At 36.7% G+C, this 72,089-nt stretch overlaps 3 protein-coding genes and 1 long non-coding RNA gene across 4 annotated transcripts in view; all 4 read left to right on the forward strand.

Annotated features, from left to right (window-relative positions):
* Positions 1–13,435: 13,435 nt before the first annotated feature.
* Positions 13,436–21,441, forward strand: LOC149969028 (uncharacterized). The gene is made up of 3 exons (XR_016480747.1): positions 13,436–13,522; positions 20,938–21,319; positions 21,383–21,441. It is a non-coding gene; the product is annotated as an uncharacterized LOC149969028 (long non-coding RNA).
* An 8,172-nt stretch (positions 21,442–29,613) lies between these two features.
* Positions 29,614–34,006, forward strand: LOC149969029 (uncharacterized). Its single transcript, XM_090174256.1, has 4 exons — positions 29,614–31,954; positions 32,016–32,387; positions 32,452–33,006; positions 33,099–34,006. Exons 1-4 carry the CDS (start codon positions 29,619–29,621, stop codon positions 33,814–33,816), a joined length of 3,981 nt encoding a protein of 1,326 aa, XP_090030382.1. The 5' UTR covers positions 29,614–29,618; the 3' UTR covers positions 33,817–34,006.
* A 7,046-nt stretch (positions 34,007–41,052) lies between these two features.
* LOC149969030 (baculoviral IAP repeat-containing protein 3-like) lies at positions 41,053–41,895 on the forward strand. Its single transcript, XM_090169974.1, has 2 exons — positions 41,053–41,666; positions 41,737–41,895. Exons 1-2 carry the CDS (start codon positions 41,352–41,354, stop codon positions 41,893–41,895), a joined length of 474 nt encoding a protein of 157 aa, XP_090026100.1. The 5' UTR covers positions 41,053–41,351.
* Positions 41,896–67,668: 25,773 nt separating this feature from the next.
* The window catches only part of LOC149969031 (ATP-binding cassette sub-family C member 1-like), an 8,377-nt gene continuing 3,956 nt past the window's right edge, over positions 67,669–72,089 (forward strand). Inside the window, exons 1-3 of the mRNA XM_090174257.1 lie at positions 67,669–67,692; positions 70,032–70,133; positions 71,620–71,766. Of these exons, the coding sequence (XP_090030383.1) occupies positions 70,053–70,133; positions 71,620–71,766 (228 nt within the window). The 5' untranslated portion in view covers positions 67,669–67,692; positions 70,032–70,052. The remainder of the gene's footprint in view (positions 67,693–70,031; positions 70,134–71,619; positions 71,767–72,089) is intronic.

Raw genomic sequence — 72,089 nt, forward strand, 5'->3', positions numbered from 1 at the left:
AATAATTTAGACCAATCTAATAAGAATCAAGTTTCTACCAGCACTCAAGGAGGTTATTCTGAATCTGACTTGAACCAAGAAAGTGACACTGGAATCTTAAATGATGTTGGTAGATATATTGGAAGTACAACTAGTGACGAAAATAAGCTGAGACTTTTAGAAAATCCGTGGAAGCCACCACCCGGATATGCTTTTCCAATTGTGTTTCAATCCAAACATAAACGTTCATTTCAAAGGAAATGGTTAGATGAGTTTTCTTGGCTTGTGTATAGTCAAGAAAAGGCGGTGGATTTTGCAAGTTATGTAGTTTATTTGCTCCAACGGCAGGAGCTGGTGTTGGATTTCAGGTAAGCCGAATATTACTTATATTTGGTAGTGAAAAATGAATAGGCAACTGCTGCCACTAATCGATAGTCCTTGTCGCAAAAGTTTCAAATTCTACTAGCACATTTGGGGGTAAAAACGAAAGTGCGCGATTTTCGGTGTATTTCAAGTAAAATAACCCAAATTTGGCATAACTTCTATAATTTTTCGCTGGATTAAAAATATTTTATTGGCAACGATGTTTGCCAACACCAAAAATGGCGGAATATTGCGCTGCCACAATTTTCTTTTGGCGTAGACGCGGTGGCGGTGCGGGTTGGCGTGTATTACAAAATCCGATGGGCTCGTGAAGGGGATTTATTTATATTAAAAAAAACAATATTCATTATTAGATTTTATAAATCCATATATTTTTTACTTTGTACAATTCATTTCAAAATATTAAAAATAGCCTACATTTAGAAAAGCTAAAAATGGAATGTTATATTTTTCGATATAAAAATTGGACTTTACGAGTCAAGTTGTAACAAGCACGTAGATAATGCAGTAAATTTAATTTTAATATAATTTAAATTAGCGGCTGGCTATTACTTCTAATATTGCTTGGATTAAAAAATAGTATAGGTATTTTTATTTTTATAGAAACTGAAAACTTTTGTGACAGAACCTCTTTCTAAGTACAAAGATGCACTTAGTGATATCAAAGCACACTCCGCGACTACCTATCACAAATGTTCAGTACGAAAAGCTGGAAATTTCTTAGCCACGCAAGAGAACCCCGCAGAGAAAAGAACTGATGTTATTCTAGACCGCAGGAAACAGCAGATTATTGAAGATAATAAGGTTAAACTTGTTTCAATAATGAAAACCATTATCTTTTGCGCTTAACTTGCCATTGAGAGGACATCGAGACGACGGCGTATTTAGTGAAGATGATACAATTGGAAATCATAGAATATTCAGAGGGTTGCTTGGGTTTAGAATTGATTCAGGCGATCTTGTTTTAAAACATCACCTTGAAAAATTATATAATATTTCGTCAAGAATCAACTCATTCAAAGAGTTAAAGAACGACGCTTTGAGTACAAGGTAGACATTATGTAAAGGTAACCAATGTGCATTTGTTTATCGCGCATTGCTGGCAGTATTGACTGGATAATAAATTTTCAAAATATTATAATATTTCGTTAGTAAAGTTCTTATATATAATGTGATGGATATTGTATTATTTAAATTATTATCTCAAATGAATGCATTGAATAAATTGCCAATAGGTGGATACCATTAAATTAAGTTGCGGTAGTTAAGGCTTCATACGCTTCTATGGTGTTTTACAATACTCTAAAATCTTTAAATTACGAAAATTCTCCATTCGATTGGTACTCCTCCAATGCGGGTTGTTGTATTGGACGTGACCCTCCCATCGTCGGATCCATCAAAATTTAACGAGCGTTGTACACTGATCCCCTGGTATGGCAAAGTCTTCGGCGAGCGTTTGTACATTTTTGTTTTATTTATTTTTCAAGTTGTATTTAAAATTTCCTATGTGTTTTAATTTAATTTTAAATCAGATTCGATACCTTTCTTTTGTAATTTATCATCCTTCGTATTTATGTGTATTCACAAAAGTTGTTATGTTGTATATTTTTATTAATCCATTTTAATCTAATTTTATCCTGCTAAATAAAGCATTTTTATACTCTCTCGCTCACTCTATTACAGGTTAATTAGGATAGCGGTCGCTAGTCACGAAAGCCGAGATCACTGATGACGCGATTCGTGTGTAAGAAGGTCGAAGTGCCGCTTAACACCATCAATTCAGTTCTGGCAGCTTAAACCTAGGAGCAACAAACACAGGACCCCACAAAAGGAGAACGCAACCCGTCACAAGTCGTGCATTTTCTTGCGTACAGATTTCATTGGTTAGACGCTTTAGCGCCTGCTGTCGTCGGAAGGGGAAAATAGGGGAAATTGTTTTCCCCTGCGCCCGTAAAACTATCAACGTAAAGGCTCGTCCACACACAGAGAAAAAATGCTGTTAAAAAACAGTAACATACTGGCAGCAACAGACGCCAGTACGATACTGTTGAAAAAACATAGTACTGGCGTTTGTTTTTATAGTTTAGCCACTGTTTTAACTACTACTTCTTACAACTTTTTCGGCTGTTCATTAACCAATGATTACTTTTTTTCTGACTACTCCTTACTGTTTTTCTGACTAATACTTACTGCCTTTCCAACTACTCTTTACTATTTTGCCAACTATTAAGTACTATTTTCCCCACTATTAATTACTGTATTTCACACTACTCTTTACTGCTTTGCCGACTACTCTTTACTGCTTTGCTAACTATAAGTACAATTTTCCTCACTATTAATTACTGCTTTTTCCGACTATTCTTTACTGTTTTGGCAACTATTAAATACTGTATTTCCGACTACCCTTTACTGTATTTCTGACTACTCCTTACTGGTTTTCCCACTATTAATGTATTTCTGTCTATTCCTTACTTTATCACCAACTAATTTATCTTTAACATGGTTTAATTTTTTTAATATTAAGTATAAAAACGTGCTGTATGCCAAAAGATGTGCACTTAAAACCAAATATACACGCAAAACTAAATAGTTTATTGAAACTAATTGGCAAAGATAAGTTGATGAAATTTTAACTGTTGACCTTGGCAATTCAAACGTCTTCATCTCGCACGTCAATATTGAAAATACACAGGGAAATAAAAAGAAACAAATTAGAATGTAAATTCTTACCATTCATGTGCAATTTTTTTAACTAAAGTTAAAACTTTTTGATGGATCGGTTGAACTTTGAAGCGTCTCTTTGATTCTTTAGGGTTAATTTTTGCACCAAACCTAATACAAAATGGCATCAGTGACAAGAAATGAATGCGAAGAGAAATACAGTGGCGGATATAGAAAAAACCAGGGAGGGCGCTATAAGATATCTTGACTCCTTGAGCTATGGGTGTAATTACAAGTCACACGCGTCTAGGGGTGGGGGGGTACAAACAAGATAACCCGTTTTACTTGGCTTCTGGGGGAGGGTGACAAAGAGAGTACCACTTTCTCATTGAAAGTTTTCTTCAAGCATTTTCGCACAAAAAATATATATTTATGGAAAACGTTAAAATTTTAATTTAAAACGTTGCCTTATTACAAATACCCTAAAAATTTTGCAAACTCCAACTCTTGCAGTTTGTCAGAAAAATGGTCAGTTAGAGCTAATCGGGACAACCTGTACATTAATGATTGATATTAGCCAATATTTTGACGGCGGGCTCTATTCTGTTCTTATAACCCACATCCCGAAATACACATCATCGAGTACGTGAAACCGATTCGCCAACATCTTTTCTAAAATCGAGTTATTTAGGAAAACGTCCAGAAAAAATTACTGAACAGTGACGACATTTTCTTAAAATCTTGAACTCAATTAAGTATACGGTTTCAAACGATAGATCTCCTCCTTCAGAATAGGATGATACAAAAATCAATCAATTTCAGCGATAATTTTCGATTAATGTTCTCTTCCCACTCATTCTTTACACTGATTAAAATTATTGATATGCCGACTCAGCCTTTGGGCTATGTAAGTTTATTTTGAAAGAAGATGCTAGCGTCACCTGGCTCTCGTACTGTACTAAATAGCGCGAAAATTTTATACCGCCATTGTTAGTCTATGATATGATTTTATTTTCAATTTACTGAAGTCGTAGTCATTGGCTCAGCTGTGAAAGATCCGCCTGCCAAGAAATTGACCCGGCTTCGAAGCCTGTCCACGAAGGTATTTTAAATTAAAGCTATTAAATTAGTATTAATAATATTTAATTTAATTTATAACTATTAAAAACATTATAAAATAAGTTTACGTTAATCTATATTTATAATCCCCAAAGTGTGTCTGTGGCCCTCTGTCCGTGGATCATCCCCGGGAGGATTGGTAGTTTTGACTCTCCCCAAGCGAAGCCGGGTACAAAAGACTAGTAAGTTAATGAAAGTATAAAGGAAAATGCACTTTCGACAAAGCTCTTTTTCTAGATATCGATATAGCCTCGTCTTTGTCGGTGGATCGGGAGTAGGTCACTCGCTTACTAAGCAAGAGGGGCTCCGGTTGAAATCCTAGTCGCCGGATTTGTTTATATTTTATTGACAATAGACATTTGAATTTCTTCTACACTATAATTTAAATCAAACACGAAATCCCGCTATATGATATAAGACTAAAATTTAAAAGTATATAAACTATTAATATACGCTTCCGCCAAAAATTAATTTCTAATTTTCAAGGAAGTGTTATGGTGGTCTTGTGGTAGTTCACTCGCCTGCCAAGTAGGAGGTCCCGAGTTCAAAACGCACCCGACGCTTTCGAAAATTGATAATGAGACGAATACTGTGAACACTAGGTATAAACTCTTCCATTTCAATGCTTAGCTTTAGGTCTGTCCCAAAAGTTAATAAGTAGAATTTAGAGAGTAGAATCTCCTTACATGCACAACACCCACACACGTTACTACGTAAACACACAATGTGCAAAAACACAAGGCGTTTTAAGATTTTGCGAACGTTTTGGTATGTGGGCTCCCATTATTATTGCGTGCACAATCAATAAGATTGTAAATTGTATCGCCTCTGAAACGTTTGTGGTATATGTAACTTAAAATGTTTATAATGGAACAATTTTTGAAAATAAGTCTTATTTCATCAATTTGAGTGGCCATTGAACATTTCTGCTAGACACATGTTTTCTACGAAATCTTAATTTACTTTGCTGTTAATGTAATTATAACTTCATTTTCAATAACAGCAACGTAAAGTATTTTCACTTATACGGCATGATGGTGTTATTATTGTTTAAGCATATGTTTACGTTTTTACCTCTCCGAGGGGACTTTGTACCCTAGGAGGGGTTATACAACCACCGTGTCTGTATGTGGGTCTGTCTGTCAGGCCGGCGAACGCGTTCGCATTTTCGGGGCAAAGGGTAATCACTACGTACGCAGTTTCTTAGAATCAGGGAAAAGGTTTTTCCAAAAGCGCCCTCTTTTTGTCATTGGGTGTAGTCTAATTTTTTAATCGGCCGGGATTCGAACCCGAGCCCTCTTGAACGACAAGTGAGCGTTCTACCGCAGAACCACGGATACAATTACGCTTCACTTAAAATTAAAAACTTTTCCGAGGAGAGGTATATTTTGGCTTGCCAACTTGTTTAAACAGTAAGACTGCCGTCGAATTTACATTTTTGTAAACTATAAATGACCTCAGGGTGAAGTATATTAAAAATAACAGCATGGTGATGATTTATGCGGAAAACCACAAATGACTGTTTTTAACAAAGTACGACTGGCGTCAATTTTACAAAATTGTACTGTTTTAGTGACAGTCATACTGTTTTCAAAATAAAACGGGTAACTATTGCCGTGGCTTGCTCTTTAAATTACAACAACGAAATTTATTTCCAAAAAAACAGTAACAACTTGTCCATTTGAAGGCACGTTGCTGTAATACACAAAATACAAGTAGCTACTGTTTTTTCACCAGCCATACAGCTGTGAAATTTACAGAACTTTAGTTCTGAGAGTGCAATGAAATTTGTACACAACACTGCGTTAGCGTGTTTAAAGGCTATTTGCGTTCTCCTTGTGTTTGTTGCTCCTAGCTTATGCAAACGCGCAAGATAGGCTAGTTATGTTGACTATTTAGAAAAGGTTGGTGCATTAAATCTGTACCACGACACTGATGGGTTAATTGATTTCAAAGTAAAACGGGTCCGTTCCATGGCTATGTGACCCGCGAGTTGACCCCGACGTATGGTCCTGCCAGCTTTACCACCCAATTGGTTTCGGGTGGGCCCAAAAACTACAGTTATTGGGTGGAGCCACCCTCCACGGGTAAAATTCACACCGTGACCAAGTGTAACTGTACCAACGAAAGTGTAATAAACGGAGATACTTCGAAAGACATACTTGTAGAGAGTCGAGATAAACACATTGTTCCTATTAAGGTTGATCCTCCCCGACAATACTCTAGTTAGTGTGGATTGTTTTAAATCATTCAGAATTCTGATTGACAAAGTTTCTATAATGCCAAATTATGAGACTCTACCGTACGGCTCTAGGGGCGCCCAAAGAATTACATGTAAAATAGATTTGTTGGATTATACAGGGTGTTTCAAATGGTTATGCAAAAATTTTAAGGAGTTGTAGGGGGTGAGTGGAGAAGTATAACGATGAATTAAAAGAGCGCCAGATAGCTTCAAAATGTGGCTAAGTAGCGCCTGGAAGTAGACTGCAACAAGCGCAAAACCAAGCAGCAGGGACTTTAAATACAGTTTAAGTTTCCTTTCTTACGCTGCTTGCCCACCTAGTTTCAACAAAATTAGTGATTATCACCTCGGGTAGTCTATTTAAACTATCACCTTAATGTTTACACTCCACTGCTATTTGGTTTTGCGCTTGTCCCAGCCTACTTCCAGGGGCTAGTAGGCAACGCTGGGAAGCTCTCCGGTGCTCTTTAAACTCATCGTGGGAAAATGAAAAAGAAAGCCATACATCTCGACTCACACCCTTCAACTCCTTCAATTTTTTAAATAACTTTTGAAACACTCTGTATATTTAACTTAGTTTTCTTGAAAATTGAAAAGGACACATTTTTGTAAATGAGCTAAAATAATATGGTTTTACAGAGTCAACGGGGGGAGGGATTTTTGTGTTTTGCCCCGGTCGCCAAAAATCCTCGCTAGGCCGTAAAATATACAAGGCTTAGGAATATTTCAATTTTAATCTAAAACGCATATTTCTAGAAAAGGAACAACCTGCTGCTAGGAGCAACAAACACAGCACCCCACACAAGGACAAAGCAACCCTCAAAAGTCTTGTGTATATTTTCCATTGGTTAGGCTCTTTCGCGCCTCCTGCCGTAGGAAGGCGAAAATTGTAAAATTGTCTTCCCCCTTTCCGTAAAAGGCAGCGTAAATGTTCTTTCAATGTAATTTGTACACAACACTGCTTCAGCGTGTTTAAATGGACTAGCTGCTTTCTCCTTAAGTTTGTTGCTTCTAACTGCCACGATTATCTCTCGATTTTTTGGCCAGGAAAATTGTAAAATTCAGTATTTTTATTTAAATGCTTTAGATATTATTCCAAGTGTCACAATAGCTCAGCATAAAAATGGCGGCATTTTCAAGTTATTAAAGGTTCCAACTCCAAAGTATTAACGCGAAACGAAAGCCGTGGAAAATGATCACGTGACCATCAGGAAGCTAGTGTTGTGCAGCGCCCACTCTTGTCTAAAAACATTTCAAGAACCTGAACCCCTCACTTTTAGTCTAATTAACAAGATCGCAACCACCAATAAAGGTAAATAGGCAAAAATAGTATAAAATAGTATATAAAAACCAGCACCAACCCTCTCTGGTTGTACACCATACCCTAATTCTTAGTCGTATCTTTCCTCTCTTCATTGAATTCGTTTTCTCTTTTAACAAAAGATTAGATTTCAGCTTAATATGTGGTTTAATTTATAATCTAAAGAGGTTAGAAAGTATTCACTTCGCTCTTCCCACGCAACATACTTTCGGAGCCACAATAACCCTGATGACGTACACCATCTTTAGCTCTGTCTTCGTCCCACCGATCAACTATATTTTGCTGGTAAATGCTTAAAGATTTCCAACCATGAAAGTAAGTTTCTATTTTTCTTTTATTTTTGTAGTAATTTAATTTAGGCTATATATACATGAATTTTAGACCGATTATTCGAATACTTGACCATCAAGCTTCCTCGTAAAGTTAAATTCACATTGAGATTCCCTCAAATGGGGTACATTAATTAACCTGTCTTTACACGTGATGGCCTAGCCTTGCTAGATTCACCACCCAACGAAAAGCGTGGACAGTCTTCTCCTACGAGCCACAAACAGCACCCCACGCGAGGAGAACGCAACCCGTCAAAAGTCGTTTACTTTCTTGCGTACAGTTTTCATTGGTTAGATGCTTTAGCGCCTGCTGCCATTGGAAAGGAAAAATTCGGAAATTGTCTTCCCCCTTTCCGTAAAACGTTCAGCGTAAAGGCTCATCCAATGAAATTTGTACACAGCGGCACCGCGTTTCCGTGTTAAAAGGCTAGCTGCGTTCTCCTTGTGTTTGTGGCTCCTAGCTGTCAATCAGGATTCTTTTCTGGGGTGGAAAAAGGGCTGTACGCCAATCATTAATACACAGAAAGGCTGCTAGGTTCTTCAAGATTATAAATTCTCCACCAGTGGTAGCCTAGTTTAGCTTTCGAACGTTCTGTTTTGGGAACGGCCACTCGTTCACCACTCGGTGGCGCAGCCTTGGTAGTTCACCATCTGGGTAGTGGACTACCATTGCGCTTGTTGGGACCGGCACGAAGACCCTACTCTAACGCTAGAATGAGACACAAACAAGACGTACGACGGTCGGAATACACACAATCCTTCTAATGAGTTAAGTTTGTTTGAGCTATTCACAGCAACCTGCAACGCCGGTATCGCAACCAAAATATATCCACGGTCACACATATAAACATATTTACACTTATTTGTTACTTCTAGTCATACTTTGAAAGCATCGAAAATATCTTTGATCAGTGTCACTTTTATTTTTTACTTCTGATCACACTTATTTGTTACTACTAGTCAGCCGTTGAGTGTCACACTTATTTCTTCTAGGAACTTCTTAGTTACTTCTGATCACACTTATTTTTTCTAGTAACTTATTAGTTACTTCTGATCATATTTATTAGTTACTTTTGATCACACTTATTTGTTACTTCTGGTCATACGCCGAAGACTAGGCCGATCAGTGTCATACTTAATTGTTACTTCTGGTCATACGTTGAAAGTGCGGCCCACTCTGAATGGCCTTGAAAAACGCCAGAGGGAAACGGGTGCGTAGACCTCTATAAACACGCGGATTTACAATGTTGGAAATTGCGGGGGTCCGTATACGCTGCCCAAAAAACCTTACTTAGAATTAAATTTAAGGAACGTATTTGCAACTCTTGGTTATATGTTAACCACAGCTATTCAAAAATATAACTTTCATGAAAATTGGACTTAAATTAAGGAACGGTATGTAAATTTTTAGTCAAAAATATAAAAACATGAAAATTGGAGTCCCGTAAATTACCCCGAAAACTATACTTAAATTTAATATTTACTGATATAACCGAAGTTGTATTTCAAGTGAATCCTAACCTATCCAATAATATTTTTTTAACGTTATCGGACTTAATTTTAAAGAAAATATCTACCACATAAAGGAAATCACCGAAAATAGTAAATTGGGCAAATGCCCAACTTCTTGGGCTCCGATTTTAAAACTTTATGAAAGGCTATCAATGGCGATGTTTGTACATTCGAACGAGATATCATTGACTCTTCTAGCCCTAACCGTTGAAGAGGTATGCGTGACACGGCGGCATCGGCAACGGCTACACTGTACGTGAGACTAATACACACAAATCCTTAGGATTGTGTGTAAAAAGCGTTTTTCATTTTTTCTCTCTCTTATAATAGAGAGGTTAAGCAGAGCGCTCTAGAAGTTTGACCGACAACGTCGATAGTCACGTGATCATTTTCCACGGCTTTCGTTTCGCGTTTATACTTTGGAGCTGGAACCTCTAATAACTTGAAAATGCCGCCATTTTTATTCTGAGCTATTGTGACACTTGGAATAGTATCTAAAGCATTTAAATAAAAATACTGAATATTACAATTTTCCTGATCAAAAAATCAAGAGATAATCGTGGCAGCTAGAAGCACCAAACACAAGGAGAAGGAGCTAGCCCATTTAAACACGCTGAAGCAGTGTTGTGTACAAATTACATTGAAAGAACCTTTACGCTGCCTTTTACGGAAAGGGGAAGACAATTTTACAATTTTCTCCTTTCTACGGCAGGAAAGCGCCTAACCAATGAAAAATATACACAAGGCTTTTCAGGGGTTGCTTTGTCCTTGTGTGGGGTGCTGTGTTTGTTGCTCCTAGCAGCAGGTTGTTCCTTTTCTAGCAACATGCGTTTTAGAAATAGTAAATACTGATTAAAATTGAAATATTCCTAGGCCTTGTATATGTTAGGGCGTAGAGAGGATTTTTGGCGACCGGGGCAAAACACCCAAATCCCCCCCCCCTCGTTTACTCTGGAAAACCATATTATTATAGTTCATTTAAAAAATGTGTACTTTTCAAGTTTCAGGAAAAATTACTTAAATATACAGGGTTTCAAACGGTTATTCAAAGATGTTAAGGAGTTGTAGGGTGTGAGTTGAGATGTATAGCTTTTTTCCCCCATTTTTCGTTGGTGCAGTTACACTTGGGCATGGTGTGAATTTTACCCGTGGAGGGTGGCTCCACCCATAACTGTAGTTTTTGTGCCCACCCGAAACCAATTGGGTGGTAAAGCTGGCAGGACCATACGTCGGGGTCACATAGCCATGGAACGGACCCGTTTTACTTTGAAATCAATTAACCCATCAGTGTCGTGGTACGCAAGAAAATGCACGACTTTTGACGGGTTGCGTTCTAATTTTTTGGGGTGCTGTGTTTGTTGCTCCTATAGGTTTAAGAGCTCTGCCTGGGGCTCGATTCTGAGGCTATCGTTAAGCTAGCGACAAAAATTCTGGCGATAGGCGAAACGACAATCTGTAAGCGACAATTTCTTAACGGGAATGGAATTGGTATTCTAAGACGTGACTCGTTACGGCAGCGTTATGAGAGAGACGCTAACGACAGAAATTTTTAGTGACGTGCTTTCGCTCTAGCTAGAGCCAATAGCGATGCGTCGTTTTATCAGTTGTTTCGTTCATACTTCATAGCAGCAGACGGTATCAATGTTTTGTTCTACAGAGATTAAGCTTAAGCTGTAAGCCTTGGTTACCACTAGCGCGCACGACGACGCGTTTCTCGGCTTTGACACAAACATAACTTTTTCAAGCGCGTAAAGAAAAATACATTATGACGTGAGCTAGTGTAAACCAAGCTTTAGACGAAGAAGAAGATGAAAAGTATTCATTGTGAATAATAAAAGAATAACTTGAGTTAATAAACGTTCCTAGTTGCGTATTCGGTAAATATTTTCTTCTTACTTCACCAAACTTCATTGGAATCGATGCTTTTAAAAACATAATCAAATGGAAAAGGTAACTGTTTGATGTTATTACACCCGAGGGGAATAATTTATTAGTGTTATAATTTACTTGACTATGGTATTTTTAGATATATTATTCTAGTAAGTTAATAATAGTTTTTAACATTCACTGGTATATCCAGTGTATTGGTTTCTGATAAACTCTCACCAAGCCTATCACAATGAGTATACGTGAGTTCTTTTTTACCGTAAATAAACGCTTAAATCTATACTCATCTTATTCAAATGTTTGAGCTCGATATCGTATTATTTTTTGAAGTTAAAAATCACGATTATTTTCAATTTCATGTGCTAAATCTCAAATTTCATGCCTCAAAAATATCGCCATCTTTAAAAAAAGTTGTCGTACGTGGCTCTAACTACAACTTTTTTGTCGTTAGAATAATGACAATTTAAGGTTTCTTCTGACGACAATTTTCTTAACGAGAGCCTTAGAATTGCATTTTTTTCTCGCTAGCGACAATTTTCAAAGTTAACGAGGATTTTCTCCCGTTAATTTCCTTACCGATAATCTCAGAATCGAGCCCCAGTACTGAATTGATGGTGTTAAGCGGCACTTCGACTTTCTTACACACGAATCGCGTCATCAGTGATCTCGGCTTTCGTGACTAGCGACCGCTGTACTAATTAACCTGTAATAGAGTGAGCGAGAGAGTATAAAAATGCTTTATTTAGCAGGATAAAAAAAGATTAAAAGGGATTAATAAAAATATACAATATATCAACTTTTGTAATTACACATACATACGAAGGACGATAAATTACAAAAAGAAAGGTATCGAATCAAATTTGAAATTAAATAAAAACACCTAGGAAAGTTGCTGAATTTTATATACAACTGGAAAAATAAATAAAAATAAATAAACGCTCGCCGGGAGGGTCACGTCCGATACAACAACCCGCATTGGAGGAGTACCAATCGAATGGAGAATTTTGGTAATTTAAAGATTTTAGAGTATTGTAAACCGCATAGAAGCGTATCAAGCCTTAACGACCGAAACTCAATTTAATTGTATCCACCTATTGGCAATTTATTCAATGCATTCATTTGAGATAATAATTTAAATAATACAATATCCATCTCATTATATATAAGAAGTTGACGGGAAAGCAATGAAAATTTATCACTTTTTTTAAAAAAGGTCAAGGTTCTGTCACAACTCTAAAACGTAGTATATTTTCTTTTGCCGCCGTTTTTCTCACAACATTACTTTGAGACACTTCGCTACGTTCTAGTTAGTCTCGCTACGTCTAATTACTAACGAAATAATATAATATTTTGAAAATTTATTATCCAGTCAATACTGCCAGCAATGCGCGATAAACAAATGCACATTGGTTACCTTTACATAATGTCTACCTACTTCTGCCATCATGAAGCTCCACATGGCTTGGGAAATATTAAACGACACTCTAGCCGTTCGCTTTTACGCGTACAACGTTCCGTGAAGCTTTAGAAGTGAATAACATCTCTTCTTCGTTTTACCGTAAGTAAAAACCACTTGGTTTTAATCTTTCGTCAGTTTCTTGAAATAAATATAGTAAACCAAATTATATCGTCTGTCTGCCGGTAGATTACTTGTTTCTACATGCAAAAAGGTGACCTTCGGGAATAAATGGTCCTGGCGGTTATTTTATAAGTCATCAACAACACTTTCAGAATCCAATCTGTCTACCAAAACCTGTATATTTGCTATTTAAACGTTCTCTTTTTCTTTCATGAAATATAAGAGAAATTACGGCCTCTTCAGGGTTATGCAAATGAAAAGATAAGGAGAAATATGTACACTGGGATAGTAAATGTGAAAACGTAAATATCTCACCCTATCATCTCACAATTATCAACAAAGATTTTGGAAAAGAGGTCACTTCTAGCTCTCTCTGTAATACATCTCTTTATATTGCAGTAACTGCCTCGTTAATATATAGTTTACAAATGTCTGGAAGGATTTGAACCTAGTTTCTTGCAATGGAGGAAGATAATGATTTCTATGGTCTGTGTGAAACGGAATTCTGGGTAAGTTCCGAAAGCTATCCTTAGACCATTTTATTCGTATATCACTCATTTTAGTATAATATATTTTATTTTGTCCCATAAACCGATTTTAATCGTTAAGAGTGGTACCCATTAGGTTTTATTTTAAATTTGAAATGTCTCAGATCCTAGCCTCCTTAATTAAATCCAATATAGAAGAAATTATTTCACGAAAAATCTACCAAGAGCTGAATAAGTTTAAGTGAATATATAACAACTACCGTCAAAATAAAAAAAATGATGAAGTAATATTTAGAGATCAAATATCTTTGAAAACTAAGGTATATTCTGGAAAAGATTAAGAAAGTGACACGTTTCTTTATAGGGTTGCCGAATAGGGAGATCTTGAGAAATATCGATCTCAAAAATTTCCATCTCATCGTTATAAAAATATCTACTCTTCTCGACCTTGAAAATTATATCAGCACCATAAAAAATCAGGGATCTCGTAAACTTATATATATATATTATATTTACGAGATCCGTGATTTTTATATATATTTAAATATATATATATATATATATATATATATATATATATATATATATATATATATATATATATATATATATATATATATATATATATATTGTTTAAGCCAGCTTCAAAAAGCGGAGAGGCGTTTATTTTTTCTTATTTACTAAATAAATTATTACAATTCAAATCTTTATGCAACATATATATATATATATTTTTTCATATACCACATGTATCATCTTACTATTTCAGTCGCGACTGTACATTTTTCGGTAATACTATATTTATCGTAACTTAAAAGTATTGATAGCTGTGGTCCATGAATTTAAGGTTACTACTGAAGATACAAGTTTATTTTCGTGGGGAGCAAGTTTGTATTCATCAAAATTAAAAAGCCAGAAATTTGGCCATTTCAAGTTAAAATTTGGATTTAATTTATTTAAAAACGACTCTAAAACGACTATTATCACACATACCGTAGAACATTCAGAGTAAATATATAGATTGGAGGCCTTAGGATCATTGCAAAAGGGACAACGACCGGTTAAATTTGGATATCCATATATTCCACTATCGGGAGATAAAATTTTAAAAAACATTTGTTTATATATAACATCTTTTTCTTTAGGCGTGAAATTACTATACCATTTGTGATTATAATGTACTACAATTTTTTCTGATAATTTCAAATTAAAATTTAGAGCTATTTCGTTGACCGTACACCGTATTAGTTCACTTTTACACAAACGCTTTATAAGTAATTTAGTTATAGATTCTATATTATAATTTTGAGCATTAATACGAAACGAAATATCTGGAAGATGACAAGGTTTTGAAAAAAAATCCATGTCATTTTTATTACTTAGGGCTCTCTTAAAAGAATTGGGAAATTGTTTTGTTAATTTTTTTGTAGATTTAAAAAATTAATTTTAGTACTTCTGCGTTGCGTTATGACACATTCGTGTTTCTTTACTATTTTTTTTATGTTTTGAGTAGTCATTTGGTTCTTAAAGATGACGTTTGTGTAAAACCAACGGTTTTCCAGATCGGGTGCGTTTAACAAGTATAGATGTGGAGGTTGGAATGCCAAAACAATGGTTGATAGGGCATGCATTTTTCGGTAACGCAAACTGTCAAATTATTACTTACAAAATACCTTTCCAAGCGTTGATACATTGTAATATCTTGGTATATCTTTGGAATGTTCTACCAAATTTTATTAGGAATAGTCATTTTAAGGTGTCGGTTTCCTTAGTTTAGCCTGCCACTCAGGGCCGGCGGATCGTGTTAATCTCGGGTGGGTAGTCAGAAGAAGGGGGGCGGATTTATTGGGTTATCCTACATAAAAAGATAGGCCTATATAATACTAATTAAGAGAAATTGATAGAGGTAAAAACATCAAAAATTTAGTATTATTCAAATTTATTATTACATAGTATTAATTGCGCAATGCAAAAACCGTACCTCGCTTTGCATTTTCGGAAATGAACTGATTCAACAATTTTTCCAAATATTTTGACACGTGATTTCATGTAGCTATTAAAATTCATATGGCTACGTGTAACGATGTTTGAAGGATCTGAGTACTAATATTTAAACTCAATTATATAGAAAGGTAGAGACAACGTTATAAAACGTAGTACTGACAACTGTGGGTACTTTTACTACCCCAATTTGTGGTAGAAGACTTCGTTCCTTAAAATTAGGCACCGATTATTTAAATTACAATTATTTAAAAAATAAAGGATACTTTATGGCTTTGGTGTCAAATAAGCAGTTTAGGGATAATCAGTTATTTATTTTTTGAACACTTACATTAGAGCCCACTACTAACCAAATAATCAACTCAATATCATATATGTAATATACATTTAGTATCGTTTACCTTCTAAAATTTATAGTGTATGCATATGCACTTATAATTCCTACTTCACAACGGGAGGTAGCTAATAACTATTTTATATAAATGTTTGATACAAAGAGACTAATGACGACAAACATTAACGTTTAAATACACTTATGAAAATTATGCTTTTGTCATTTTATGTATTTTTATATTTTGATTTTGATGATTTACTTTAATCTATTTCAATCGGGGCAGTGCCGCGTGCATAGTTTTCAACAGCACCGATATTTAAAGCATGAGATAAAGATAGTGTTGTATTTAACTTCTGCACCACTTCCCGATAGAAGTCAGACTTTACCGTATTTTCAGAAATAGAAAGGGGATGGACGCGAAGGAAATGAAAAGACTTGTCAAAGGTCTATGCTTAAGTTGTGATTTGCCCTTTTGGGAAGACTGCATTTTACTATTCACGCTTGTCTCATTAGAATTAAAAACTAATATTTAATAACATATTTTACAAATTTACTTCTGCAGTTTTTATACTGAATGAATTAACTTTATCAAGGAGGGGATAGGAAAAATACGTAGTCCCTGGAAAATTGTGGAAACCTAGCTATTCTGTGACAATGGCCGTGGCTCTATCCCCATAGTACCGACTTTGATGACATCAATTCCGGGTGGGTAAAATACGCACCCGGAATTTCCCGGGTGGGTACTTCTAACCACCATACCCACATTATCCGCCGGCCCTGCTGCCACTGGCACCTCGTTGGTCGTGCGTTATCCGACTTTTTCCCATTTTGTGTTTTTTTGTTTATTTATTGTTCTTCGACTCTAGTGTACATAATTTAATTTATCTCCCGGCTTATTGACGGTTGTTGTTGACTCTTATTGGGTTCCTTTTACTGTGTAGTGGTGCTGGTTTGTCCGGTTTGTAATTGTAGTAGTGTTTTTATTGCCTTATTTATATTTATCTATAACGCTGGACTCCTGATGGTATTTTATATTATGTGCTAACGTGTACTAACAATATTTTAGACATTTTCATTGTATACCCAGCAAACACAAACACGTCCTATGGACATCCGATAGACGTCACACTCGGATCTTGCCTTCGTCCGTAGGACATCCCAAAATCCGGGGTTGACGTCGGTTGGACGTTAAAGGACGTCCAAATGTCCGGTTTGTCTATAGCCGTAGTACGTCCCGGGGACGAGTTTTCGGACGTCCAACGGCGATTACGGCGGTCGTCCCCTGGATGTCTTTCTATAAAACCTAGAGATGTCTTTAGGCCTTTAATTTGGTTCAATCATGGCTCAATAGGGATGAAACTAGGACGTTCATTGGATATCGTATTCTGAACAAATAATTTAAAAAGCCAAACTTGATATTAAAATTTTATTCGAAACATTAAAATACAAGATAATGGAAAAAATCCAGCAACAAGTGTACAATTTGATTGTAATAACACGAACTCTGCAAGTATTAGCAGTTAACATATAAATTACAAAACTTATATAGTTATTTAATTTTTATATAACAAAATAAATTTCGAACTAAACTATTAAAAAATTAAATAACCTTCCTTATACAAATGTAAAAAAAACAATTAAATTAATTTTTAAATCAGAAGAAAAATAAAACTAAGCCATTTAATACTATTCCTTAAAAAAATTAAGACTATCTGATGAAAAATGTACTCTAGAAATTACTGTTTCTCGAAACTTAATTTTAATAACTATCCAAATCTTACTTTTGGAATTACAATTTAACTATATAAAATATCACAGTATAAAATAAAGCTTTAGGCGAACCGTTCAGTGAGAGTAATGAATAATAAACTTAAAAAGTTAAATTGAAACATGTACAGGTCCAAAATGAACTTTAAAAACAGCGAACCTTCCCTAACATTCGGAGAATTCAACGCAAATCTTACTTTTGGAATTCCAAATTCTATATATAAAATATAACAGTATGAAATAAATCTTTAGGTGAACCGTTCAGTGAGAGTAATGAATAATAAACTTAAAAAGTTAAATTGAAACATGTACAGGTCCAAAATGAACTTTAAAAACAGCGAACCTTCCTTAACTTTCGGAGAATAAACTGCAAATCTTATTTTTGGAAATACAAATTCAATATATAAAATATAACAGTATGAAATAAAGCTTTAGGCGAACCGTTCAGTGAGAGTAATGAATAATAAACTTAAAAAGTTTTGCTAGAAGAGGAAGAACTTTTGAGCCACCTGTCAGAGGTGTACTACGAAGAAACCAACCTACTCTTCAATCAACTAAAGTCTCCAGATTCTTTATAAGATTTAATTTACTTTTTTATCAATTTTAATTTAATACTTTTATCTCTACCAGTATTTTTTAAATTTTATTTGGCGAAATTCGCTTTGCAAACAGAAAAAAACGGAATATTTACATATTAAAAACAAACCGATCAAAGCGCATTGTGAATTAAACAGAATTAATAATGAAAACTTAATTATCTTTTAAAATTCCAAAAATAATCCATTTTAATAACATTCGATAGTGTACAAGGTTACACTTATTTTTTATTAAGATAAGATAAAAGTATTTTTGAGAAAATTAACTTTATTCTAGTGAGACATTACATTATATTAAATTATAATAAAAGCTTTTACAGATAATTGATTTATTACCTCTCCTAGGAGGGGTTATACAACCAGCGTGTCTGTCTGTGGGTCTGTGGGTCTGTCAGGCCTGCGAACGCGTTCGCATTTTCGGTGCAAAGTGTAATCACTGCGTACGCAGTTTCTCAAAGGGTTGGCAAAACCACCGTGAGACGGTGAGCGTTAACGGATGCATTTGCGGTTTGGTTTGGATGGTGTTTTTTCGCTCACCGTCGTGACGGTTTGGTGTAGTACGTTTTTGTATTGTTTATGCGTAGGTTGTGAGTGTTGAATTTGTTGTGTTTGTGTTCTGATGGTTGTGCATGTTGAGTCTGTTGTGTTTATATGGGCGTTTTCTCTCCAACTTCTTCTTAATGACTTTGGGACGGACCGAGTGCTGAGTGTAATGCTACCTCTCAACGTCCAATGGCAGGGTTTCCACCAGTTGTACACGGTATTCGTCTTAGTATCAATTTGCGATCGCATCGGGCGGGATTTGAACCCGAGACCTCCTGATTGACAGGCGGACGTTCTACCACAGAACCACCGACACCTGTTACGCCTTATTGAAAATTAGACCTTCAGCTTTATCGGAAGCGTATTTAATAGAGTACGAAATTTTGGTTTAATTGAAATAGAATTGAAATTGAAATTATTGCATCGAAGAAATTCTAATTTAGCGTTTCTCTATTTATTAAAAACAAATGCGCCACCCAGGTTTCGAACCCAGACCATTCGGCTTGGCAGTCGAGCGCTCTACCACAGAACCACCGATAGCTGCTTAGATTCACTGAAATTAAGACAGGCATCGTAAGCATAATAGGTAATAAAGTTTTTTTTGTTAATGAATTTATGAAGGCCTAATCTGTTTTTTTTTAAAGGTTAAATCTTGTTTTAGCGCAGTCAGCCGAGATTAGAGGGTTAAAGGGTAGACCCTGTGGGTGGTCCACTTTGTTAGTTTTTTTTTGTTATTTAACGACCTATATATAGTTGTGTTAATTCAAAGGAGATAATTTAACGTTAATTGCTTTAAGAGCTGGCGGTTAGTCAAGTGGCTCTCTGTGCTTTGTTGACGGTAAGGTTTTTGCTTCTTGTAAATATATTTGGTGTGGATATTTGGATATCTACGATTTCTAACGCAGCCAATGATTTCGTGGGTGTGCGAGTCATTATATGATATTGGAAATTGGACGGCATTGGTCTTTTTCATGCGGTATGTGTCACAACGTCAACTGGAAGTTGAAATAAAATGAGCGTTAAAGATGCGGCAAGTATTTCGTAAGCGAGAAAAATACAAATACCATCTGTAGATATTTCTTTCATTAAAATTTGCTTAGTATTATATTCAACTGATAAACATGTACTGTAAAAAGGGTGAAATTCAATTGTGTATTGTTTTAGTGAATCTAACTGGCTGTTGTAACTACTTAATTTATAATATTCTGAATAAATTAAACTCGATTGTTTCTTCTCAATTATTTAAATTAAAATTAAAATTTTATACCGGGCAGGGTTTGAACCGAGAATACGTTTTTCGTAAATAACTCTGAATTGCGGAGATATCTTTGGGGGTCGTATCGAGAAATTAATACCACTAGGGACCATACTTCCGAGGAGAGGTATATTTTGGCTTGCCAACTTGTTGAAACGACGCTGACCATAAAAAAAAACAAAAATGATACTTTTTTATTTATTTTTACGTTTTTAATAATTAAATTTAAAAACATGTTGATAATAATCAAAACCAAATCCATTCCATTATTAGCAATGACGCTGTTGTTCAAATGTAATGTAACCGCTCTTTTAACTACGTAAACACATTACAACAGCATAAAATCAAATAATTTGTTAGTTAATATTTATTATTATATTCATTTAATTATACTAATTAACAAGTACAAGTTTTAGCCCGAATTTCAAACCTGATACCTAATTTCGTAGTAAAGAAATATCTTCTACGAATTAAGGTAAATATAACTATATTTAATTGTATCCTTATAATATTTATAATTTTTTTTAATGTTCTATTTTTACAACCTTTAATTTTTTTCATATTACTAATTATCTCTTAATTAAATAGGCTATTTTGTACATATTTTGAGATTGTCTTATTTTTAAAATGCTTATTAATTGTATAATTTTATTGCAATTGTTTAAAAAATAATTTTATTGGTGTAAATAAAATAATCTTATTTATTTATTACACTATCATGTAGCCAATACATTTATTTTTTGCGAAAACGTATTGTTATTACTATTATTATTAAGTATTACAAAAGATTGTAACTTCAAAAAGTAAATTGTCAATAAGCTTTGTTTTTAAAACCATTCATTTTTATTTACGATTTTTTTTCAAATTAGAGGATTTATTAATTTATATTTTATTAATATCTAGCTGTTGTTTGTAAAATCCATGTTTTTCTTCTCACTAGCTCTGTGGAATGTCTCAAGGCGAAACGTGAACTGCGTTTATAATTTTATCGTTTTACCGCGGAGATGTGTTACAATGTAAGTAACAAGATAAGGGTAAAATCGATTTTTATAAACATTTTTGCGTTTGAAAGTGTGACAGTCAATTGTTGAAAAATCCAAACTAGTTTTACAAGGCTGTAATTGTAGTTGATAACGTTTACACGTGACGATAATTAAGAGGTGGGTATCAAATTAGTTCTACAAGGTTACAATGTTGAACCAGTTCTATCCTAGAGGTAATTATAATTTATAAATTTAAAGATATATAGATATTTGATAGTTCACAATGCGGCAGAATTTCATAGAGCGTGCTTCTGGTAACGCTGTTATGAAACAAATAAAGTAAGTAATATTTAATTTAAAAAAATAATTAAAATTATTATACTTAATTTTGTTTTAATTTAGTCACCGTTAAACGGCCGTTCGTTCACTGTGTATAGTCAGAGAAAATTCTATCTACATGTATTCACAATTTTGCTATTTTTAATTTAAAAAAAGTTAATTATTTTTTATTTATTTTAAATAAATGGTTTTTGAATTTTTATTGATTATGTAACTTAAAAATGATTTTCCAACTTTAGAATATATTATTTTACTATTAAAAATTAACCAGACATCCGTTTGTGTAAAATTAAAGTATTTTGGGTTACAAAAGTTAGTGCTCGACAGTCTATTAATTTTTATCCATGAATAAAATAAGCTCGGCTATATTTCAATATTTATTTAAATAACCAATAGTTTAATAAAAATTGCATATTGTTTAAATAATTGAAAGTGAATAAGCCTTTTATTTAAATAAAAACAAATAATTACTTAAATAAATACCGCTTTTATTCAAATAAATGCATGGTCGCGTAATAAACATAATTAAATAAGTTAAAATGATATTCTTTTTCCCATCTTTTTTTTAAATAAATCGGAAAATTTGTGGATAATGAATAAACAATTGCGAACACTTGCAAAAGTATCAATAAAAACAACATTGTATCTTAAAAAATGTAAGAATTATTTTTATATTGGTAAAGTAATACGTTTTTATTGTAGGTGGATAACATTATACTTTTGAATTGCTAAAACATTGTATCTTTAAAAGTTAATAAATTGAATTTTTTATAATACATTGGTGACTATATCTCTGGCGGATATCGCCCGATTAAGTTCATTGTAATGTTTTAAAATGTTTATTGATTGTTTATGTAATTAATTTATTATATAAAATCATTGTTTTTTTGGGAATTTTTATTGATTATGTTACTTTAGAATGTATTGGTGTACTATTGAAAACGAATTTCCTATTTGGATGAAATTATACCTTTGTATTGCAAATGTAAAAAAAAATGTATCTTCAAAAGTAAATACATTTTATTTTATTTATTATAAACAAAAATTGGCTATATCTCGGGCGAATATTGACCAATCAGATAGCACGTGACAGACAAACTTGTCAAGGTTATAAAGCGAAGGTTGCGAATTCGTTTCCCCATCTCGCAATTAACTAATTAGCATTTTAAATGGCGAAAAAACGAAAAAAGTGACACCAAAAGTGAATTAACATAAGTATTCGGTGGGGTCACATATTACCGCCGATATCTCGGTCCGAGCTTGTCCGATCGTGTCCAAACTTGTTGGGGTGATAGACCGAGGCTTAGGGGTTGTGGACAGGGGTCAAGCGTCGAGGTCTAAGATCATCTTCAAGGTGAAATTTGAGATTGAAAACAAAAATATTTTGTTGACTTTTTCCAAGGTCAAAAATTGGTTTTTGGAAAAATAAATTGGGGTCATTTTGGCGGCCATCTTGGCGGCCATCTTGGAAAAAATGGTTCATATTTAGTTATCTACTCCATATTGTAACAGAGAGTCATCTTTTGGTTTATAATCTTGACGTCGAATGTCATTAAACTGCTCAGGTGTCGCCCCACATATCGGACAGCATTGTTGCGACGAAGCACCAGAAATAATGCTAAGTACCTTTCCATCGAATACCGTGAGATTGAGTTCATACGCAACTGATACAGATATGTCCATCATATTAGTCGTGAACGCGTGTAAATGTTCAATTTGATTTCTGACCCAATCTCTTTCTGCTAAAATAGATTCCTTTGATTCTTTAATAAATTGTATTCTTAGTGGTCGACAGAAGCCAATGGACTGCGGGGTTGGGTTACTCCAAATGGTTCAATTTCTGATTTCAAATTCAAAGGAATAATTGTCGCTGGATTCGTAAGAACTTGCAAATTTCTGTTTATATCGTGACTGGTCGGAGCTTCCGTCAAAACCCCAAGAAACTGCCAAATTAAGTCGTAAATTATCGAGGTGTAGAACTTCGACGTACTTAACAAGATATTCTTCTTGTAGTTTTAATAATCGGCTTACTGTGTTGTCTAAGAGCGCTTGAAGTGACACGAAAGTGACAGTTTCTGACACATGAACATTTGCTGGTCTGCATTGTTCTTTAACACAAAGTACCTTTTTATATGACGGAAAGAGAGACGATCCGTGTAGTAGAGCAGTTTGTCTAATCATATTATAAGAATTAACCGACAAATTCCCGTCTAAAACAAGAGCAAGAGCTTCGTCGTCGGTACAACTTGTTGGTAGGTCTTTAGACAGTCTTGAACGTAGAACCGATACGCTAATTGCAGTGCGCATTAAATCACGCAAATTTAGTGACAATTCGTGGTTTCCTTTCCTTTTAATGGCTACTGCTGCTGACTTTAATATTGTCTCAGGTGGTTCGTCTTCTAATAAAGACGCTAATTGAGTGACGTTGTCACGTTTTGCGCGGTTCGATACCTCAGAGAATTTGGTAGATGTCCTTACGGGAAACTAATCATAATGCTGGAATGGACATTTTTGGATATTTACTAGAGGGCTTTGAAAAAGTTATAGGTTTGTACTTGCGCCTTTCCGAATGAAATGGGTGTAAACCTGCCTGAAAACGAGGTTTCTGGACACAAAAATTGAATGTAGACAAAAAATAAAGAAGCCCATGGATATGAATTTAATTCTACTTAATATCGCCATTACGGGCTATCGAATGTCACCAACCAAAACCTTGTACTCCCAAAGGAAAGCTAACTTCTCCGCTAGGGGGCGCAGCTAAAAAATGTTGGTTCTCCGTTAATTCAGCGTTTATTTTAATACCAAATATGCAAATATTATTTAAATTATAGCATTTTCTCCAATGAAAAATGTTTACGAATTAATTATGTTTACGTTATTCTGATTAATATAATTAAAAATACTTCAAATATTTGTTACAATCGGGATCGTGTGGAAAAAGATGGCTGCCACTTGAAGCATTACGCCTCTTATAACACATTATAATATTATAACAGTTACGAAACTTTCCATTATTTGTCGACTGTTTAATAATAGGTAGTCTTTAAAACTTGTTATTATAATTATATTATAGCCTATTGACAACGATCAATAAACAAACCGCTGTGTAAAAATGTAAGGCTCATAAAACATTAGTATTTATCTGAAACACCTACAGACTTTACCCGAGCCGCTTTGTCAACGCGTTCCTAGGTAGGCTATATTTTGGACATGTTGAATGTAAAACCAATTTACGAATATATTTTTACGTAAGATAATTAAGTTTTATTTTTATTAGATAATAATACTATAATTTGTTACGTCTATTCAATACACGAGGAGTTCACGATTTTTTTTCTTAGAGACTAATTATTAATGGCGTAACAGAAAGTGTTACCGTTAATTGCAAATGTTGTTCACTGTAAAGTATTTCAAATTTCCTACCTACGCAAGCACAAAAATATGAATTACAACATATTCCCGAATTTAATAGAAACGTAATTCAGATAGATACTAACAGTTAAAGGGACATTGTGTTTCTTCAAAAATTATCCGTTTTGGTGGAAACAATATGCCTGTAACTGCAATGTTTTATAGTTTTAAATTTAATTTGAAAAGTTAGCCCTTTTTTCTGCAAAAAAATTGCATTTAACGCCTTACAAATTAACCACGCAAAAAATATAAGATAACAATAATACATGACAACATTCATAGGGACATCTTGAAATGGGTATATTTAGAAATACTTAGCTTAGATGTATTATTGCTAGCAGATATTGCTCAGTTACATTTTTAAATAGACGCAAGGGCAGAAAACCCACTTCCAGATCTGCCTTGGCCAACGGTAGAAGAAAAATTCAAAAGTTTTAATGTTAACGTTGCTCTTTTCCTACATTCCCTGACAAATAGATTGACATTAATTTACATATAACTTATAATTTGGTATACTGTTAAAAGTCATAAAAACATCATACATTACCTGTGTCCTTCGAACAGATTTCTACCAGCAGTGCCCACGCTGCCCTGTCTGTAGTAAATAATCAAGAACGACTGAATTGGCTTTTGGAAATTATTCTAAACGAAATATTAGCTAAAAAGTGCAATTTTTTATCGTCTTTTTGAGGCATTTGAACAAAACCAATAAATTTGTGGTGACCATAATCAACTCTCTGGTTCCGGCTGAAAAGGAAATTGAAATTTTTATTTCAGGGATCACCCCTTTATAAACGAATAATAACCCTGAAACATAAGAAAATTAACCAGCAGTTTGTCTACTCTTAAAATAAATCTAACAAATCACATTTTCCCTAGCTTTCTGATGAAAATCTTCTGACAACAATGATAATACTTCATTAATATTGTCAGCTGACCAAAGTTTTTGTTATTTTCCAACGGGGCTGTCCACATCTTCATGCTTGTTTTTCGCTTAATATCATTTAGGTGCTAGATTTGTTTTAATTTTGATATTTTTCAAAGATGGTTTTAGCCTTCCTCTAATGCTATACCCATAAAAGCAGTTTGGGGCCCAAACAGCATTTCATTAAGTATATTGGGAGATTTTTATCATTGGATATCAAGTCTTAGGGAAATGTGTTCACCTTTTTGTTTAACTTATAGCTACAATAAAAACATAAAAAATATTTCAATTCCTAAAATATAAGTATTATAGTGGATGAAATGTAAAAAATAAGGTGTAATACAAAAGATAATTTTACTGTTGATGTTGTAAATGATTCGACAAACACAGTTCAATATCAGTTATAATTCGCCGTCAGAGATAAGTGGGTCTATCTACCGATAAGGGGGCACCTGCGGGCGGGTGAAACGGGCCCCTATAGGGGCCCCCTTTTGCGGCAATATTCGGCGGGGTCAAAAGGTTAGCTGATTTACGAGGTCAATAGGTTATCTGCCCCTATGGACACGATGCAAACAGCCGTTAAATAGGTGTGAAACGGACCCCCTATAGGGGCCCCATTTTGCGTACATTTTCGGCGGGTCAATAGGTTAGGTCAATAGGTTAGATGATTTACGATAGGTTATCTGCCCCTATTCCGCAGGTGGTGTGGACTGACACGATGTTATGCAAACAGCCGGCCAGTCATAGTTAATAGCTGGAGGCACCCCATTTTAGGTCAAAAGGTTAGCTGATTTACGATGTTAGGTCAATAGGTTATCTGCCCCTATGGACACGATGCAAACAGCCGTTAAATAGGTGTGAAACGGACCCCCTATAGGGGCCCCATTTTGCGTACATTTTCGGCAGGTCAATAGGTTAGGTCAATAGGTTAGATGATTTACGATAGGTTATCTGCCCCTATTCCGCGGGTGGTGTGGACTGACACGATGTTATGCAAACAGCCGGCCAGTCATAGTTAATAGCTGGAGGCACCCCATTTTAGGTCAAAAGGTTAGCTGATTTACGATGTTATAACCCATAAAACCCAAGGTGTTAACCCATTTTAGGTCAATAGGTTATCTGCCCCTATGGCGGTGACACGATGTTATGCAAACAGCCTACCCGTCATAGTGAATGTCGAGTTGGTTGGTTTTCGCCGACAAACACTTTCGGGCCCCCTAAGGGTAGCGTAAAATAGCGGGCGGTCATCGGTAAAAGTGTTTTGGAAAAAAAGAGCAGAGTGTATACAAATTATAAGGTTTTATTTATACATTCAAAGTTACAGTACATTAAGCGGATGAAAACGTTTAAAGATAAAACAATTTATTTTTAATATATTTATGGTTGGTAGATACCATATTAAACAAATTGTAAAAGTTAAATACACAAAACATATTTTGGTTGGCCACTGTTTCTTTAAAATCGTCAATAATTTTAAATGCTGTTACGTAATTGGACGCGTAGCGGACAACGGTATCATACCTTTCATGTTCATCCGATAGAAATAAATTGTTGGGTGCACATGGTTCTTTATACAATATTTCGTAAATTTTACGATAATTATCGGTTATAACGTAACCCATTAATTCAAAGAGTTTTTGGTTCACTTTAAGGAGTTGAATGTGCGAATTAATGAAATATTTGAGTCGGTCCAATTCTCGAGTTTCCGGCGCTTTGATTACGACCGACGCTTCGGATATCGTACTTTGCAAGGTTAATTCTTTTTGGTCAGACATGGCGGCGGTCACTAGCGCATCAGATAGCGGGAACGGTGATCGAAAGGGCAACCGTTGGGGATCATTTATTTGTTCCCAGTGGCCGTATAAATCATCCCAGGCGCGCGAAGACATTTCAAAGACCTGGTGTGTGATTTTATTGCATAGAGCTACAGATATATCGAGCTCAGACGTAAAACCCGTAGTAACGAAAAGCTCGGATGAAAGTGAATACCGAGGGTTAACTTTCCGCTGAGTCGGATCAAATTTAGACATTTTAGTGGGCCCAGGAACGTTATCTACACAGCTTCGTTTAGACATGATGCTCGAGAAACGGTTTGTAGTGTACTGCCGATGGATGACGGGGATGAATCCCTTATATAGCGATAATAATTTGATGACGTAATCAGGATGATGTAATGGGTTGACTCAATGACTCACGCGATTAGTCAAATTTTGCGGTGTTATGTGTATAGCGACGCCCATATTGGTAAACCAAAGAGATAGAAATTCCACAAGTCCCATTAAAAGTAAAATCAACGCGATTAGTAATGCGTTTTTAGGATTGTTCGCGATAAGCCGACTAACGGGAGAGGCGGGGATAGAACCTTCCATACCGGAAGTTATCGTTAAACTAAATTTATCAATAAACCAAAAAACGGATTTAAACTTTATATATTTTATAAAAACGCAAATGACATACAAAGTATTAAAATAAACAAAAAACTAAAATAAACAAATGACTAAAATATACAAAAAGAAATATTGACAAAAAACTAAAATATAGAAAGGAATTATTTACAAATGAAAAAATATACCAACAAATAAAAAAAATATATACAATAATTAAGAGGATCTATTCCACATAGTTTATGGGGCTCCATAAAATTCTACGAGCAACAACATTCATTTATAACCATTTTTCGACAAAACGTTTGTCCCCAAAAAATATCTAACACTTTGAAACGTCTTTTTTAAAAAGTGTTTGAGCATATAACTCTTTCACCATGACCATCCTTCGACGCTTAAAAACAGCTGTGAAAACAATCGCTTTTTATAAACATTTCGGTGCACACTATTTTAACAATACCCGATTTGACGCGTCATGTTAAATTCAGGAGTCAAACTTAATTTGCATCGTAAAAAAGGTTAGGGTTGACACAAAAAAAGAGCCCCTAAACAATTTTCCCTTCAAAGAAAAAGACCGTAGGGGCCTACATTGTTCAATTAAGACTCGAGCGGCGTGGCCCCCAAAGGATTCCACCCTAAGGGTTTGGTGTCTAATAAAACAGCGGCTCGTAAAAAAATTGGCCGCTCGGAGAACAAGAAGGACACAGTCAAAAAGTTTTTTTCGTATATTCATCCAGCTTTGTCAAAATAGTCAAAAGAGTTTTCTGCGGCTCTTTTGAAAAACAACCTTTGTCAGCGATAAAAGGATGAACCGCCACCATATTTATGGGGCTATCATTAAAGTAGTCATTGATCCACCCTTAAATTTAATAGGCTTAAAAAACATTGGGGTCCATCTTTTAGAAAACAATCGAGTTTTATATAATAGAGTTTCGACTTAACGACGTGATATTATTTTTATACAGCCTCAAAAGATACGTATAAATAGAGCCCTATCGGCCAAAGAAACTTCACTAATCAGCGGAATTCTCAAGTTGGAAGTCGTTTTCTTATCGCCTAGAAAAAATGGATAGCGAAAGCTTATGTTGGTTTCTAGACGATTTGGAGGTAAATAGACCCTGGTCCGTACCGCAACTACTGCAATTTTATTACGGAATATGTTTATTTTTAAATTTAGACCCGGGGTTTGCACCAAATAAGTTACCCGCAATCTTTAGCCGTCTGAGTTTTAAATTAATTTTGACGGTTATTGAAATTTTTGAAACTGTTCAAGCTATCCCCCACGTTCCAGAAGCGTGCCAAACGGTAGCCGAACTCCGATTATTTAATCAAGCATTACCGCCTCGGTTAGGCGAAATTATTGAAGCGAGATATAATAAGCGGGAAAAAGAATTACTCGAACTCGAGTGGGATGCTATGTTGGGTGCCGAATATGACGAACCTGTGTTGGACTACCTGAAGAGTAAGTTTTTTTTCTCGTACCGAAAAATATCTAAGAAATTAAAATATATATTTATTTTTTATAGACGCTCCTGAAATTGTCACGGTCGATGATGCTGAACCGCGTGAATCCGCCGAAATGGTGGACGACTATTTCAACGACCTACTTAACCAAAGCGGTTACGGGGAGGCGGAGGGAGATTTCCCAATTGTGGGGTATATTGAATTTGAGGACCCGAATTGCGTAATTTTGGGTCAGAATGAAAAACAGTTCCCGAACTTCAATATGACGGGAATTGAATTGGAAGCTGAAATATCTAATAATATAGCGGAAGGGCTTGCCAGGGTCACTGAACGGGTATTACGCGATGTAAACCCCGCTGACATGGTACAACTAGTAATCCGTAGTTCGGCGCTGGGTGCGGCGCATCCCGATATAACCATTTCATTTAGGAGACGTGACCAAATTGATATCGAGGCCCTTCTCGACGAGGTATCCGAATCTATATATTCAGATGAGGAAGAAGCGTTTTTCCTGGCACCCGTTAATTTAACTTTTTCCATTGTCCGTCTCCCCCAAGGCGGTGGCTGTACGAAACGGAAACGACTAGAGACCTTTGCCATGTTTTCTAGGAATAGACAATCAATTGTCCGTATTGCGAACAGCGACTCAATCTGTCTCGCTAGAGCTCTTTGCGTCGGTGTGGCACTGTGTAAATATCAGAATGAACCCGAAAACAAAAGACTAAAAACGGTCTATGAAACTTTGTCGCATACCAAAGAAAACAATGTGGCCCAGCGAGCCGAGGCGCTCCTCCTATGCTCCAAATCGGGTGTCCGACCTAATAAAGAATGCGCGTCGCCCGAGTCGATTAGAAAATTTAGAACGTATCTCAAAGAATACGATATTTTAATCTATCAAATTAAAAACAGCTGGCCGACCTTGGTGTACGATTCTAGAGTACGGGGAGGTATGGACAGAAAACGTATTGTACTTTTAAACGAGGGGGCGCATTTCAATCTAGTTAAAAATCTGGCACCCTTATTCGGGAAAGCAAAATTTTGTTCAAAGTGTCTCGAGGGGTACAGACAAGATAGCACCCACGCGTGTTCAGACTATTGTTTCGCGTGTTGCAGGGCCATAAAATGTACCGGAGATATAATAAAATGTCCCGACTGTTTACGTAAGTTTACGGGTGTCGATTGCTACGCTCATCATAAAATAAAATTAACCGGCGATAAATTATCATTATGTCAAAATTTATTTCATTGCACGGAATGTTCGATTCTAATCGATTTGACTAAACGCGACGGCCAGCTGCATTCTTGTACCGAACAGTATTGTACCGTTTGTCGTAAGTTTTCCCCCTCGGGACATCAATGTTACATCCAAGTAATAAAAGAACCGCGACGCCCGTTACCCCGTTTCGATTCCAACGGTCAGCCCACTCAAATGTGGATATTTTACGATTTTGAAACGGTCCAAACCAAACGGCACCCCGATAAGAAAAACTGTTATATTCATCAACCCATTTTATGCGTGTCGGAAACTTATTGTGTCGCGTGTGTTGATACCCCCGACGTAGCATGCAGATTTTGCGGCGTTCGCCAACGACAATTTCTGGGTTCAGATTCCGCGCGAAACTTTTTCGAATATTTAAGAACACTGGCTCGGATAAGAAGAGTGACCGCGCTGGGGCATAATGCGAGTAATTATGATACGCAACTCCTATTACAAGTTATAATGGAGAGTGCCGACTCGTTTGAGCCCGATCCGATAATAAATGGAACTCGCATCTTGCAACTGAAACTACACAATTTAACTCTATCGGATTCGTATAATTATATACCCATTCCTCTGTCGAAATTCGCGGATACGTTCGAGCTGGGTCGCGAATATACGAAAGATTTTTTCCCTCATTTTCTATTCAACGTAGTTGATAATAATTTTGACATTTACAAACCCGAACAAACAAACTACGTCTCGGAGAACTCGCTGCCCCCCTTGGAAGCTTACGGGGCCCAATATTTCACGGCGAAAGACCGCGAAAGTTTTAACAAATGGTACGCTCTCGAATCCGAAAAGAGTTCGGGATTTAATTACCTCGAAACGTTAAAACTCTATTGTTCTAGAGATACCCACATATTAGCTAAAGGTTGTTTAAAGTTTATGAAACTATTTCAAGACTTGTGCGAAGTTAATCCGTTTAGCGTGGGCGTGACTATCGCGTCAGTGTGTAGTTACGTACTAAGGAAAAAATTTTTGGAGCCAGAAACGATTGGCATAATACCGGCTAATTTGTATCGGTTATCCGAGCCTCAATCCACCGAGGCTTTAGAATGGCTGGCTTGGGAAGCGCATGTCCGGAATGTTACCATCGTGTCAACGCTGAATGGTCGAGAACCGCGTGCTGGAAAAATTAAAATTGATGGTCTAATCGGTGAGAAAAACGCTCTACAATATCAGGGCTGTTGGTAAGTATTATTTTAAAAAGTTCGAAGAGACAAAATATAAACAGGTTTTTTTTCATTAAAGGTATCACGGTTGTAGGACTTGCTTCGGGGACTCTGTAAATAGGAACCAGCCATTATACGCTAACGCGAGCGATACCCTTAATACACGATTTTCCAACACGATGCGGACAACCAATAAACTTAAAGAAATGGGTTATACCGTCATTCAACAATGGGGGTGCGATTGGATTTTGGAAAAACAACAAAATCCAGCCATAAATGAATTTTTAAAAAATTCTAATTTTTCGGAAACTTTAACTGAACGTTTAGACCCGCGAGCCGCTTTTTTCGGGGGCAGAGTATCAGCCCTACGAACGTACTGTAACGTTGAAGGGACCGACGATAAAATATTCTACGTGGACATTTGCAGCCTGTACCCTTTTATAAACAAACGGTATTATATCGAAAAATATATATATAACGAAAACAAATATTTAAGTGTGTTTTCCTTTTTATAGTGGCAAAGTCCCCGTTGGTCATCCGACAATTCTGCTCGGTAGCGATATTCCAGCCATTGACGATTTTGAGGGATTATTGTTATGTAACGTGCTCCCGCCAACCAATTTATTCCATCCTATTCTTCCGTATCGGACCGTTAACAAAAAGTTAACGTTTACCCTATGCCGGACGTGTGCCGATTTACGGTATCAGGGTGACTGCGAGCATTCTGACGACGAAAGAATGCTTAAAGGCGTTTGGGTAATCGACGAATTAAGATGGGCGGTAAATCGCGGATACAAAATTACAAAAAAAATTGAGGCGTGGTCATACACGGTGACGCAATACGATCCTGCAACGGACAGTGGAGGGATTTTTCGAGATTACGTTGACTGTTTCCTAAAAACCAAGGTGGAGGCGAGCGGCTGGCCGTCAGATTGTCAGACCCCCGAAGCCCAGGCTGAATACATTGCGGCTTTCGAACGTCATGAAGGGGTCAAATTGGACCCTACCAAAGTCTCCAAAAACGAAGGACTTCGTGCCATCTCGAAATTAATGCTGAATTCCATGTGGGGGTCTGTATGGATTTTATTACCCCCCCCCCCCCCCATTGGGGTTATAAATCATATTGGGTAGCGTGATAGATATTAAAACTTTTTTTTTCCAGAAAACTCGGTCAGCGATCCATTGTGACCAAAACTGAAATCGTTCGCGAACCCAAAGTGTTCTTTGAACTGCTATCAAATCCTGAAATCAACGTAAAATCGGTTTTGACAGTCAACGATACGACTCTTCTAGTGAAATCAGCCCCCATCAAGGAAGCGGAAATCCCTCTAAAACATACAAATTGCGTAATTGCCGCTTATACAACCTGTCAAGCGAGATTAGTTTTATTAAAATATCTTGAAATAGTCGGAGAGAACGCGTTATATTTGGACACTGACGCCCTCCAGTACGTCTCGAAACAACCCCTTATAACTACGGGCCATTATTTGGGCGATATGGTCAGCGAGTTATCCGGTTATGGAAAGAATTCGTTTATTTACGAAGCCGCGTATGGCGGGCCAAAAAATTACTCGTTTTGGGTGAAAAATCCGGATACGGGCGAAAAATTTAACGTTACGAAAGTGAAAGGATTTCGAATTAATGTCGGTAATCAGCATATCATTAACGGCGAAAATTTAAAAACTATGCTAGGAGTGACTGACGAAGAAACTGAAATACCGGCGGCGTTTGCCGTGCCTCTGCCCAAACAAATCCGTCGACTTCCGGATCATACGCTCGTTAGCGTCGACTTGGAAAAAGCGTATCGGCCCGTAATGGATAAAGTTCGGGTTTTATCGAATTACCGAACAGTTCCATTCGGATATAAAATACGCGCTTAAAAAAAAACCTTCGCTCTTATGCGGGCGAGCCGCGGGTCGAGAGGCGCCGGTCTCCGCGGGTCGCCGTCTCGGCGTTCGAGAGAGAGAGAGAGGCGCGCGCGCGTTCTCTCTCTCGATCCGCTATCCGCGCGCGTCGGGGTCACGAGGGGGGTGTGTCTCTAGCGCGCCGGCCGCTTTCCACGTGGCAAGGGGGTGTGTCACGGGAAAACGTGTTTTGTTATTGTCAAAAATAAAAAATATTATATATAAAAACAAAATGTCCATTTTATTTCATTCTGGTTTCAGCTACGCGGTGATAATGTACCCTTTTTATCACAGTTGTAACATCATACTTTGCGGGCCTAGCCAAAGTGGTAAGACATATTTCGTAGAAAAACTGATTAAACATTTAAAACAAATGTTTGAACCTCAAATTGAAGAAATCCACTGGTTTTACGGCGAGGATCAGCCAGGATACGATAAACTTAAAAAATATAACGTTATATTTCATAAGGGTTTACCCGATCCTGACTTATTTGACGGCTCGAAACGGATACTGGCCGTTTTAGACGATTTAATGGGGGCGGGTCAAAAAGGAGAAGTTGCCCAATTGTTCACCAAAGTCTCGCATCATCGTAATGTTAGCTTTATCTACATAAGTCAAAATTTATTTCATCAGGGTCGCGGGTGTCGCGAAATTTCCCTCAATGCGCACTACATACTTTTAACGAAAAATGTACGGGACAAAACACAGATTAATTGTTTGGCGCGCCAAATGGCCCCTGATAACTCCAACTTTGTTATCGAAGCGATTTCTGACGCGACTAGAGACCCAAACTCTTACGTATTGATCGACCTTCAGAAAGATTGCCCCGATTCACATCGGATCAGAACTAATATTTTCCCCGGCGAGCAAGTCTCGGTATACATTCCGAAATAATACTTTTCCGAGGGGTGGTTAGTTACCACACACCCCCCCCAGCGAGTCGAATTCATTCGATGTACAATGTCTCGACGAGTCAGGTCGCAAAAACATCTGCTCGAATCGATCGGCAAATTAAAGGGCGTTAAGAGACGTAATATTTTAATTAACGCCAATAAAGAGTTGATCGAAGCAATATCTGATTGCGTGTATAATACTCTTATCGGGAATATACGTCTAACCACGCGGCAAAAACTACGATTAAAAATACACCGTAAAACGTTACGCAAAATTGCCCAGAAAAAATTGGGCTGGCAAACTAAAAAACGAATATTATTAAATCAAAAAGGTGCCGGATTTTTCTCGTTTCTTCTGCCTATTGTGTCGTCGCTCGTGGGAGCCCTAACAGGTTGAACATAAAAAATGTTAAGGTACTCGAAAAAGATGACTTTAGCGCCGATTACGCCACCCCATCAACAACTCAAACCGGATATTGACACGGAAATGGCTGATATTTTAAAAAGCGAAGCGCTCGATGACAGGACCAAGTGGAAGATATACGAAGAGATGCTATTAAAAAAGCACGCTCGAAATAAACCGATTGAAAATAACGATACGCCCAGTTTCGATACATTAGTCAATCTGTTCCCGCTAGGATACAGAGCGAGCGCCCGAGCTATATTTAATCATTTGATTTCGGACAGCGGTCGACTGCGGTGGGACAGCCAGGGGCAGATTTTATTAGACGGTGAAATACAAACGGATTCTGATATTGTTGATTTAGTATATTATCTAATAAGTCCCCACGCGCCGAGACCCCAGAGTTGGTCAAAATTTAATAACCTGGTGGGTAAACTACGGAAAATCACCCCTCAAGCCTTCCCCACCACCACCCCATTACCGTCTACTTCGTTCGTAACAGCTTCCGCCCCCCCGGGCCCCCATCTTTCGCTCGCCTCCTCCAAACGAAAGAAAACTTTGCCGTCAGCGGTCGGGCCTAATTCTTTCGCGACACCTCGACAGTCACCGAAACTTTGGTCGCCTACTATTAAGAACCGTTTACGTAAAAAAAAAACGCCGAGTGCCAAAATTTTGAAATGGGAGAGTTACCGATAAACGTAACGACTAGACTCGAAAAAATATATTTCGATTCTCGTAATCCAGCTAGCTACGGGGGTGTTGAAAAATTATACGATTCTGTCAAAGAGCTCGGAATATCTCGGGAGAATGTTGAAACGTTTTTGCAAACTCACGACGCCTATACGTTACATAGACCAGTTATTCGAAAATTCCAACGACGAAAGATTCGTGTGGGAAACAGACTAGACCTCTATCAGACTGATTTGGCAGATATGCGGTCTTTAGCGAGCGACAATTCCGGATACACATTTATTCTTACTTGTATAGATTGCTTTTCGAGAGTGGCATTTGCCGTCCCCCTAAAACGTAAGACCGGCGCGGAGGTTGCCCGCGCCCTGAAAATAATTTTTAAAGAGCGGGGCAAGCCCCGCGCTATACAGTTCGACCGTGGGTTGGAGTACGTTAATTCGACTGTTTTAAAACTCCTAAAAGAGGAGGGCATTAGACATTACCATTCCGAAAATAGCGATGTTAAAGCCGCGATGGTAGAGCGTTTTAATAGGACCCTGAAACAGCGCATGTATCGTTTTTTTACTCATAAAAACACGCGACGCTATCTCGACGAGCTGCCCAATTTAATTCATTCGTATAACGCCAGTTATCATACTGCAATTAAAATGGCTCCCTTCGATGTAAACGACAAAAATATTCTTCAAGTTTATAGAAATATTTACAAACCAGGGCAGTCTCAGCCAGCCGCCCTCAAGCCCCGAAAATGCCGTATCAAAGTCGGCGATTACGTAAGGATTACCCGAACTGCCAGACCGTTTTTAAAAGGGTACAGCGATCAAAATTGGAGCGCCGAAATATTTAAAGTTATTTTCAAGAATACTAAAAGACCTCTTCAATTTAAGCTCGTTGATTTGGCTGACGAACCCATCACGGGATATTTTTATTTCAAAGAAATTCAACGAGTTATAAAACCGGAAGAATATACAATTGACAAAGTATTAAAGAAGCGACGCTCAAAGGGTAAAGTCGAATATTTCGTTTCTTGGTTAGGGTATCCGGCTACATTCAATTCTTGGGTTTCTGCTAAAGATGTCCGAAGCCTTTTACCTAACGATACCCAGTAATTCAAATCTCGAGATATTTCCGAATAATACGGTAGCCTGTTTCACGATAAAATTACCCGAACCTATCGAATTAAAGGGGGGGTGGGAAGTTGCGTTGGTGGAAATATTGTATCCCTTTTCGTTTTACAACGTGTTGCCCTATGACAATTACGTCTATTTCCGCGTTAATCCCGCCCAACATGGGGGACAGTCTGACCCTAAAATGGTCGGGACGATGCGAGAAATCCCTCCGGGGCATTACTTGAGTATAGACCATTTACTTAAAGTAGTAAACGACACCGCGCTATGCACCGCCGCTAATGTGTGTCTTACCCACGATCCGCTGAACGGACACGTGGCGCTGGTTGGAAAAAATATTACCCCCTATGGCGTATTTATGAGTGACGGACTGAGCAACACGCTAGGATTTGAAAGAACTAAAACTATCGCGGGCAGAAGCGAGAACCCGGCTCGCTTAAATTTCCACATTCCGCCCCAAATCTTCGTTTATTCCGATATCGTCGCTGATCAAGTGGTGGGCTCGTCGCTCGTCAAATTGTTAAGAATAATAGCTGTTGACGAATCAGCCCGATTTGGTACTCATATCGAGAAAACATACATTTCACCGCATTACGTGCCCATTGAGAAGAAATACTTTGATACTATCCAAATAGATCTACGCGATGTTTATGGGAAACCAGCTCCTTTTGAGTTTGGCAATCTAACAGTAAAACTTCATTTGCGTCCAAGATGCCCTTAAGACACGTTCTTGAAAAAAGACGCTGCGTAGCGTGCCCGTACGCTCAATATTATGCCACTCAGGCGGGTGGCGCTATTCCCGACGTATACGTGGGATCGCCGTATCAGCGGGGGCACGGGCAATTCGGAAGCGGGTTTGGGAGTTTCTTCTCCGGCTTGTACAAGCTAGCGAAACCGTTTCTTTTACGGGGGGCGAAATTTTTGGGGGGCCAAGCCCTCTCCACGGGAAAACAAGTTTTGGCTGATGTCTCGACGGGGTCATCCATACGTGAAGCTACCAAACGGCGCCTCACAGAAAAGTACGATGATCTCAAACAACAATACGGGACTGGGAAACGTAAACGCAAAACTAAAACAATTAAGAAAAGACCAAAACGCGGTGGAAAAAAATCATTAGTAGGCAGGAAACGAGCTAGAAAGGTCGTTGATATTTTCTCCTAAAATTATGGGTCATTGCGAAGCGTTAAAAAGTGAACTTGATATTTTTCAATCCGCGCCTATCCAAACGTCAATTGAGGGAGGAAAATGGACCACCTTCAAACCCATCTCGTCGCTGCGAGGCGATACCATCGAGTTTAATATTCCTGGAAGCGGGCACGAGTATATTGATTTACCGCTTACGTACCTACTTGTTAAAGCTAAAATCGTCGCCGATGACGCGGGCAAAAGTTTATTACCGTCGGATGTTGTAGGGGGGTGTAACAATTTTTTGCACACGCTATTTAATCACGCGGAAGTTTACCTTAACGGAACCTTACTGTCTCCGTCAGCTTGTTCGTACGCTTATCGGGCGTACATTGAAACTTTGTTAAATTTTGACAAGGGTGCCAAAGCGTCCCATTTAACAGGCGCGCTGTGGTACAAGGATACCCCCGGCGAAATGAATTCGGTCACTGCCAACGAGGGTTTTAAACAGCGGAAAGGATTCACGGATCAGTCGAAAGAAATAGATTTAATTGGTCCGCTGTTTCTTGACGCGCTCAATGTCGAAAAATATTTAATTAATGGCGTAGATTTACGTATTAAACTATCGCGAAGTAAAGCGAGTTTTGCGTTAATGGGTACGCCGAAGCCCGGGGTTGACTATAAAATTATCATTACGGACGCGAGCTTGTTGGTACGTCGAATACAAATTGCACCCAAAATACTTATCGCTCACGAAAACGCCTTGTCACGAGCAGCAGCAAAGTACGCTTTTACACGCACCGAAACAAAAATATTCACCATCAACTCGAATATCCGAAACACAGTTATTCCCAACGTATATTTGGGTACCCTCCCGGTTCGCTTGATTGTCGCGCTGGTGGATCACGAAGCCTACAATGGAACCCTGGCAAAAAACCCGTACGCTTTCGAACATCAAGATTTATCGAGTTTAGCTCTTTACGTGGATTCTGACGGTGTGGATTCGAAACCTATTACGCCAAACTACGACGCGGGACAATATATTCAAGCCTATCATACTTTATTCACGGGTAGCGGAATTCATTATAGAAACACCGGGATCGATATTTCCCGGGGAGATTATGCCGGGGGCTACGCTTTTTACGTCTTCGACATTTCAAACGACCATAGCGCGGGTGAGAGTCATTATTGGAACCCCTCCAGACAGGGACAGATGCGTTTGGAGCTTTCGTTCGCTAAACCAGTCCCGCAAACGTTAAGCTGCGTAGTTTTCGCCGAATTTCAAGCCAGCTTTAGCGTAGACAAAGATCGTAACGTTTCTATTGAAAACGTGTAATTATGCGCGGATCCGAGATTTTAAACATTTTGAGACGTACGCGCAATTTTATGGGCGTATTCGCTTCGGATTGTCTACCCGATAAGATTAATAGTTTTCCAGCGTCACTGGTTGTAAATCTGGACCCCCACGATGAACCCGGCAGCCATTGGGTCGCGATTTACCTTGATAAATTAAAACGGGCTTGGTATTTTGACTCTTTGGCGCTACGGCCCATTTTGCCAGCCATTAAACTTTTTTTAAAACAAAATTCGAGAAAAATCACGCCCACCAAGCGGCGACTTCAATCGACAACGAGCGTCATTTGCGGACATTATTGCGTGATTTATATACGTCACCGATCAAAACGTAGAAGTCACCAAAGCTTCTTTAAGGGTTTTTCACGAAGAGACGTCAACAATGATATAATGGCCACTAGAAAATTTAACAACCTGTTACGTCATCATAAACGGAGTATAAATTCCCGTCGCGCGACTATACCCCGTTTTTATTCCTAACTAAACCCTCAGTATCGTGTCGGTGGCATGGCGAGAATGGCCGTTGTCGAATTTGACTTTCTACTAGGAAAATCCGCCTCGCGCTCCGGCGGAGAGCCCCCCGACATTGTCGTGAAGGAACTAGCTATATCAACAGTATCGACCCCTCCCGCCGTTCAAGCTTGGACTTTCGAACAACCCTATCCAGTACAACAACTTCCGAACGCCATTAAAAGACAAAACGGCTGGGTGTCTAGGAACCTTCACGGTATTTGCTGGACCGCGGGGTATCTCCCCTATTATAAACTACCCGCCTGCCTTATATCAGCGGTATCGAGTGCGGATATGATTTTTACAAAAGGAGACGTAAAGTGTAAATTTTTAGCCGATTATACTGAGACCGCCATATACGATTTGGAAACTTTTGACTGTCCCCGAGCTGTGACTTTTGATACGCCCCCGCCAGTGAAATGTCTATTCAGACATCAAACTCTAAACACCCGACAACCGTGTTCTTTGGAACGAAGTCTACTTTTCGCCGACTGGATTACCCAGAACCGCGCTGAAATAGACAACCAAATACGATGTCCATTTTAATTTTTTTTTGTATCGCACTATAATATTTTTTTGACTCGTAAAAGAAAAATAATTTTTGTAATATATCATCTTATAAAATAAATATTTTTTATTATCTTATAAATCAGACTCGTTATTTCTCATTGCTCGCGTCATTTTTTTTAGATTACGTAATTAATAGTTCATTGTGTCCATTCATTCGCCCACGGTAGAAAAATATTATAAACGTATTTTAAAAATATTAAGTGTCAATTTATCAATGTAAAAATTATTTTATACGGTCACCTTTAAAAATAACAATGTATTCAATATAAAAACGTTTATTCACATTTTCTTTACAGCGGTTTTAATATTATGAATTTGATTAGTTTTACAATATTCTTGAAAATAAATCAGAGCAGCCATTTCCTTTTCAGTCGGCATTTTTAATTCGGCTGGCAGGTTAGATGTAGTTGGTTCGGTTGATTCCATTGTGGCACCGCGCTTTTTACATGTCCCAATAAGTTCGTTAAGATAATCGATAATTTTATCATCTGACATTTCCTCTGAGCGATTCACTCTCATCACAATCACACGCCAGATCCGAATCTTCTTTCATTGTATTACACGATAAATGTGTCATTAAATGTTGTTTGAAACCTCTCACGGACCGGTATATTTCCGAGCATATCCCGCATTTCTTTGGTAGCCTAAGCGGAGACATCTTCCTCTTTCCCATAGCGGCTGGCTTATGAAAACCACAACGCATCTACGTAATCTTTACGTTTCATGGTGTAGATTACGTCATCTTTAGTGAGTCATTTTTATAGATTACGTCATTTTTATAGATTACGTCATTTTGGGGTTTAGACCCAGAAATATTATTCCGTAGCTCAAAGAGAATCGGGATGGCTAGTCACGAGGATCTCACCACCGTAACCGGTCGGCTAGAAACGTTCAAGCAATGGGACAACGTACACGTGAACAAGGAAGACTTGGCCCACGCCGGACTTTTCGCCGTAGACTCGGACGGCATAGTCGAATGCTACCTCTGCCACGGACAGTTAGGCAGTTGGGAAACCGGCGACGTACCCCAAACGGAACACGACAAATTTTATCCCAACTGTCCGTCACCCGCCGCTTTGGAGGGCCAAGATATCCCGCCATCCGAAAAATACATCTCCGGCGGACCTACAACCACCCCCGAGGGACCCGGCGACAACGTAACTCTTACCATCAAACGCCTCGAGGTAGAACATTTAATGAAAATGCTCGTAAAAACGCTAATTTCAGATGGTTCGTTTCAACCCTTTGAGTGAACTTTGGTATATACCCTACGAAGATCGACGTAATTACCATGATATAAATAAAATACATTTCCAAAGACGTATTTTCAATGTAAATCGTATTATACAGCCTGTACTCGAAAAATATCTTAATAAAACCTTATAATTTGTATACACTCTTCTCTTCTCTTTTTTTCCCAAAACACTTTTACCGATGACCGCCCGCTATTTTACGGTACGCTTAGGGGGCCGAAAGTGTTTGTCGGCGAAAACCAACCAACTCGACATTCACTATGACGGGTAGGCTGTTTGCATAACATCGTGTCACCGCCATAGGGGCAGATAACCTATTGACCTAAAATGGGTTAACACCTTGGGTTTTATGGGTTATAACATCGTAAATCAGCTAACCTTTTGACCTAAAATGGGGTGCCTCCAGCTATTAACTATGACTGGCCGGCTGTTTGCATAACATCGTGTCAGTCCACACCACCTGCGGAATAGGGGCAGATAACCTATCGTAAATCATCTAACCTATTGACCTAACCTATTGACCTGCCGAAAATGTACGCAAAATGGGGCCCCTATAGGGGGTCCGTTTCACACCTATTTAACGGCTGTTTGCATCGTGTCCATAGGGGCAGATAACCTATTGACCTAACATCGTAAATCAGCTAACCTTTTGACCTAAAATGGGGTGCCTCCAGCTATTAACTATGACTGGCCGGCTGTTTGCATAACATCGTGTCAGTCCACACCACCTGCGGAATAGGGGCAGATAACCTATCGTAAATCATCTAACCTATTGACCTAACCTTTTGACCCCGCCGAAAATGTACGCAAAATGGGGCCCCTATAGGGGGTCCGTTTCACACCTATTTAACGGCTGTTTGCATCGTGTCCATAGGGGCAGATAACCTATTGACCTCGTAAATCAGCTAACCTTTTGACCCCGCCGAATATTGCCGCAAAAGGGGGCCCCTATAGGGGCCCGTTTCACCCGCCCGCAGGTGCCCCCTTATCGGTAGATAGACCCACTTATCTCTGCCGTCTTTCCAAAACAAATAAGCATATGATTTTTAAGATCTGTTATAAGAGTAATTTATTATACAATTGCTCCAAAAGTGACATATTAAATATATTAAAACGAAAAGATCGTTCTCTCTTATTTTCGTTTTATTATTAAATAACAAATGTAAAGGAATAATTATTTAATCCTTCGAAGGCGTTTACGACAGATCCTGACTTATCGTAGAAAATACTATATAATTTACCTCGTAAAAATGTCTCTGGAAAGCGTTTGAGAAAAAATATCGTTTTTCTACTAGACACGACCCCTTTTTCGTTAATGAACGATATTTTTTCGTCTGTGGAAAGGGGCACTCAAATGGAGTGGGATGCCCCAAAGTAACTTAACTAGATGATGACGGACCCATGTTTTCGTGCCTTATCCCGCATAAAACGAACTATTTCAGTAAAAAATATTCATGCGCTTTAGAGAAGAGCATTCTTTATGACGAGTTGTTATATAACAATATCAATCTGGTAAATGCACAATTGGAGTATGAATAAAAAGCAATGTTTAGAATATTTCATTGTTTCCATTCAAATGCGAGAGAAGGACTTGCAAGCGCGTGGTGCGGAACCGTTTTTGTGCTTAATATCAACCGACCATGTTTAATTCGGTAGATTAGATTTCTCGAAGTATTATTAGACGTGATAATTTTGAACCCAAATGTCACGAATTTGATTATTTTTAATGATTTACTTGGTGAAATATCAAATGCCCAGTTTAGTGACGAGGTCTTAAAAAGGGTGGCTCTGAAGCAGAACCGATTTTCCTGTTTTTTCTGCAGACTGTCGGACTGGTTCGGAACTTCGGACTCCTACGTTTCTCGCGTCTACTCTAGTGCGCAGTCATAATGCCCAAGTGGCGAGGTTTAATTTTCGGCATCTTAAGGAAAAGGAGACGTGGTTGGTGCCGCGGGCATTAAGAATTGCGCTGCCGTCGATCTACATTTACGGAGCAGTGCCGAGAACCAAGCTGCCGTATTTCACCGCCAGGAGCTACGCCATGGTCCCGGGACTCGTCGTTGTTATAGCCACCAGTCAGACGGTATAGTAAAAACTTTCATCGTAAATGGGAAACGATCCAATTTTGGTATTTATTTTAAATCGATACGTTAGTATGTAAGCTAGCTGGTATCCATTATTGTTAGGTGTAAATCGATGTACGCGTTTTGTTGGTTTTCTCAACTTTAAATAAATGATTAACCATTGCCAGTTCAGTGTATTTGTTTATCTCTAAATGTTGACACTTTATTTTTTTCTTTTATTCATACTCCAAAATTCATCTCCTAGACAAGTATTTATCTTTTATCTTATTCTCCCAGAATTTTTAATTTTAACTTCAAAAAATAAATTACATTTCATGTTTTCGAAAGAGTGCCGCAACTTATTAAAATTGAGGGAGCTTCCGAAGTTGGACTTGCTGAAATTAGCTATCCTAGAACGTGGAATAACGTTAATGAAGAATTAAGGTTTAGTTCGAATTTGGAATACTCAAGAAATTAGACGACACGTTACTGGTGTCCACGGAAGAACCTATATCCAAGGAGTCAAAACAAAACCCAAACAGATAATCAATAAGATGACAATGAACTTAAACGCAAACAGGAAAAGAGCCCGGAAAATTTTGTTTAAAGAGATCTCAAAGATGAAAAGCATTATATAAGCATACTTCTACCTCTTGGATTGAATATTACGATTCTACCGAAGGATTTTTAGAAATTATGTAACTCGATGATTTCGAAAGAGGAAAGTTTAACGTTATTCTTCATTTTAGACCTCAAAGAACGTCTCTGTAAAATCAGGTGTAAAATCTTTCTTTTTTTTCATTTGTGGATAGTGAGTCGAGAGGAAAAATGCCTCTACGTAACCTATATCACGTTTCTGTAAACGACTATAATAACTATTACTTAAATCAAATTGTTCACGGATGAACTCCGGTATACCGTGGAGTAGCCGTGCAAAGAGTGAGGAAGTTTCATCATTTAGCAGCAAGTGCGATTGATGACCAAAGACAATATGGTCTCGTAAAAACTGGTTTATTTAAAACAACATATTTAACTTGGAATACATTATGCACACAACATGGTTAGAGCTTAGAGTGGTGATTAACCGAGTGAGAGTGAGCTATATATACATGGTTTAAAAAAACATGCGTTATCAGTTAAAAAAGGTTTCGTTAAAAACGCATAGGAAAAACCAGGCGAGAAGCATTAAAAAGTCTACAATCGTTTTTTCCAACACTCGACCTCGATGAAGACTTTTTCTAACGAACGAAGATTTAATTTCTGACGTAAGCGGGTGAAGACTTCATTTCCGAGTGACTTAGTGAAGATGTCTGCCAACTGCTTTTCACTGGGAACGTACATGACATCAATGATGCCTTCTTCGACCAGCTCTCGCACGTAGTACTGCCTGATGCTGATGTGCTTCGTCCGGCGGTGGAACTCTGGATATCAGACCAGCTTGATGGTCCCGGCGTTGTCGATTCGAAGTACTGGTACATCGGTTTCTTGATCCACTTGTATATCAGAGAGGATTCTTTGGACCCAGATGGTGTCTTTGGCGGCTTCTGTAGCTGCTACCAACTGCTTCTGTGGTAGAAAGAGCAACAGGCTGTTGCTTGCGGCTCGCCCAAATGACTGGCGTTAATCCCAGGAAACAGACAAAGCCGGACGTTGATCGTCTTGTTTTTCCGCACCCTGAATAGTCTGTGTCTCTGAACGGTGTGATCGTCGACGAGTTATCAGCATTGAACAGCAGCCCGATTGACGTTGTTCCTCTCAGGTAACGGAAGATACGTTTGACTGCGTTCCAATCAGTGGTCGAAGGTTGGGCTATGGCTTGAGACGCGCGATTAACTGCGAAATCAATATCGGGTCGTGTACCCAAGCTGCATATCGAAGACTTCCGATAGCTGATGCGTAAATGGTCATAGACTCGAACTCTTTTTGAATTTCTTCGCAAGATTCTGTGGCGCAGGCGGGTATCTTGACTGGTTTGCAATCGACCATGTTGAATCTTTCCAGAATATTATCCACGTAAGCGCTCTGATGCAGAAAAATAGTGCCGTCTGCTGTGTAGTCAATTTTCAGACCAAGATATATTGAAACTTGACCCGTCTTAGTCTCAAATTCTTCACTGAAATGACGTAGAAAATCTTCAACAGCTTCATCATTATTCCCTGCGATCAGCCCGTCGTCGACTTAAAGTACGAGGATTAAGAATTTACCTTTCGACCATTGGGAAGATGAACCAGGTCGAAAACCCTGTGTTCTTTCATGGCGGCCAGTTCTTCGGATATTACTTACTTCCATTTGACGGAATCTGTACTGGAACATGCTTCTGCCGCTGTCTGTGGTAGGACCTCACAGACCAAGAAAGCCTTGTTAGCCGGTGGACAGCTATTGCAAAGAACAGGTTTTTTCAACTTATAACGATCTCTGAGTACTGGACCGTTCTTTTCAAAACAGCGGTCTGGTATTTCCACGGATTTGGTGGTCTCGACTTATGACAAGTCAGCGGATGTGGCTGGCCTGCCTCCGGGTGCGTTTGCAGCTGTGGCTAGCCCCTCTCCAATTGCATCGGCGGCTCTGGCTGGCCTGTCCCTGGCTGCTTCGGCATCGGTGTCCGAATCTTCAGATACCTGCTAGCCCTGGTTATGAACATCTTCTGGAACAACTGGAATATGGACGGTGCATGTCTCGGGATTCAACCTCACGTCTCGTGATCGCAGGACGTCGTTGAGCTCAGGGTCGTAAACTCGGTACCCATCTGCATTGTCCTCATACCCAACCAGGAACCAAGAATAAGCTTTCTTGGACAACTTCTTAATTTTCTCCTTTGGGATGTGGACATAGCATTCAGTCACAAAAACTCGGAGATGCTTGACTGAAGGATTTTGCTTTCCAGTCCATAATTCATAGGGAGTTCTCCCCGGAATTCGAGTCGGAGTCGTGCGATTCAGGATATATGCTGCTGTATTAACTGCTTCGGCCCAAAGCTTCGGTGGTAAGTTGGATTTAGAATGCAGCATAGCTCGGACAGACTCCGTAATTGTCCGGTTCTCCCTTTCAGCTACTCCATTCTGCTCTGGTGTGTACGGCATAGAAGTACGATGCTTGAGACCAACTGCCTGTGACGAGCAACGACGGAATTCTTCATTGATGTATTCCGTTCCATTGTCAGTGAACAATTCCTGAACCGTATGTTCGCTGTTCCTGCACAGAGCAAGGAATTCCTTGAATTGCTCAATGACCTCCGATTTCTTGGTCAAGAAATAGGTGACCCGCAATCCTGAGTTCTCATCCTTGAAAAGCAAGTAGTAGCGTTTGCCCTGCATAAACGGTGTCGGTGAAAGGACCCCAGAGGTCGGAATGAACTCGTTCTCCACACGAGTGCCAAACGTATGCCTTGTCATCTTCCCGTACATGCAGCCATTACAGAGCTTCTCGGACTCCGGATTGGAAACCTTGTATCCAAGTCTCTTCAACGTGGCCGCTACATGACGTTTGTCTTGGTGATCCAAGCGCCCGTGCCACGTCTGGAGATCTGCCTCATCATTTCTTGAATCTGCTGCGAGATGGACTGAACCTTTCGGCTGTTCAACCAGGACATCGACTCTGAATAGATTCTCTACTTTTCTGGGGAGGCGAAGCATTCTCTTGCCATTGACATCCTCGTATAGACCGCATGAAGACGCTGTGGCTTCGAATTTCAGGTTTTTAATACGGCTCATGGCACTCTTTAAGGAAAAAACGTTGTAAGCAAACCCACTGATATGCCAGACATTACGGACAACCTCTTGATGCCACTTCTTCGAAATTCGGAACTTCATCGTGATGTCGCCTTCGCCGTCTGCAGACATCACCGCTTTATTTCCGACCTGAAGTGACTCTGGTGTATCGAACTTCCTCAACCGGTATACCTTGTGGCGTCATTCGTTACATGAAGGGTTGCTCCGGAGTCGAAGTACCACACAGCTTCACTGGATGCGTGTGCAACCAGGCCGTTCGCGGCGAGAAGACCTCCGTTCTTCTTGCTTTGGTTGATACCGTAGCAGTTCCTAATTCCTCCGCTTCTACCATCTCTGGACGCTCTCCTCGGCTCAGGACAATTCTTTGATATATGTCCAAACTTGTTGAAGTTGTAGCATTTCATCCGATTCCTACGGGTTTCCTGTTGACTCCTCGAAGTGGATTTTGACGGATGAGTGTCGCTCCCAGAGTGACCTTCGTTGCGTTTAGCTACCAAACTAGAACAGGCTTCTATGGCATTATCTTCCGGTGACGCTCGTCCAATGAGCAAGCGCTCCAATTCAGCGACAGTTTTTCTTCAGCTAACGTATCCAAAAGCATGCTGAACTCCCTTTTCATCTTGCGGCAAAGACTCGAAAATGCAGGCAATAAGAAGGCAATCATCAAGACACATCCTTCTCCCTCTTAGCTGTGGTCTGAATATCGGCCCATAGAGACTGCATTTAATAATAATAATAATAATAATCAGCTAGGCTAATACCCAAGGCACCACCTTAGGCCTAAGTCATCATGCGACTTTTGAAGCCCTAATTCAGGTGGCCGGGTTACAATGCGTAGGAGGATGGTGGCAAGCCCTGCATGCCACGACATCGAGCCAACAGCTCCCTACACTAACTATTACCGTTAACCTAGACAAGTTTTTATGGAAGGGGAAACCGAAGAACTCGGGGGAAAACCCCTTGAGCTAGATGGGTAGCCATGTCGACTTCCGTGGACTTCGTTGCTCTCATCAGCTGCGCCAAAACCTTCCTGAGTCGGTTGGATGACTTTTGGTCGAAAATTTCTAGTAGCTTCTCCCACATCTCTTGCGGTGTGTCGGAATTCATTATCATGCTTTGGACCTTATTCGACAAAGCAGACCAGACGAAGGTACGCGCAGTACTGAAGCAATTCGATACTTCTTCATTTCAGCCGTGAAACTGGTCTCGTCATATGCTGTAGCCGCTGGAAGTACTGCAATCGGCACGGTCCATTCCCCAAGGACTACCTCATAGACCTCTCGTACTGTGAGGACATCGACGACCTGCCTCTTCCAACTTCTCCAATTCTCGGGACCAGTCAATTTCTCCATGTCGTGGCGTACAAAACCTTCCATGACTCCAGGAAAAGACTCAGCGTATGGGAAACTGGAACCAGCAGACTGGTCTAGATCATCTTTGCGCAGTGGGAGCGTGCTGGGCCTATGACCTGATGAAGTTTCATCATTTAGCAGCAAGTGCGATTGATGACCAAAGACAATATGGTACTGGCAAAAACTGGTTTATTTAAAACAACATGTTTAACTAAGAATACATTATGCACACAACATGGTTAGAGCGTAGAATGGTGATTAACTGAGTGAGAGCGAGCTCTATATACATGGTTTAAAAAACAAACCCGGTATCCATGACGCTATTTCTAAAACAACATCATCCATTAAATTAGTTTTTGAATATAGTATCTTTGGCGAAAGGGGAAGAAGTACATTGGTGTATGATAAATCTCTCAAGGTCACTCAATTGTACATTCTTCGAGAGTTCGGGAACAGCCCTGATTTTATTAAATGTAACTATTTTATAGAGGGAATCAGCTAAACTGTTACCTTTAATTCTTTTAATTGCAACGAAAATCCAGTAAAACTTGCGGTGGCTAATGCGTATATTTTGCTTTTCATTTGTGTCGGAGAATAAAATTGTTTAGTACATTGCAAAGATTTTCTGAAAAACAAAATGTAAACGATTGTATAATTTCTGAGGTCATGTATAAGAAACACGTAATAAATTTGTCCAAAGGGAAAATACATAAGTTGTTCTAACGCACAGTTGTAACAATCATTTTCTTGTGCACGACCGTTAGTTTATTGAAGACAGTCGCGGAACTCCGCGTGGCGGACCTGCTTCCGCACCAAGCACTTGCAGGTACTTCTCTCGCCTTTGAATGGAAACAATTAAATATTCTAAACATTGCTTTTAATTATTTCTACAATTGTGCATTAACAAAATTGATATTTTTTTTAACCCCTCGGCATATAAAGTGCTTTTCTCTAAAGCGTATGAATATTTTAAACTTAAATTGTTCGTTTTATGCGGGAGAAAAAACGAAAACATGGGTCCGTCGACATCTAGTTCAGTCACAATGGGGGTCCCACACGATCTAATTCTTATAACTTTGCGATGTTAAATTCCCAAAAAATACACATTTCTTCTCGCCTTTACAAAAAAAACTCCTTCGTAGCCTCAGCTAGCCGTTTGCACGCATGCTTTCAGTTTTTAGTATGATGTAAATCCATAGTCCCAAGTGAGACCGCGAAAGTTCTTCTCAACCCAGGTGTTTCGACGTTGAGTGCGGGAGGGTAGATCGACTCGGGAGTACAGTGTGGTAAAAACCCAGGCCGCGGCCCTTGGTGAGGCCTTGGCTGAACAGGCTGCCACTTCCTTGACTATTTTCTCCGGTCTCCCATCAAAGAATTCCAAATCAACGACTATCGACTTTTTATACCGGTAATTCAAAAGTAAATTAATACATTGTCCGCAGAGAAAAAGGACTGAAATTCTCAGAAGGGATTTTACTTGCATAGTTTTTATCTATTTATCCCTCTTAATTTGAAACTTCTTCGAATTATAATGTTTATGCATTGTAGTCGCTGAACTTAATATAATACGTTATTGCGCCATTGAATTTTACGCCACCACAGCATTTTACGTTCAAAGTGGGTAAACGCCGGGTTTTTGCACCACCGCTGTAACTTGACTACCCCATTCTCCACTTTAATAAAACCGGGGCAATCAATGATTCAAATTTTAATCTAATTTGCATATTAAAATGTTGATTATTTCTTAATTTGTAATTTACACGGTCTGCATATGGTATAACGTGTACAATAGTAACGGAGACACGTACGCACTTCATACAATTGGTGAAGAAGCGAGGACTGCAATCAGGATTATAACTCTTTATATCTGAAGGTGGAGGAAAAGTTGACCTTCTATCATAAATATAGAGAAAGACTACTACTTTCTATTAGCCTTTCATTTAGCGGAGTACAGTCTGCATCTTACAAACACGAACTTTACACGTTCGCCACCAGTGATGTACATCATTTAATTTCGTTTTCCGCGCCTTGAGCACTTGAAGTACGTGATGCACATTCCGTTTTTTAACCATTTCTTTATTTTAGGCCAATTACATATGTATAATGATTTTTAATTAGTTGTCTAGCGACTTGCACAATAGTATGAGAATAAATAATGATGATGGATCAATAACGCTGTCCGAAACTAGTCGGGCTATTTTTATTTTTAAATAAATTATCTTGTACACTTTTAGCTTTCATTGTTTTTTATTATTTATTGTCATGTATAATGATGTTTAATATTTAAGAAAAACTCTTCCCGAGATCTACTACACCGACATTTTATTTTTTTGTTTTTGATTAGTATAGACCAAAATGAAAATATGATTTAATGGGTCCTGCTCTATCTCGGGGGAAGAAGTATAGAACAAGCACTTATAAAAACGGCGAGGGCTCACCATGACAACCCAACCAAGCCGGTAAAAAGCATAGGCTTGAATTGTCCCTTACATAATCAACACTTTCGATAAACAAAATAAAACCAGAAAAATAAGCAATAGAAAAATATATAATAATAACCCAACAAGCAATTAGTTAATTCAAATACTTGGGAATCAAGAAAATGTCAATCCCAATACCAACAGTAATAAAAATTGTAAAGCACAAATAAGCAATAAAAAACCAACACTTCTAAATCCAGGAAAAGTCAATCCGAATTCCCATGGTAATAAAAATTGTGATAGAAATAACCTAAAACACCTTACCGTTAACAATTCCGGGCTTATTACGCACACAAAAAACCCTTAACTGAATAGTGAAGGCTAAACAACAGCGCATATCTCAAAATAAATAAAACCAACATAACCACATTAATGAAAATGTATCACACATTCAAAGCCGATAAGAAAACACGTAAAATAAATAACGAAGTAGCGAGTAAGGTAAGCAAAACGAAAAAAGCGCGTTCTATACCACTTGAAATTGTACTAATAAATGACCCTTAACGATTCAATAGTACTGATAGACAAAAAACTAACTAAGTGGACCACCCACGGGTTCTACCCTTTAACCCTCTTATCTCTGCTGACTGCGCTAAATCAAGATTTGACCTTTATAATTTCATACGTAAGAAATGTAAGACTTTAAAAACTATTAATGTACTCTTCCGCTTGAGCTGAGTTTACAATTTTCAGTGAAGGGTTACATGTATCGGTGATTCTGGGTAGATCACTCGCCTGTCACGCAGGAGGGCTCGGGTTCGAAATCCACCCGATGCGATCGCAAAATGAAACTAAGACGTATACCGTGAATATTTGGTGGAAACCCTGCCATTTGGGCGTTGAAACGTTTACCGTAACCCCCAGCACTCGGTCTGTCTCAAACGTAGAATCACAATTCCCGTATGGAAATTGTACTACACCCAATAACAATAAGAGGGCTCTTTTGGAAAAACCTTTTCCCTTATTTCAAGAAACTGCGTACGCAGTGATTACACTTTGCCCCGAAAATGCGTACTCGTTCGCAGCCCAGACAGAAAGAGAGACACACACACACAGACAGACACACCCTCATAGACAGACCCATAGAGACGGTGATTTTTAATCCCCTCCGAGGGGATTAAAAATCTCTGTTATGGTAAAGTCTTATTAGAAATAGGAGTTATAAAATATTAGTCTTGAAGTATTTTAAAGGATTAAATCAATCACGTTCGTATAATTTGTAACGCACGTGGGTTGGGGTATCTATCTACACCAACTAGTTAAGGAGATTCTTGTTTATATCTTGGAAGAATAAGGCAGACAATTACAAATGAACCAGACTATTGTTAATACTGGCAACTAGCTACATTGTATTAAATATTAAACCAAATACATTACTACAAGAGGCCTTTTTTAAACTTTTCTGTCAGTACAATCTCAAGAAACAAATGGTATTGATGGTCTGGTCTCACGCAGGGCCGTAGCCCCCCTATCGAAGCGGCAACGTTCACTTTTGTGCCATTCGCGGCGCGCGAATCGCGATTCACGTGCCAATTATTTAAAAGTTAATTACTTGCGAATTCGCATCGCTGGATCCAGCTGGATTGCTGGATAAGGGATCCAGCAATTGCAATCAATACACGCGACAATATTTAAAATCTTGAGCTGTACAATTTATATTATTTGTCGTAAAATAATGGTTCGATAAAAGGCGTTGGCTCGAAACGTCTCCAATTTCCAAAAAATTGTTTATACTATAATAGTGTCTTCATTTTAATTTTTATATTTATATTTTAATATTGTAATTAATCAGATAATTTCTAGCATGTATATAGAAATTAATGAACTTCTTCTGTTTCACTGGATATATAATAAATATCAATGAATTCATCTATCTTAATGAAATGTTTCCAAATAACTTAAATTTACTCCCCCCATTCGCTCTGCCTAAGTTTTTTAACCAGTTTACTGAATTTTACGTAATAATTCGCAGTTACTTAAATAGTTCTTTTTATAAAGTCGGGGAGCATGGAAATGGGGTGGAAGAAAGCATGTTCCTACCCTACGTCATTTTGAAGGCGCTTAGATAAAGCGGTGAAATTTTATAGGACTCTTAAGAATTTGTAAGCGGATCTCGTTATTTTTATTATTTGTAGGTGTACATTTTTCTCAGTGGTTTGTATGCTAATAATAATCTTATAAAATCGATTGAGTTATTGAAATTTTACTAAAAGGGCTATTTGACAATTCTTTGAAGATAACCGCAGGATTTTCATAACATTTTGAACTTTAAAGGTATGTAATAACTAATTTATACATGAACTAGTACAAGGCTTAGTTATGCCAATTTAAATGCTCGGTACCCTTAGGCATGGTAACTAAGTACTTGGATTTAGTTTTTAAATGTTAATGTTTCTTTGGTTTAGCAGTACAGTTTATAATAGATTTTTTTTTATTTTTCAGAAAATAATCATGGTAGGTCGCCGTTGTTGTGTACCAGGGTGTACCAGTTCAAACCTCAGAAACCCAGATTTAACCTTCAATACATTCCCAAGAAATCAGGAGTTGAGAAATAAATGGATCGAAATTATTACTTTAAATGCGCATGAAGATAAGATCTCAGAGAAAATACCATGGTGTACGCCTGTACGTCGAATGCCCATAGGGCAATAAAACCATTCTGTTTGCAGTTACCATTTCAACAGAAGTGGCCGTAAAGATTTTAGTGATAAAGTGCCAAAATATTTTGGTGATAATTTTAATTATCATTGTGTGGACGTTTCACATGAGGTGGAAATTAGTGACATGAAAGAACCTATTGACCCTGTTATTTTACCCAGTTTGGAAGTAAACTCTACCGCTGAAAACAAGCGTAATGATTATGAATGTGATGACGGAGATCATAACTACAGCCTGTCATACGGTAATGTTGCGTTCACAGAAATTATTAAGTACCAACAACAGGAAATATATCATCTTTGCACAGCTTTGGAACACTACGAAGAAGTTGAGGTTCTTAATAAGTCATTGGCAGATCAAAATGAAATACTTAAAACCCAACACCAGGCTGTTGAAGAATATGTCAAAGAAATTAAAGGCATGGAATCTGAGATCAAAGCTAGCTTTATCAGAGAGTCTTTCTTATCTACGAGTAAAATACCTAGAATACCAAAGCAAGGCCCGCAAACTGGAAATGGAGGATCTTAAAGTGTCTCAAAAATTCTCTTTGGAAAAAGTTTCACATTCGGATTCAATGCTACAATTTTACACGGGTTGCCAAAACTTGGAAAGCTTTGACGATTTATATCAATTTATTGAACCAGATTTGAATGAACTTCAACTCTATAATGGGGCTTCGGGGTATAAGCGTAAGAGAGACCGATCTGAAATGGACAATGTAGGTCGCCCAATGGCTACATCCTTTAGAGATCAACTATACCTGGTATTGTGTTGCCTTAAATTAGGATTCCTTGAAGAAGATTTGGCTTATAGATTTTAAGTGACAGTGGCAACGATCTCTAACATTTGCATCACGTGGTCTGATCTATTGTATCAAAGACTATCTCGAATACAGATATGGCCTTCCCGAGCTTTAGTTGACGAATATATGACTGAAGAATTCAAGGTAAATTATTCAAAGATCCGTCTTATTTTGGATGCTTCAAAGCTATTTATAGAAAAACCAAACGATTTCAGAACCCAAAGTGACACATGGTCATCTTATAAAACCCATAATACCGCCAAAGGTCTAATCGGTATTACTCCTAACGGTTTTATTAGCTTTGTTTAAGATTTGGTACCTGGACTAATGTCTGATAGACAGCTAACTGAACAAACACAAACACGTCCTATGGACATCCGATAGACGTCACACTCAGATCTTGCCTTCGTCCGTAGGACATCCCAAAATCCGGGGTTGACGTCGGTTGGACGTTAAAGGACGTCCAAATGTCCGGTTTGTCTATAGCCGTAGTACGTCCCGGGGACTAGTTTTCGGACGTCCAATGGCGATTACGGCGGTCGTCCCCTGGATGTCTTTCTATAAAACCTAGAGATGTCTTTATGCCTTTAATTTGGTTCAATCATGGCTCGATAGGGATGAAACTAGGACGTTCATTGGATCAAAAATATATATAAAAACCATAAAGTGGACCTCTACGGCCCTTCGCTACCTTCCACTACAATAGCCTTGTAAAATGAGAAACGACTGGAGGTGTCATTCTCCCGCTTTATTCCAAAACCAATCGCCTTAGCGCTACTATACGTCATCGTTATACGTCACGCGACGTCGAAAAATCGTTTCACGAGAATCGCGATACTAGCAGCTCTGCCGGGAACAAATATTAAAAAATCGTCTGCACCGTTTGCTTTGGAAATACCACGGTTTATAGATTCTATAATCCGTGGAAATACTTTATTTTCCTTTGATGCAAAGGCCCGATAAGCTACTTCGTTTTCTAGGTTTGTTTTGAATTTTACTTATTTAATTTTCAATTGGGTTATAAAATAAAATTTCATCAATGTAATCATCTACTTTATTTTAATTTAGGGATATTTTTCTTTTGCATTTGAAATGCCACGGAAAAGAACAGAAGAGCAGTTGGCTCTTTTGGCTCTAAAACCAAAAAATAAGAGCACCCAAATTAACTTCTACATTAAAGAAAACCATACTGTGGGCTTACAAACAACTATGGAACTGCCAAAACCAATATCTTTAGAAATGTCAATTCAAACTGATACTCTAAATGAAGGTATTATAACAACAGAAATTGGTGTGGGAACTGAAAGCCTGGCGAGTATTGAAATTGGAACTCAAAGTGAAAGCCTCTGTAATGATATTGAAACACAAACTGTACAGTACGCAAAGGTATCAGAAACCCAAACTGAGATATTTGGTAATTACGTACCTCCAGACAAATGGAGTGAGATCAACAAATTTATGTTAGGTGGAACTTTTCAAAAGCAGCGTAAAAAAACTTGTTGACAAAGAAAATTGTTCAAGTTCTGATGGAGATAATAATAGTACTACAAAATCATGTATTCCTTTTGTCCCAATTTGTACTTGCGCCCAGGAGGTGCGTGATTCTAACCACACTGAAAAGTTTTTGGAGGAAATAGGTTCAAAAAGATTTGCGTTGAATGAATATCAAGACTCTACTTCAAGAACGGTGGCATTGTCAGCTCTAGAGTTTTTTTCCACACTCTTAAAAAAAAGTAAAAAGATTTTATAAAATTTTCAAAACTACTTCATTTATTTAAACCTTTTTTATGTTTGCATAGCTGATTTTTATTTTAAACGAATGACTTATGCTACCGGGGAGTCGGAAAATATTGAAGTTTCAATGGTGAATGAATTGATAGCGGTTTCCACATTTTATGATTCTCCGATCAAGTTAATATTTTCTTCAAATGGAAAGGTTTATATTTCAATCTTGTTCCAACCCGTTTCTGAGTATGATTATTTCGACTTCGAGACCAAACTGCTACATCTAGATGTCATTGAAACGGCTCTTCTCAAATTAGGTGAAGGCCATGTTTTTTGTCCAGGATTATCAAAGGTGCCAGTATAAATTATGATCATTGTTATTCTCGTGTACCTGAATGTCAATTTATTAATATGTTTACGGATGGTAACAGGATGAATTGAAAAATATCCAGTACACCAAAAATCTCCAGAAGCATTTGGTACCTTTTAAACGTGTTCAATCAAAGGAGTGCTTGACGTGGTTCACTCCCCCAGCTAACGCTTCCAAGGAAAAACTTTTACATAAGACATATCAATGTTCAGAATGCCGGGCTCTAAAATGGTGAATATTTAATGCAATGACAGAACCAACTTAAAGGGGCAATGTTTAATATTGACGCATTTTTTGTTTGTTATAATTAAAGGTATATAAAAGATCAAATTAAGAAGAAGGATCAATTTACCCCAAGAACCAAAATGAGAAGACAAGCCGTGGATTCCAAGTGTCGGATCAGCGTCCTTACTCCTAAATCCAGAAAAAAACGAATCCTCCAAAACAAGCAAAACCGGTTCAAGTTAACCAAGAATACTAAACAGCCTGAAAATATACTAAGAGAAACTAGTCTTGAACTAAGTGGCAATCAGGACAAAAATCTAACAGAAGTTATAAAAGAAATAAACTTAAAGGGACAGAAAGACTTGGAACAAATTTTTCAAGATGCAATGAAAACAAATAAAATTGTAGGATTGGCTTTAAAAAAGGCTTGGGAGATCAACAGTAAGAGAGATCCAGATAATGACTTCCTCAAAGATCAAGAAAAATGTGTTAAGGGTTCTAATGGAAACAGATGGAGTCCACTAACCTACAGAATAGCGCTAGCTGTATTCTCCCGCTCTCCTTCAGCCTATGAGGCACTCTCATCATTTGATGTTCTAAAGTTACCTAGTGCTTATACTTTGCGAGATAAAATTCGTGAAATTCCTAGCAAAAGTGGTATTGACTATGTTTATCTTCAAAAAGAGTCAGAAAAATTTGATCAGTTTATCCTAGATAAACCTGGATCCTGTAATCCTCCAAAAGAAGGAGCACTAATTTTCGACGAAGTTAAGATTATCGGCAAAATGATGTGGAACTCCGCAAATGGTGAATTTTTGGGATGTGCATTGGACTCAACCAACTTTGCTTCTTTGGAAGATCTTTTCAAATCCAAAACTGCTACAGAACTGCTGGAAGCCGAGTATGTCCTGCAATTTTTATGGCGTTGTACTGCAATGAAGTATGATGTCATTGGCCCATATTTTATGTTTGAAAAGCCAGTATCACATGCTGCAATATCAAGTTGCACACTAAAGTGCATTTTTGCGTTTCACACGGTTGGTTTTGAAATTGGAGTTCTAGTCTGCGATGGAGGTAGTGGCAATATGACATCTATGAGAAAAAGCCTTGGCATAACTAAAGCGCAGGAGCCATCTGTAAATGTGGATGGATCACTAAATTTCCGGTTTAACACCAAATTTAGAAATCCGTGTGTCAAAGATGCGTGGATCTACTGGCTTGTATGTCCAACCCATCAACTAAAAAATATGACCAATGCTTTGTTTAACTCGCAAGATGACGGTACTAGGGATTTCCTAAAAAGTGGTGTTCGCTTTGGATGGCAACAAATAAAAGATATGAAGAAACGGGAAGATCATCGTGTTGATTGCGATGAATTTGTTCAAGTTAAAGGTCTCTTGCAATCACACATCATTAGAGATTCTTGGTCGAAGTTGAACATGACTCCTGCTAGTATAATGCAGCAAATGCCAGTTTTGGGTGAAATGTTTAATTATGCGAACCCTATGTTTGAAGCGCCGCCAGTTGACCGAGCAGAAGTAATGGCCTGCTATGATTTCCTAAACGCCTGTCACAATATATTTGAAGAAGGCTTGCTTTCACATAAGCCTGTTTATGGTGTGGACTCGGATCCAGTCAAATCCATGCTAAAGGGATTGCAGTTCTTCGAGTATTGGGCCACTGAAAGAATTAATGAAGATGTAAATGTTTCCATGACCAATAACCCCAAATTTTTGGCTTGGCAAACCTGGGTGCTTCTCAGAGTTTCAATTTATGGATTTATAGACTATGTAGGAGATTTTACAACTAGGAATTCAACACGGTATGTTTTTCCAGTTATGATTAATGGGTCAGCCGTCGAGACACTTTTAGGCAGATGAAATATGTCACTGCTGGAAAACTCACAAGTTTAAATTATCAGAGTGCACGAAGAGCACTGTTAATTAAAGGATGTACCAAGACTTCACAAAATGCTGAAGCATCGTATCGTAAAGTAGGATTAGATATTTGTGAGAAATAAGATTAAACCAAACAAATAGTTTTCGAGAAATCAAATTTAATTGACTATTGTTTGTTTAAAATATATTTTTTGAACTGGCTAAGCATTGTACATAAAACTAAGTTTTAAAGAAACAACCATTATTGTACAGCTTGAAAACTTTATTTGACGCGCTATTCAGGTTTTAACTCGAACGCATTAGTCCTTGACATTCGATAAAAATTGTAATACTTCGCTTTAAAACCAAAACCACGTAACTTTGTACTAAAATCTTAAAATGATACATGGTTTGGGTTTTAAAACGTATTACAATTTTTAGCGCCTGACAAAAACTCATGCGTTAGAGTTAAAACATGAATAGCGCGTCAAATAAAGTTTTCAAGCTGTACAATAGTGGTTGTTTCTTTAAAAATTAATTTATATCCCAAAAAAATTAAACATTTAAAAAACAACTTTAGTAACCATTGTACCTTTCATCACATTAAAACATTAGGAACATTTTAATTTCAATATCACAATAGCTTTACTGTTCATTCAAAGTTGAACTTATAATCTTGAATAATTTTCTTGCGAATTATTCTTCCTCTTTTTGAGATTTTACTGGAAATTGGAGACGTTGTAATTTGAAATGCTGATGTTGAAGGCTGTAGTTCTGGTGGTGTTAAAGGAGAACTGTTGATATTGCAGGTGGAAGTTTCAGAAGCAAATGTACGAGAGCACTTCTTTTTTGAAACCTTATTTTTCTTTGGGAACTTGCTTTTTAAAAAATTTACAGTTTTAACTGCTTTTTTTCTGGTTTTCATTCCATATAGCATACAACGAAGAGATTGGCCTCCAACTCCTATTCTACCTTTTCGCTCACTCCTCCTCCTTGTAGCACCTCTAATCATATCTGCTATTTTAGCATGAATTATTTTTCGTTGAAAAACCATCCTGTACTTTTCTAATTCAATTTTTTGAAATCCATTTTGGATGATAGCAGGTAAATCTTTTACAGCTGTATGAAATTGTCCTTTTAGCGACACGGTGTTCCATACAGCAGCAGTGGTTTCCTCTGTAATATAGAATGTTTTAGGAATTATCAAAAACAATTAAAGTAATAATTGATAAGATAGCAAAACCTACTAATTGCTCTTGCTGGTTGTGCGCTGAATCTCCATTTCCTAAACTCATCAACAACAATCTTGCAAATTTGGTTTACATAAGGAAATAGTTTTACATCAGCAACAAATAAGCCACCTTTGTTTATTTCCTCTAACGCTGGAGGAATGTCTTTCTGTAGTAGCTCACGATTGCGGAGGGAAAGGCTAATTTGATACATTTTATGGGCATTGTCCCGTTGTTTTGGGGTTAATGGTTTTTTCCCTTGTTTGAGTCTTTTAATGACTTGCATTCCATTTTTATTAATAGACCAAATTTCCCCCATAGCACCACCAACTACTCTGTTCATGGTATATAGCCTATCTGCCTGTAGATGTCGTGTTTTTAATCGTTTTGCTTGGTAGTCAGAAATGACAAGATTGTATGGCCGCTCATACTTTCTTATATTAAGTAGTGCAGTATTTTTTTTCAATTTTGCATTCCCTAGTGAAACTGGCTTTGGCATCCAAAACCTTCCAGGCAAACCAGTGCAGTACCTTAAAAAGTAAGGCATAGTGTTTTTCATCACAGACGATTACAGGATCAGGTTTATCATCCCCATGCAACAAATTGTAAACCCAGTTATTCCATGAAAACAGGAAAGAAGAATATCCACAGGTTTCATCTTGGTATTTTGCTAACCAAAGATCATGTTGGGTGCACATGTCCTCCAAAATTTCCTTCAAACGGATTTATCAATGATAAAAGTCTTCATCTTCGTAATTTTCTATTAACACTTCTAAATCTAATGGTTTTCCGTTAATATTCTCACTCATGTTTAAAAATCATTTTGAATCTATCACTTTGGAAATTTCACAACGAAAACGTTTGGGATTTTTAGGAACTTTTTAAATTTTGCCAACTAACGCATGTACCTTGTGTAAAAATGCGCGAATTTAACCCTCCGCGGCGGCGAACTACCATCCCCTCCTCTTCTCCCCGAATGGGGGACGCAGCTCTGGGGTGATTTAGGGGGTTTATCATTTTTCATGTTGTCGGTAAGGGCCGTAGAGGTCCATTTTATGGTTTTTATATATATTTTTGATTGGATATTGTATTCTGAACAAATAATTTAAAAAGCCAAACTTGATATTAAAATTTTATTCAAAACATTAAAATACAAGATAATGGAAAAAATCCAGCAACAAGTGTACAATTTGATTGTAATAACACGAACTCTGCAATATTAGCAGTTAACATATAAATTACAAAACTTATATAGTTATTTAATTTTTATATAACAAAATAAATTTTGAACTAAACTATTAAAAAATTAAATAACCATCCTTATACAAATGTAAAATAACAATAAAATTAATTTTTAAATCAGAAGCAAAATAAAACTAAGCCATTTAATACTATTCCTTAAAAAAAATTAAGACTATCGGATGAAAAATGTACTCTAGAAATTACTGTTTCTCGAAGCTTAATTACAATTTAACTATATAAAATATCACAGTATAAAATAAAGCTTTAGGCGAACCGTTCAGTGAGAGTAATGAATAATAAACTTAAAAAGTTAAATTGAAACATGTAGAGGTCCAAAATGAACTTAAACAGCGAACCTTCCCTAACATTCGGAGAATTCAATGCAAATCTTACTGTAGGAATTCCAAATCCAATATATAAAATATAACAAAATGAAATAAAGCTTTAGGCGAACCACTCAGTGAGAGTAATGAATAATAAACTTATAAAAGTTAAATTGAAACATGTACAGGTCCAAAATGAATAGACTTTGATCAAACATATTTTCTTCCTACCTCTGTAAAAGACACATTAAAAAAATCGAGTTAAAATCATTAAAAAATCAAACAGTTTTTTAATAAAATACTTACTCTTATCATATATTATCAGCAATACTAGAGATTACTATGTTATAATCTTTAACGTTTGTGTAGAACGCATTATGGACTTTATGGTGACCGATTCCAAACTATCGAGTAATGGCGTCGTACAAAAGAAATTACAAACTGGGCTACCAGATATTTTTAAAAGGACTTTAGCTCGGCCAACTTAGATCAGCTTTTTCGCAGTAATTGGCTGTGATTGTAGAAATAATTCTTCAAATGAAAATAATGGAAATAAAAACTAAGAAAATAATAATATAAAAAATATTAAAATTAAGAACAGATAAAATTAATGAAATAATTAAGTAGTTTTAATTTAACACGTAATTTCATTAATTCACGTTAAATAAACTCGTAAATTTAAATAATAATATTCTTAATAAAATTAATATTTTGTGGTTCATTTATCATTATCAGCTCAAATACAAATACAGGTGAAAAAAATTAAAATTAATTGCTGATAAACGCACCTCTAGATAGCATTGATGGACGAAACATTTCGGACGAATAGTGGAGATCCATGCGACGTCGATTGGGCTGAATATCGGATGTCGCGAAATTGGTTCTACGAGGACTAAAATGGGACGTCCGTTATTCGTCCCGTAGGACGAATTTTGGACGGGACCAAGCTGGGCTCTATGGACCATGCTGGGACGTCCCAGGGACGATTTGTGTTTGCTGGGTTCGTCGAGGAGATGGATAGAGGGTTCGTTATTGATGAATAATTGAAGGATAAAGGAGTAATACTTAAAATGCCCCCATTTTTGAATAATAAAGCGCAGTTGTCCTACGGAGAAAAGATGGCTACTAGAGAAATAGCTAGTGTACGGATTCATGTTGAAAGAGTCATAAGAATAGTTAAAAAATGCCACTTGTTATCAACCATTTTCCCTAATACTATGCATAACCAACTTAATAAGGTGTGTAAAATTTGGGTTTATCTTGTAAATTTTTTTAACGATGTCAAACAGGGAAATAATGAAATTGTTGCTGAAAATAACGTTGATTAAAATAAACTTTGAAAATAAAAATATTCACTTAAAACATGAATCATGTTTAATTTAAAATCAAGTGCTTGAAATATATGAGATACAGGTACATCAATATAATTCTCACTTTTTTGACTTTTGGAGATACAGGTACATTAACATTTAAACTGAGATCAATATAATTCTCACTTTTTTGTCTTTTGGAGATACAGGTACTTTAACATTTAAACTGAGCTCAATATAATTCTCACTTTTTTGTCTTTTGGAGATACAGGTACATACATTAACATTTAAAATGAGATCAATATAATTTTAACTTTTTTGACTTTTGGAGATATGATATTCCATGATCAGCGTAAAATGAAATAATCTTAGGAACCATTTTTTCATAAAAATATTTTGAATCAAAAGGGATTCTATCACAATGTGGTTTATTGTCACCACAGTCGACTAGCAAGTCACACCATTCCAGGTTTGTTAAACCGAGCTGTCCTTGAATTTGAAAATAAGGATGATGGTTTATGCTTAAGAATATTTTATCATTTTCAATTTTTAAAAAGTTTGCAGACGGTTCTTTATTTTCTAGAGCTGTGTTAATACTCAAGCCTAATTCTTGGCATTTAGCTAATGTTTTAATTTCTAGTAGTCCATACCCTACTCCTTCTTCATTGACTAGCCGATCCGGAGAAGCTCCGAGCATTGGAAATGAGGGATTGACACAGAGGCCTACTGAATATGTTGTGGTGGTCGGTTAGATTAGTTGATACTTAATAGTAGCAGCGGTTTTTAAACCAGCTTGAACGTATTTATTCTTAGAGATATCTGCGCTGTTAAATATAGATTTCAGTAACGCTTCATTTACTTCTTTCTTCCTTTTACAGAACTGTCCAAATTTTGAGGCTGTAATACGCTCCTTGCGTTCCGACTTCCACAACAAACAGTTCGACTGATCACGAGTCTTGATTTCCAATGTTATTGCACTTTGTAATGTTAGTTTTAAACTATCAGGTGTTTTTGCCAAAGCACGTGAAATTAGTGTAGCTAGATTTTCACTATACGGTATTTCAAGTAACCCTTTCGGCAAAGGAATTTGTGGCACTACAGGAACAGTTATTGTTGGAAAAGTTACTTGTTTAGAACGAACAACCACTGCTGCCGTAGCACTGAAACTATTTTCTTTTTGAATTTGAGATAAAAATGACCGTTTATTCCGGGGTGTAAGTCTTGTGTTTCCTAATTTTTTAATTCGGGAAGAGATTTTACGCTCGTCATCACTAAGTGCATTTGCATCTAACTCTTTTAAACAGCTGTAATTTTTTTGGCTCTTGGATCTGTTTTTAGAGTTTGACTATCCTCCCCAGGAGTATGTCTGACAAATTCAAGTTCATTGAAAGTTTTCTTAACAAGACTACCTTGCGTTGTGGGTGCACTCCACGTTCTAGCTTTAACAGTACAGGATTGGTCATCCGGGATGAATGCTCTTCCGTCTCTTTTGCATTAGGTGAAAACTAAGAACCACTACTAAATAATAATAATAAATAATATTTTATATTTATTTAGATCCAGCGCTCAATAAAAGGTCAGAAACTTTACTGCTCTTGAACATTCTGTAGCCTAATGTTAATTGCTTTTTGGCTTTGGCATTCCTATGATGTTTCGTAATCCCATTTTCTTTAAATGTCCTCGGCAATATCTTAAGCTGCTTTGTCCAATTTCCAGTTGGTAATGGAACCTTGTTGTTGATTGCAAATTTCTTCTTTCGACTTATGAAAAAATAACATCTTTAAATATTGCATACATTACTACTTATATTTCAAAATAACTTACTTATTAACTGACGAATCCATACCGGTAGTAAGTCAGGGCGCAAAACGCCGTGTAGGCCTAGGCCTAACTATATTGGCGAAATAAAATTTATTCCATGCGTTCCAACAGCTGGAAACCACTACTCGTCACCTAACAGCAAAAACCACGTAAGTTAATAGTTAGAGCTAAGTGGTTTTTGCTTTCAGGCAACGTACTCATATCACGTGTTTCTGACGTCGCGGGACCAGTGTTAAACAAGTTGAGCAAGCATAAAAAATTTGTAGAAAGAGCTATTCAGCGGATTATACGTTCAGGTCTACACAATCCTTGAGTTGAAATCAAATCGGTGAAGAACGAGTTGGCTCTTTATAATATAAAATGAAGATTATTTTTCCGGTTGGGAGTTAAAGAGGAAAACAAGTTGAAAATAATTTAAAAATTTGGTTATTTCACCATTTACATTAAGTTTTGAATTCAAATTGTTTTATCCTGGGATTTGAAATAGACCCTTCTATACGATTGTTATTATGATTGACACTAATCTTAATTGATAGAGTGGTCGATTAACTGTATGCATCGTTGTCTCCCAAACCCAATTTTTATACCATCTTATATTTGGTATATTTTTTAAGGTTTATATTTATCAAAGTTATCCAAACTTAACTTAATCTTATGTGATATATGTGTACAATAAACTTGGTTTTCTAAAACAGCTTGATGGGTCTCCCCTGAAAAGATTTTAAGCGAGAAACGAGTCTATTTCGTTTTTGGAACCTCCATAGGTCATGTATCCTTCAGCTTGGTAACCAATGAATCAGTTTGATCAGTATAGCGTATTGCTAGAAATTGTTTAAGGAACTGCAGACTATGTAAAATTTCAGAATGGATCGAGAACACAATAATAAATTAGTTAAGTTCAAACCAAGGAAGGGTCTTTTAAGAACTTGATTCCTGCAGCCCCTGATGTTAAACGAATCTCAATTTCTTTAATAGGTGTTTTTATACAATACGGGAGGTTATATGACAATTTTTTTTGTCTACTTCACTTAGCTGTAGCTCTTGAAAGTACAGAGAACGCGCTGCATTTGCGAAAAGGTAAAAAATCCCATAAAAAAGGGGGCATGTAATGATAAAAAATGTTATTAGATATGATATTTATGTTGTATATCATAACGTATGAAGAATTTACTTCAACAAAATTATATTTGGGGTAAAAGTTCTATCATCTATACATTTCAAAAAACCAAATAATCAAAACCGTTACACAAGGCTAAGTGGTGCGTAAGAACGTTTCGGTGTTTCCACCACCCTCCTGGCCACCTGGGATAAAGGTATTAAAAGTCGTTAGTTTACTTGGGCCTAGGGTTGTGACTTAGGTTTAAGCTTAGCTTATTATAATTTCATTTATGACACATTGTAGATCTATAAAGAATATGAATACGGATATTGTTAAGACAAATTATCTGTGTTTCTTATTTTGAAATATATTTTATTATAAAACTAAACTTCGAGGAAACTAAATGCTTTTAGGTGTATTACTCGAAAGCTCATCGACAGTTGAAGAACCTTTACGTCAACTCAAATTCTCCTCTGTTCACCCATTTTTCTGATACTTTGGCCGGTGCCAGCGTCATCAGATCTCTGAAAGCTACAGACATATTCACCGATAAAGCATTTTCACTCGTTGAGGATCACGAAGCTAATTATTATTCATGGACAATGAGTGTGAGGTTAGAAACTTTCATTTATTTAATTTAAACCAATGGTTTTAACGTGTAGTTTACTATTTGTTTTATTTATTTTATTTATATAATTTATATTTAACTTTAAACTTCTTAACGATTTTTATTATAAATGTTTTTGGTGCGTTGAGTAATTTTAATATTCTTTTCGGGGATCCGGACAACAGTAGAGTAAAGTATATTATTAAAATTAATTTATTGATTCGCGTAATGCGCGGCGAAGTCGCTCATGCTAGTTATAGTTTTTGTGTTTCAATTTCTGTTCAACGGTACCATAAATTTTGATATTCATTTGTACACTTACTCAATCAGGAAACACAAATAGTAAATGGTTATCGAGACAATATATCCAGGTTGAAATTAGTTATATGTCATGGTTTTTGAAATCCGGTACATATCAATTAAACACTGATTTATTTTTTTCCAGGCGATGCATGTATTGCTTTTAAATAACTTAGTTATCGCTAAAAAACCATAAAATTACAATGAACTACTAGATTTTGGCTTAGTGTTTTTAAATATATTACGTCTTCAATGAAAATTCGTAAATGTTTAATGATTTCAAAAATCCGGACTATCCATATTTCCAATCAAATTAATTGGATATAAACTTACTTTTCATAATAAAGCTATGTTTATTATTAACTTGGGTATATATTTTGCAATATCGCTTTTATAAGTAAATCATCTTTCAAACCAAACGTGTATTGATAGGGTCGGATAAATGTACATGAAAATCCACCATTTTGGTTGGAGAGTAGATCGCACTCCATAACTCTTCGTCTACATTTCCACAAATATCCCATATACGTTTTAGAGATAATGCTTAATCTGTTTAATAACGACTCCGAAACTACAATAACACTATTTTCAGATGGATGTCCTTCCGCGTAAATTTGTTACTTAGTGTGCTGTTACTAATCGCTTATCTATGGGCAATACAGTCAAAAGAATTCATCTCACCTGGAATAGTTGGATATATTCTTAACAACTTGAACCCGGTTTGTGTTATTTAATTATCACCTCAGTAAAATGATTCCAGTTAATTTTTGACTTGGCGCCTTTAGAAAATTTATTTCACTTATTAAATAGAAAAGTATTGAATACATTTATGAACATGACCACATAGAAAATGCCTAAGAACATGACCACATAGAAAATGCCTAAGAACATGAAATACATTTTGGGACTTAACTCGAGCTTCCTATAGGGTCATTCCATGTGAAATCGAGAGGTTGGGAGGCACTACCTCACCGATTTTTACATGAATTTTTTTGTGTGAATGTAGGGTTGAAATAATGACAATTCCCAAAATTTAAGCCCTCTAGCTGTAAAATTGGTCGTTTTATGATTTATTTAAATTTACACGGAACAAAGGCTTCGCGGCCCCAAAAATTCAAATATTTGAACATAACTCGCAGTTAAATTACCCAAAACTAATAAAAATAAACCACGTTTTCACAAGTTCGACAAAACATCCGAATCTGGCAATGAAATTTAAATCGGACAATTATTGTAGAAGATATTAAGGTTTTAGGGGGGTTCATATGACCCCCAAAAATCGAAAATGACGTCACCTTTTATTTTTTATGTTAGTTCTCCTGACTTAAGTAATTTATATTTATAATATCATCAATGATAAACTTTTATTTTAAGTATAACACTTTGTTTATTTTATTTTGAAAAAAATATTTTTTATTTGTAATGTTGAATATAGATGTCGCTTTTTCAATACAGTGCAATTTAAATGTTTTTTATTTATCATGAATGAATTTATATATGTATCTATTATTTATTTCAAATATAATTGAATATTAAAAACCATTCAGTGTATCTTAATTTGGCATCGAAATTGGTTTTCGATCATTAAGGCAGAAGGCATTAGAGGGGTTCATTTGACACCCAAAAACGGAAATGAAGTCACCTTCGATTTTTTTAATTTTTGAATATGTTATTTCTCCTGACCCAAGTAACTTAGATTTAAAATATCAACAATGATTAACTTTTATTTTAAGTATAACACTTAGTTTATTTTGTTTTGAAAAAAATAAATAATTTGTAATGTTGCATATAGAGTATCACAATTATAATATAACTGTTTTAATTGAATATCATAATTAGAATTAGATTACACGATCACAACAAAATATTATGATTATAATTAAATTACACGGTTAAAATTAAATAACACGGTTAAAATTAAATAACACGATTATAAATAAATAACACGATTATAAATAAATAACACGATTATAAATAAATAACACGATTATAAATAAATAATACGATTAGAGTTAATTTACACGATTATAATTAAATAACACGATTTTAGTTAATTTACACGATTATAATTAAATAACATGAATATAGTTAATTTACACGATTATAATTAAAAACAGATTAAAATAAAAGAACACAACGATAATTAAATAACACGATTATAATTAAATAACACAATTATTATTTAATAACACGATTATAAATAAGTAACACGATTATAAATAAATAACACGATTATAAATAAATAACACGATTATAAATAAATAACACGATTGTAATTAAATAACACGATTATAGTTAATTTACACGATTATAATTAAATAACACGATTAAGAAAATTTCACGATTATAATTAAATAACACGATTATAATTAAATAACACGTCTATAGTTAATTTACACGATTATAATTAAATAACACGATTTTAGTTAATTTATACGATTATAATTAAATAACATGATTATAGTTAATTTACACGATTATAATTAAAAAACAGATTAAAATAAAAGAACACAACGATAATTAAATAACACGATTAAGAAAATTCAACGATTATAATTAAATAACACGATTATAATTAAATAACACAATTATTATTTAATAATACGATTATAATCAAATAACACGATTATAAATAAATAACACGATTATAAATAAATAACACGATTATAAATAAATAACACGATTATAATTAAATAACACGATTATAGTTAATTTACACAATGATAATTAAATAACACGATTATAGTTAATTTACACAATGATAATTAAATAACACGATTACGAAAATTTAACGATTATAATTAAATAACACGATTATAATTAAATAACACGATTATATTGATTATCACGATTATAATTGAATATCATGATTATATCTAAATATTTCGAATGTTATTAAGTATAAAGAATATAAATATCTGTTTCTTTACGCCATTGATCGTTTTTCGCGAGTTTGATATAGATCCTTCTGTAATATAAGATTGCAATGACAATTAATGTAAAGCTCCCAATGTTATTTTTTGTAATCGTACATCGTTCAATTTTCCAACTTTTGCAGATAACACCTTTTGCGTGGCTCATGTTATATAATGGAACACTTGTTGAGGCTTCTTTTGTGAGTCTGGAGAGGATATTTGAATACTTCAATCTAAATCCTGAAGTGAGCTAAATTTATATCGATACAATTTTCATTCTTGTCCAATAAAAATCCAAGGCTTTTAAGTTATTTTTTGTTTCTAAAACGATTGTTATAGGAATCTCTATGTGAGTGAATTATTCAAAGTTTAGTTGATGCTATGTTATTTTTGTACCGTTAACTGTTTTTGTATAAATTTCATTTTACATTTAGCTCGATTATTTATACTTCAAAAAGTAACTAAAAAATCCAGCACTCTGAACAAATATCTCAAAATTCAGTAGTTTCTGAAATCAGTTGTAAAGTTAGCTTTGCGGCTAAAATATTTTTCAAATGTGAAGTTTAAGTTAAGAGAGCCGAAGTTAATCATTAAATGAATTGGACCATGTCAGCTAATGTTTTTGAAAACACGAGTTTAATATATAAATCAAGGAGGTTTTGTTTCATTAAAACATTCAATCTTCTTAATTGAAATTAATTCACTCTTCAAAAAAGACTTTGCTTCAAAGTAAACCTTTGTTGGTGCCCTTACTGTGAAAAATCGAACGCTTCGCACTTTTGATATGCCACAAACTTTTGATCACTTTGTGACGAACAAGAATGACAAAGTAGACTTCACGATGGCTTAGATACGCGCGACGTTCCGAGTTAAATGTTGACCAGAGCACATGAAAGATATGATTAAATTTTAGCTTCGTAACAGAAATAGACGATGTCTACTGCCCTAAACAATGCTTTATAATTTTTCTATGGCCCTTTGCTAAGCTTAATTTTATTCAGGGTCCCTAACAAAATTATATGGCAGGTCTAGCACCCAAGACTAAATTAGATGTCGAGTGCTCGTTATGGTGCTAGATAATTAAAAGCTTAATTCAGACTAGGGTTTGTAACGAATGTAATTGTTACCTTACAATATTAGCCCACTGATTGAAAAGAGCAATTGCAGTCTCGTTATCATTTATTTTCATTCCATTAATCTGACTAGATAATTTTAAATCGGCAATTTTTCCATAATATTAGTTTGAATTTTAGAAAGGTTTTCATCGTCTTCATTAAATTAATCGACTTTAATCCAGATAAGGGGCAATGCTGCTTAATTAATCCACATATTTTGGCTCTTATTTTAAAATGTGACAAAATGTCCTTCTTTAAATAAGATAATCGAACTCTAGAACAGTGTATAAAATACTTAAGCAATGAGCACCTCATTTCTTTTTCTTTTTAATGCGAAACTATTAAGGGTATTCTATTTTGAATTGGTTTTACTCCAATGTTTAGATCTTTTAAAATCAATTCAAAGGTTTAGGAAAAATATCGTACAAGTTAATAAAATAAATTGCAAATTTGAATGATTTATCACTGATGTTAAAAATGCGCGTCATTTCGAAGTAAAATTGTGTATGTTAGAAAACAATAAGTTTAGTACTAAACACAGAATTAGGCTTGTGCACAAGCGTCACAAAGTGTAATAATGCCTGTATCATTTCATGAACGTTTTTCTCCCAAACAGGCAGATTGGAATAGACCAGAAGCGCATCTACCGAAGCAATGGCCTGAGAAAGGTCAAATTATATTTCGGAATTATTCAACCCGCTACCGCGAAGGATTGGACCTGGTTTTAAATAACATATCTTTCGTTGTAAATCCAATGGAAAAAGTTAGAAATTTTTGAAGTTTAAACAATATTATTAAGATTCATGATCTACAGAACCACTAAAAGTCGGACATTTTTGTTGAAAAAAATACTTTACAATTCCCGTCAACTTTCTAAAAACATTGAAAAATAATGGTCTTCGGTCCTTTTTTTAAGTATTTGCTAATTAAAACCACACAAATATAAATAATAAATAATCCCAAAATAATTTTAAAATATAAATGTTTGATTTTGCTATAAAATTTTACATTTGATTTTAACTTTGTGTGGCCTTTGTTATATAAATTGCAAAGATAGTAAGCATTTTCAAGATAGTCAAAGTAATT

The sequence above is a fragment of the Leiobunum rupestre genome, chromosome 1 (assembly GCF_980474605.1).
Source record: "Leiobunum rupestre chromosome 1, qqLeiRupe1.1.hap1, whole genome shotgun sequence".
Lineage (NCBI taxonomy): Eukaryota > Metazoa > Arthropoda > Arachnida > Opiliones > Sclerosomatidae > Leiobunum > Leiobunum rupestre.

Coding starts and splice junctions, on each gene's coding strand:
- LOC149969029 (XM_090174256.1), top strand. CDS start 29,619: ATGGTGGACGACTATTTCAACGACCTACTTAACCAAAGCGGTTACGGG. Junction 31,955..32,015: donor CTACAATATCAGGGCTGTTG/GTAAGTATTATT, acceptor TTTTCATTAAAG/GTATCACGGTTGTAGGACTT. Junction 33,007..33,098: donor ATGCTGAATTCCATGTGGGG/GTCTGTATGGAT, acceptor TTTTTTTTCCAG/AAAACTCGGTCAGCGATCCA.
- LOC149969030 (XM_090169974.1), top strand. CDS start 41,352: ATGGCTAGTCACGAGGATCTCACCACCGTAACCGGTCGGCTAGAAACG. Junction 41,667..41,736: donor CCGAGGGACCCGGCGACAAC/GTAACTCTTACC, acceptor CGCTAATTTCAG/ATGGTTCGTTTCAACCCTTT.